The 72089-nt window shown below is 38.6% G+C and overlaps 1 long non-coding RNA gene across 1 annotated transcript; it reads right to left on the minus strand.

The window, feature by feature from the left end:
- Positions 1–14964: 14964 nt before the first annotated feature.
- On the minus strand, positions 14965–33544 carry LOC309385974. The gene is made up of 5 exons (XR_014174321.1): positions 33418–33544; positions 29301–29419; positions 16000–16145; positions 15750–15860; positions 14965–15296 (listed from the first exon to the last, which is right to left on the minus strand). It is a non-coding gene; the product is annotated as an uncharacterized lncRNA (long non-coding RNA).
- Between the last annotated feature and the right edge of the window lie 38545 nt (positions 33545–72089).

Below are 72089 nucleotides of genomic sequence, written 5' to 3' on the forward strand. Positions count from 1 at the left end.
TAAGAATTAAACTATGCTTGAAGTTCATTTATATTGATTTATATTGATATTGATTGTTCCCTGATTGCTTATTTGTACCCTATGACTATCATTAAGTGCTGTATCTTTTTATTCTTGACAAATGTATCATGTCTTTTTATGTACACTGAGAGCATATTAGAATTACTTTTATTGTCATTGTATGTATATACACAGTATATCTATACAACAAAATTCACATAACACCCAGAGACCAGGCCCAATACACATGACAATCTCCAAACACCCACACCCACCAAAAATTCCCCACCCCTAAACCACCCAAACATCCACATACAGACCAAGTAATGCTGTGCACCAAAGACAAATTCCTTGTGTGTCCAATCACACATGGCAATGAAGAATTATTGTATTTAGTTGATTCTGTTAATTAAGTGTAGGAAATTCCAATTTCATTTCACTAATTTCATTTGGAATTCAGGAATGATTCTGTAAAGTAGAATAGAATTGCATCTTTCTCCAAACTGTCAGATCTTGAGTAAAAAAATGGAGAAACGAAAAACAAATGATTGTTGATACCAGTGAAGACTTTTTTTTAAAAAAATCTATAAGCAGATAGAAAGGATAATTTTAGTCAAATCAGCTATGGGATGTAGATTTAAGGCTCCCTATTCACCATATTTTAATTCAAAACACACCGTTTACAAACTTTATTTTACATTCACTTCCTCAATAGTTTTTCCTTCAGATGTGTTGGGACAGAAGCATTCAACATTTCTTTGATCATTTTAAAAAGAACTTGTGATAATCAAAATCAAGTATTTTGTTGGGAATGAGGTTCTATACTAATTAAAATGGTCCGAGTTAGGCATATTTTATACCGACAATATGAGAGTTTACTTGCCAGTCCAGAGAGCATAATAGTAGGCTTTTTTATTTAAAAAATGCAGTTTTGTAATAAACAAGGATAAATCCCTATTAAGATGGGAGCATGGAATTATGCTTATTTTCATTTACTTATAGACATTTCTGAACTTAGAGCATCAGTGGAGTACAGCTGTTGTCATAGCGACAGCTAACTCACTCCCTTCATAGAAAAGATGGTTAATCTTAAAAGTTGATCTTGATGCACAAATTGTGGTATCATTGCATCTAAAATTAATATGAGTATATATTTTTATTCTGCACTCCAAAAAAGATCAGTCTTTTAATTTCTTTATGCATTAATGGATGGCAGATGTTAAAAATTAACATTTTTTATTTCCAGGCCAGACCAGTAATTTGCAAAATTGTGCAGGGTTTGGTTTGGTTTGTTATAGTCCTGGAATGCTTTCTTATCTGAAATCTTCAGGTGCCAATGGTGACCATCATGTAAAACTATAATCCTATAGAATTATAAACTATATAAAACCATAAATCTATATAGAAGCAACCTGGAATTAAGAAGAAACTTCCTAACAGTGAGGACAATTAACTAGTGGAACAGCTTTTCTTCAAAAGTTGTAGGTGCTTCATCACTGGAGGTTTTTAAGAAAAGACTGGACAAAAATGAAATGGTATAGGGCTGTGATGACGAACCTATGGCATGTGTGCCACAGGTGGCATGCAGAGCTATAATTGCCAGCACGGCAGCTCTCGGCAGCTGTCAGCTGTGTTGTACATGTGCTAGCTGTCCAACTGATTTTCGCCCTTCCAGAGGGCTGGGGGAGGCTGTTTTTGCCCTCCTCAGGCTTCAGGAAAGCCTCTGGAGCCTGGGGAGGGAGAAAATCCTCCCGTGCAGGGTTTGCTCATGCATGCACAATGGGGGGGGGGGTTTGCTCGCACATGCACAGGTGGGGGGTTGCTCACGCATGCGCAGGTAGGTGGGCACAAATGTGCGATAGTTCCCGCACACAGAGTTTTGGCATACCTTTAGAAAAAGGTTTTCCCTCTTCTTTGTGGTAACCCCTAAGATATTGGAACACTGCTCTCATGTCTCCCCTAGTCCTTCTTTCTCTTAAACTAAACATACCCAGTTCCTGCAACCATTCTTCATATGTTTAGCCATCATTAGTATAGGATCTCCTGCTGGAGCAAGGGGGTGGGCTAGAAGACCTCCAAGGTCCTTTCCAGTTCTATTATGATTGATTGATTGAGTATTTTGAGTAAACCTCTTGCTCTTTGATTCTTAAAGAATATGAACAAATACTTTTATATTTTTTACCAGGATCTCCTTTATGATGCTTGCTTGTCACTCATTAACACATAACCTGTCATAGTGGCTCTGAAGTGGTGAGGGCAGTATTAAATCAAATAAACAGAAGCTCATCAGGGAATAAGTGGCTGCCATCTCACAGAGCAGCATTATTTGGCCTCCATGGGTCAAATAATCTTTCCCCTTTCTTTCTTTCACATTTTCTTTCCTGAGCTTTTTCTTTTTAACTCTTTTTTCTTGTTAGTTTATCAACTTTGTGGCTTTCTGTTTTTCTGTCTGGTTGCATATATGGGTCTGTGTAATTAATTAATTAATTAAATGAATAGAATAAATTGGTGCTCTGTAGACATCCAATGGGAATGCAATGTATTGCAGCTCCCCCCCCCCCAATTTTCTAGATTTGTAACCTTGAGTTTCTAGAATCCTTCAATCAGCATTTCCCACTGCTGAAAATTTTGGGGGTGTAAAATCCATGAATGTGGTCAACACTCAGCTGGGGCCAAATACAATATGCCTTTGTGATCTGTCCTAATTTATTTTGCTTCAACAGTAATCTTCAATTTCACTTCAAATTCCTCCTCTCTCCCAGCACTGATGTAATCTGCACAGTGTAGTCTAATGTTGTATTCTCTAGATGTGCTGAACTACAACTTCCAATGGCCATACTACACGAGAATCCTGGAAGTTGTAATCTCCAATTTCAGGAAGGCTTCTGTTTGGCTGATTTCTTGATGAAATTGTTGGAACGGAACAAGGAAGACTGCATTTTAAATTATCTCAGTGCAAATAAACATGAGGTCCTATTATTTAGAAGTACAGGTAGTCCTTGACTTACTACCACAATTTTTACTACCCAAATTTTCTGTTGCTAAGTGAGATTTTTGTTAAATGAATTTTACCCCATTTTACTACCTTTCTTGCCACAGTTCATAAGTGAATCAGCCCAGTTGTTATATTAGTAACAATGTTGTTAAGTCTTCCCCATTGACTTTGCTTGTCAGAAGGTCACAAAGGGTGATCACATGACCCCAGGACTCCACAACATCATAAATACATACCAGTTGCTAAGCGTCTCAATTTTGATCACGTACCCACAGGGATGCTGCAGTGGTCATAAGTATGAAAAATGATCACAAGTTACTTTTTTCCATGCTGTTGTAACTTTGAACAGATACTTAAGGAACTGTTGTAAGTCAAGGACTACCTATACTGTGAAATTGTTTATAAGACTTCACAAATGCAGATTAAAAAGATGAGGATATTCAGCCTGCAGAATGCCCTCTTTGCCATGCCATTGTGAAATTGTAGAATTCCTTCAATAAAAGGTACTCCTACATTTATGAGTCGAGTGATGGATTGCAATGCTGCAGAAGCCAAAAGCACTGACATCAGTGAAGCAATAGTATCACAGGCTATAAAACACTTAGATAAGGGATAAACCTTCGCCACAGGCATAAATTACACTGAACAGACAGACAAAAGATATATTCCTGACGGTTCCCATTTATCAAGTATTCTGAGATGAGAAATAACTTGAAAATATAAATTTGTATTTATACTGGGAATGGAAGAGAAAATTGATTATCAATGAGATTAGTTAGAAATCATCTGACTGATGGTAATGCATTTCTGGGAATTAATGGTAAGAAAAGGATGTACTAAACAGCTCTAAAATGTGTCATAACTCTTTTTATGGCTTACTTAATTTTTCTTAAAATGCTTGTGTTTTAACTGAGCAGGATTCTAAATGTATCTTGCATCTAGGTGAAAATTATTGGGGATTTCACTTGAGAAATTGCTATAGTTGCAGTTCTGTTATGATTTCAATTCTCTTCAAAATCGTACATGTGTTCTTCCTAATAGATCTTTCCTGTTTCTGTCTGGAACAGAGCTCTCACTAATAGAAGGGAGATGTTTCATTTTCTCCCTTGCAAAAGCAGAATTTGGGGATCTATTGGGAACTGCAAGAGAAATCAAGGGAGAAAAAAAAATCTTTCGCTACTTTTTATTAACAAATCAGAAGCCCTTCTCTGAAAAGGCATGTTTAAGTAGATTTCATCCATTGATAATGACTATACCCATGTTGGAGAGAAAAAAGCAAGTTGCTGCATCCAAAGGTACTTCAGATATTTAAGTTGTATCAAATGAGAAAAAAAAAAATAGATGAGCAGGAAAATCTGTCCACAGTGTTCTAGCTTGATAGCAGCTTGCGAACCATTTCTGCATTTCTGTGGAAGGCAATATCATAGTCCAGACAAATGAATTTACAAATTGCTATGCTCTGCAGTCAGATAGGTACTTGAAAAAACCCCAACTCTCTAATTTTGAAAAAAAAAAATTTTTTTTTTGTCATTTTGGAATGTCTCTGTATCCAAAAGCAAATTTACATTTTTTTCTCCGTTTTAAGATGTGATGATAATTTGTCATCTATTGAATTATAATTAAAAATCCAGCTCCATGTTATATGCAAAATATTGAATTTAGAAATGTCTAGATAGTTCTAACATTTATCCTTGGTACTGTTTATCATTTTATTTATTTCATGTGGAACAAGATACATGCTAAACTTTAATTAACTGTTTATGGGTGTTAGTTTATATATATGCCATGCTGTTGACTTGTCACAAAACAGTATTTAATGTGAATAATTTATACAGAGAGAAGTCAGCAATTTCCCCAATATCAATATATAATCTACTGAGAATATAGTTTTCTGGGGAGTTTCTAGTGAGGATTCATGACAAACTAGACTTCCCTGAAGGAGTAGGGATGGCATTATCTTATATTTATGGTTTTATGATTAGTTAGTATGGATTGTAGAAAGAAGAGGGTTATGTTGAAACTATAGAGTAAGAGGTAAATTTATAATTGTACTTATGATTGTTGTAAAGAAGGTTGTAAACTACTTCCTTGTATCCCTTTTCTTTCTTTTGTAATTTCCTTTTACCTTTTTCTTTCTTGCAGCAATCTCTGGTTTCTTTCTTCTTTTCTTCTTGCTTTATATTAGTTTATATTAATCCTAATCTTTCTTTTAAAAATCTTTAATAAAAATTATATGTGAGTATGAGTTTATATTTATACAACACCCATCCACTCACCTACACATACAGTATATACATACACAGATATGCACATGCATGTATATGCTTATATGACATATAAATTTATACAGTCAGTTAGTGGGGTGAATTTACTTTGTTGGGTCATAAATCTGTAAGGCTATGAAAGATTTAAAGAGGCTTCCTTTAGTTTTCTGGTGAGTCACTACAGTAATGGCAAACTTCAGTGTGTTGAGCTGCCAAATGGGGAAAAAACTGAACTTATTAGGACTTGCTTTTGCATAAACATGCATAGGATTGTTCAGGCAATAAACAGAACCAAACAATTCTATTAGCAAAATGATGGTGTAGGTAGCTAAGGGACGGCCTAAGGAGGGGCTCTTTTGAATGATCAATTGTCTTGTTTAATCTGGGAGCAGTGTTTGACATTACTGAAAGTGATCTTTTAAAAAAATCTTTGAGAAATTTTGGATCAATACTAATTTTAGGAAGGGAAAAAATACATTTAATTGAATACAGTAGAGATTCACCTTAAAATAGGAAACCGGTAGTTTAATATTTTGTGGGAGGGCTTTCTTTGACCATTTTATTTTTCTGAACCAATCATATTATAACACACAGAGACAGTATTACTCAGCATGCAATAAATAAAGAAGAGCATTTAAGTTACAAGATGTTCATGGGAATGTAGGAAGAGTTTATAATTGAGCAACGCTTAATGGAGATAGATATGCACATGTCCGCATACACAGGGAAGAAAGGAGAGAAATAGCAGAAAAAAGGTTTTAAAATAATCCTGTCGGGGATGACCAGGTAGAGCCTGGACTGGGGTTGAATGCATCATCCGTCTGAAGTCGCTGCCTAAGTCCAGTCCCCCTTGAAGTCCATTGACTCTTATCTGGCAACAACCTAACTTGACCATTAGTATATCAGATTCTTATTTGTAGGTAGCCTGGAATAAATTTGCTGTGCTTTTGAACCCTATCCTGGCTCCTGGTTCCTTGCACTGACAAATCTCTTTATATTTATTTTGTAATTGTAGACAAAGGTGCATCCCCCTTCCACTATTCCATCTGCAACCCTCTACTCAGGAAAAAGCAGTGCTTCAATACCCATCTCCACAAATGTTTCAAAAGATACCATTATTACTGATTTATGAAACTCTGCACCAGTTAACGGTGGTGCCCCCAACGGCAGCGTATTAGAATGCACACTCTTTCTGCTTTACATAAACAACCTCTGCGATCGTATTATAAGCAGCTGCATCCTCTTTGCCGATGACGTAAACCTATTTCAGACCACCCTACAAAATGACCTTGACTATGTATCTGAATGGTTGAACAATTGGCAACTCCAAATCTCTGCTAACAAATGCTCTGTTTTACTCTTACCAAATACAAGCTGGGTGGATACAACCTAATAGATGACCCATACTCTGCCAAGGACCTAGGAGTACTCAACTCAAAAGATCTAACCCCCAGAGCTCATTGTTAAAACATTGCCAAAAGGTATTAAGAATTGTCTTATTTGTCTTATTTTACGAAGTTTTTTCCTCTGGTAACACTATACTGCTAACTAGGGTATAAAAACCTTTGCTAGATAAATCTTTGAATACTGCTTACCTGCCTGGAATCCACACTGTATATCAGGCATTAATACAGTAGAGTAGGTCCAGAGGGATTTCACAAGAAGAGTACTTAACTCCTCTGCTCGCAATAAGATACCTTATGTCACCAGGATTGACATTTTAGGGCTGGACAACCTCAAACTACGCCGCCTATGTTCCAACCTAAGCATAGTGCACAAAATTATCTGCTATAACATTGTACCTGTAAATGACTACTTCAACTTCAACCATAATAATACAGGGGCAAATGATAGATACAAACTCAAAGTAAACCACTCCAAATTCGATTGCAGAAAATATGACTTCAGTAATAGAGTGGTCAATGCCTGGAACGCTCTACCTGATTCCATTGTTAGTTCCTCAAACCCCCATATCTTTAACCTTAAACTGTCCACTGTGGACCTCACATGTTTCCTAAGAGGTCCTTAAGGGGGCATGCATAAGTGCACCAGCATGCCTATCATCCTTGTCCTACTGTCCCCATTGATATGTACTCATTTTATGTGTTGATGGCCATGTTATACTTATTTATATCCATCTATCTGTACCAATCTCATGTGATTATGTCCATGTCTATACTGATACTTGTTACCTTGTACATGTTGACAAATAAAATAAAAAAATAAATAAAAATTTAAAAGTCAGTCATGACCAAGTGGGTGAAACAATGTATTATGATGCAAGTTGTTTGTAATATCCATGTTCTGACCACACTGAGACACAAACCAATTGGAGACATCCCTGAATAACCAGTTTTCAATTCATGTGGAAATATTTGTATGTGGTGAAAGTCTTCCTACTCTACATTGTATTAGTGAAAATAAACTCTTCAGTGATGTCCATGCATGATTTGGAGAATCAAGAATGAAAGTGGGAAGAAAAAGCACAATTTCAATTATTTGAACAGTTTTCTCTTCTCCACTCCCAAATCAAGAGTATCCTTTGCCCAAATAACATGAATTAGGCTAAGAGAAAGAGGTAAGCATAATATTGGAAATGTCCATTGTAGCCATCTTTCTTTCTTCTGCTGTACCCTAAGTTCCTAAATAGGTAATTGCAGAAGATGAAAACTATCCCTTTGTAAACTTTGTCAAATTAATGTATTTCTCCAGAAATTCTACACTTAACATAGTCTAAGACAACAATTTGTAAATTTAAAATCTACTTTTAGAAAAATATCACAACTTTATCAGCTGTACTAATATTGCTGAACATAAAAAATGCATCAGCAATACTAATACTGAAACATAAAAAAGTATGAAATCATGCTTGTTTAATCATTTCCCCTTGATTTTTCTCAAAACTTCAAAAGATGCTTTCAGTAAATTGATTTCCAATCCTCATTTTTTTAGAATATTGCATTATATTTCATAAACATCTAAAATACTGCAGTCTGGTAAACTAGGCAGGGTAATATAGGATAATACAGAGGGTTTAAAATATATGTTCCAAAAGAGGAGCTTGTTTATGGGGGGAAAACACCTGGAAAAAAGGTTACAGTGGGGAGACTATTTAGAGCACAGAGTAGATTCATTTGGGTGAGAATTATGAGTGCCTAATACATTGGTACAACAATGGCAACAGTAAACAGACAGAAAGAAGGATCCTTACATGTATAGTGTGATTATAAAAAGGATGCACCTTTAGAGCAATCAGTGCTATGCTGACATCAAAGTCACTTTAGAAAAGATTATGCAAGAAACAAAACAATGTATTATCAGTTAACCTTGTGTGAGTGATTTATACTTTCCGGATATTTTATTTCAGACATTAGGGCCTGCCAAATATTATTGTTTTAAGACAGTTGAGACCCTGAGATGAAAGAGTTTACTTACAATAGCAGAACAGCTTCCTACTCCTACTTTCCTAACAGCCGGAAAAATCAAAGGACAAAAATGAACACAGTTATTTTCATCTATTGGCATTCTGAGTCATGCTTCATGTGAGACAAAGGATCATCTGCAAGACTGCACAAAAGCAAAAGGACTTCCTGCTTGCATATTTGCAATAGTATTGAGAGTTGTAGAAAACTAAGATCTGTTCTATCACTCTGGAGAAAATAACAGAAATTAACTATAGGAAGATTTGAGTCGTCAGGTTTAGGAATGTTTCCTAATGTTGAACATTCCTATAAGCAACTTGACATTGGGCCCAGTTATCCAAAAAGGTGGTGGACATCTCTTCTTTGGGTGTGTTCAGTGCAAATATCTATCATGTAGTCATTAATCTGCATTCCTCCAGATTATGGGTTGGATTTGATAGTCTATATGGCCTTTCACCACAGTTCTTTTACTTTGTCTATGGAAGTTTTTGTAATGTTCTAAATAAATACAATGTACTATATTTTAAGGTGTACTTTGTAAGCTTGCATAAACATATGAAATGTTTATACAACAAAAAAGAGATTCTTAGTAGGTCAGTATTGGATCTGAATGCTAATACAGCTAATAATACAGGTAATTCTGCTTGTAATTTTTGGGTATAAAGCTAATATGGACAGCCTCAATGAGCTCCAGTTTCAGGTGTCATAAACATCTAATGATGGTTTGGAAGTTTGCTCTAAAACCATTATCTGTGTTTTAACAAGTGAGAGAATAATGTTCACAGTGGTGCTGAAGAAAAGCAACTAACTAACACAACAGTTCCAACATCTTGTGATTCCGCATCAAGCATTATGACTTTGATTGTTACCTTCCCTACTGACTTCCTATAACCAAATTAATGGGGAAGCTGGCAGAGAAGGTCACAAGTTAACAGATTAACAGAGTTGGAAGGAAACTTGCAGGTCGTCTAGTCCAACCCCCTGCCCAAGCAGGAGACCCTACATCTGCCTCTACCTAAGATCGAACTCACAACCTTCTGATTGTGAGGCAAGAGCTCCACCTCTCTCTCCCACCCTTCCTCAATCCCTCTGTGTTTGCACTTCACTTGCATACCTTCACATCCTCCCATATGCTCCCCCACCCACCAGCAGCCACCTCAAGTCCCTCTGTATCCATGCTGTGTCTTCCTTTCAACACTTATGCACCCTTACACATATATCTTCACCTCAACAGATATCTGTTAATTATCTATATCTAGAAAAGTCTTCATATACAGTGTAGTTCTCTCTCAGGTTACTTGATCAATAAAATCATAAAACTAAAATCTTCACATGAAATTTAACTTGGGAAGAAAAGCAGCACTTGCATTTATTAATGGGCTTCAGTATCACTGCAGAAAAAAATATTCAAATAATAATGTGTTTATTACAACTCAGTAGGAACAGAACAGAGCAACTCTGGTTTGACAGCTTTTTAAGAGACAGCTGTCAAACCGGCAACCAATTAGAACTTGTAATTCTCCCACCAGCAAGCTCAGTGCATCTTGACCAATGAGAGCTCAGTTATTGTACCTATTGACACCTGACATGCAACATTACTTTCCCCCCAGACCGCACATGCGTAGTCTGAAAGTAGGCTGGCTGGCGCTAGCTCCTTTCTGAACACCGTAGACTGAGGCTTGGTGTCGGCCCCGCAGTAGGAGAAGTTGGGTTCGCAGTGGGGGCTGAATGGCAGTGCTCACCCAGCCCTTTGGGAGATTCCGATGGAAATGCGGATTGAACAGGTGAGTTGTCTGTCGTGGTGTCAGTGGTTGTGGTCAGCCTAGTGACCGGGGGTGGTGAGGAACTTGGCCAGTAGGCGGTGTGCCGAGGTTCGTTGATGCCGCGGTGGTCTGTGGGTGCAAACTCAACGGAGTCTGGGTGTTTGGCGGCTAGGTGTTTGGCGGCGTCCAGGCCCATTGATGCCTTTCAACGGCGTAGTAGATCTATATGTCGCGCCATACCTGACCATCTCTCAGTAGGAAGAGCAGGGTCCTGTTATTTCCATTATTTCCCCTGGCACCCATTTTGGTGTTTGTGCAAAGTTTTGGGCGAACTCCCAGTCCCCAATAGCGAACCACCGCGTGTTGTACTCTCTAAGAGTTCCTTGACTGGTGACATAATTGGGATGTATGCGGTCCAGAGTAGTGCGGAGTCTCCCGCCCATCAAAAGCTCAGCTGGCATTTTGTTAGTCAAGGGACAAGGGGTTGTATGTTGCAGTAACAAATAGTGTGATATTTTGTTCTGTAAATTACCTACCCCCATTCTTCCCAACGCTTCCTTGGCCGAATGGACTGCTCGTTCTGCTCTGCCATTGCTAGCTGGATGGAATGGGGCCGTCAGCACCTGCCAAATACCCAGGGAGGCTAAAAATGTTTGGAATGTGGCAGCCGTCCATTGTGGTCCATTATCAGTGACCACAATGTCTGGCAACCCATGGTGTTACGTCCCTACATGTCCCGCCCTCACCTGTCAATCCGGCAGGGCGTTAGCTAATTGGTCCATTTACATTTTGGGTTCAGGTGGGAGAATTGGAGTGTTCCTATTGGTTAACGCGCTGACAGCTGCAAGTATAAAAGAGCTGTCAGCGCACAAGTTGTTTGCCTTGTTCTGGTTGCTGTTGAAAATAAAACCTGTTGCTTTAACACAGAGCTGCTTCATTACCTCAGACGGTAAGTATATTTTACCTGGTGACGAGGATGGGATCTTGAGGACAAGAGCCACCTCACATACTAGCGTCAATTATATTCTTCTTATTCAAACACATTGAATTACTTAAGTATGGCGGCTACCATCCCGTTCGCTGCCTTCATGCCGGAGAGGGAATCTTGGGAGTCATTTATTGAACGGTTTGAATGTTTCCTTTTTGCGGATGACTTTAAGGACATTTCCGATGAAAGGCGCCGAGGGTATTTCCTCAATTCTTGTGGGCCTGAGATGTTCACTACTGCCCGAGCTCTAGCCGCTCCAGCCCAAGTTTTTAATGTACCTTGGGACACACTTCTAGCCAAACTAAAGGGCCACTATGCCCCAAAACTGTCCCGTTTCGCAAGGCGCCATCATTTCCATCAGTGTGTTCAAGGGGAAGCAGAAACAGTGAGCCAATACATGGCCATTTTAACGAACGCAGCCATCCATTGCGAATTTCCTGACCTGGATGACACATTGATAGAGCAGTTAATTTGTGGCCTAAAAGACCCCTGACTACAATGGTGTTTACTGCCCCACTCTGATTTAAACCTGTCCATAGCCATGGATGAAGCCAGAGCAGCCGAGCAGTCAGATCGATCGGCTGCTGAGATTAAATGTTATCAATCCCTACACAACCCTCCAGTTTCCTCGCTGTGGTAAACCAGCAAGTGGTGGAATTGGAAGAAGATTTCTGGCTGCCTGAAGAGGTGAGCTGATTGAACATAAGTGGCGCCAGGAGGAGAAGATTCCCCACTGATTTACCTCAGGCAGGTTGCCTAAGCTGCGGGGGCAACCACTTACGCTCCACCTGCAGATTCAAGACAGCGGTGTGCCGATATTGCGGAAAGATGGGGCACCTAGCCTATTTGTGCAAGGCTACCCAGCCTTCTCCTGGCACTGCTGTTAGACCATTCAACCGTACGAACAACAGACCTGTCAATCACAGACCATTTAGAGGCTCAGACAACTGCTATGCCGTGGACCCGCATGCGGAAGAAGACAAGGCCATCAACACAGCATCAGCCACCTCAGGCAGTTGCAAGAAGAAATACATCACCGTATGCATAGAGGGTGCACCTTGCGAGATGGAGATCGACACGGGATCCGCAGAATCCATCATAGTCTGGGACACCCTCAAGCAGCTGGTGCCCAGATTTCCGGAAGGCTGACTGGAGAGATGCAAGTGCATCTTAAAAGATTACCAAAATAATCCGATTCCTCTTAAAGGTAACGGAAAATTCTATGTGGAACACGGCCAATTTAAAGGAAAGCTGCCTCTGGTCCTGGTATCCAAACCTTTAGCCACTTTATTGGGGCTTGACTAGTTTGAAGCCTTGGGGTTAGAAATAACAGGAGTCCACACTATGGAGGATTCCAGCGAATTTGAGGAACTCACCAAAGAATTTAGTGAGGTATTCAATGATTCTTTAGGGACATTTAAAGGGGCCCCTATTGCTTTTAATTTAGATCCAAGTATAACACCAATCCGGCTTAAAGCAAGAAGAGTCCTCCCAACATCGAAGGGTCTGAGCAACATCTGGCTACCAGCGCGGCAGAGCCCAGGCGTTCTGGAAGAACCTATCACAGACTGAGGGAATTTAGAATCCCACCTTCATCGCCAGTTTTGTGTATTCCGAAACAAGGAATCACAGGCTGAGGCGAGAGGCAAGTCAACCAATGTGTTTATTACAACTCAATAGAAACAGAACAGAGCAACTCCGGTTTGACAGCTTTTTAAGACACAGCTGTCAAACCGGCTACCAATTAGATCTCGTAATTCTCCCGCCAGCAAGCTCAGTGCGTCTTGACCAATGAGAGCTCAGTTACTGTACTGATTGACACTTGAGATACAACACTTATGTAGGTAAATAAAATTGTGGGATTGTTGTCAGACATGTCAATGTCCAGAAGGGTCTCCCAAGGCAAACAGGCCATGATAGATAATGCAGACTAACACCAATTACATCTGCCAACCTGCATGGCAGATTATGGTCTATTCCTTCCACATACCAATAGAACCTCAAAGCTTATAACATCTTATTTCTACAATATTTATTTTAATTTGGTATATTTACTTTTTGAAGAATGTGCTGGACTTCACAGCCTTTCATCTGACATTTTAAAAACGTTTATAGGATTGCTCTCTATCGAATATTATTGTCTTACCCACAACAACAAATATTGTTTAGCTTCTGATATTTGAGTTCCAAGCTGCATCGTGCAGAGTTACTAAAATAAGAGATTACTGCCAGAATTTTCTAGCTTTTGTGTTTTTGTCAAACAGGTATCTTAAATAAAGAACATGAGCTAGAATGTCCTTATCCGTTTTTTTGGAGTCCTAAGGGACATATTATAGTTCAAAGATGCATAAGTGAAATGAGAAATATGAAGTAAAATGAGTAAAATGGGAAATATCAGGCTTTTTATCATATTGGGAGTTTCTATTAATAATAATTTTATGAATCCCTAAGAGAACATTTTTCTTTTTTCTTACAGTTTAATGCAATCTTTCTATTGTGTATGATAAATCAGTATCTTATCTCCAGGCCACTGAAAGATAAATTTCAATGCATTTCAAATGTATTGCCTGGATTTACTCACTGGCTAAATTCATTTCTTGTAACTGCTCAATGAGTGATCAGAATTGTATCTCGACATACATTTCAAACATGACTTTCTCAGCATCTTATTGGTGTTCTGTGGAGCTTTGATTAAATGGAAAAAAGGGAATGATTTATTTCATAGAGATGTTATTTATATTTTCAGTAGGATTTGAAAGGACTCCAGGGTTTTTGATAATGTTACTTTATGTTACTTTCATGTGGGATCATATCACATTATATTATAGTTATGAAGTATCAGATCACTTTCTAAATTATCACTTCTCTCTTCTATGCCCACCATAATAATGGTTTTTTTAAAAAAAATCATATCCAGTTTTTCAAAATGTTTGTCTTCAAATCCAAAACTCTCTGAATAAGGTATAGAGAGTCTTTTGCGACCTCAAGTGTGAAAAGTAGGATTACATCCCTCTCCCTCTTCCTCCCTCCCCCCCTCTCTCTTTCTCTCTCTCTCTCTTTCTTTCACTCTCCCTCTCTCCTCTCTGGTTCAAGTCAGTTTTGACTCCTGCAATTTCTGGATGAGGACTAGAACTCACAATATTTCAGTGCATGTGTATCTGTATGTACATGTGTATGTGTGTGTGGGGTGGTATACAGTGTGTATATTACACACAGAGAGATTTTATACACACACAAACACACACACACCAAGAATGGGTAGAAATTGTATTTTTATATTTCTATATAACTGTATACATTTTTTCTATAAAAACCCTGAACTAAGAAGTAATTGGAAGTGTAATCTTTTATTCTTTCTATTTTCCCCAAGTTAATTTAACAAAAACCTACAAACTAAAACTTATTTCCACAAATTGAGAAGAAAAATGATTATTAAGGATTTAACAGGATGCTTCCTTGGTTATTCCCAGGGACTCCATGGCCCTTTACTCTCTCCCATCTTCCCGAAGGCAAAACAAGTTCATCCCTGGATCAGGATTTTCCCAACTGTAAGGTGTGCCAGGGTGAGTCAGGCAGGTGTAAAGAAGCCTTTAGTTTCATTGTTACAATAAATTCACTTCTCTCAACATGTCATTGTATTGTTTTCATGTTCATTGGTGTTCATTTTGGGGTTTGGATTTTTAGGGGAGTGTACACATTAAGATTACACTAAAGGGAAGTGCGACTGGGCAAAACGTTAGGGGGAATTCTAACTGAGCAGAGAAATTCTAAGAATCAAAACTATTTATCTCTTCCTTCCAATGAGGGATAATCTACACGATCTTTTAGTATCTTTGGGTATCTTCTAAATGTTTCCAATGGAACCTGTTAAAAATAAATCACAGAAAAATAAATTACCCTGTTCTGAGAAAGAAGCCTGGTTCAACACAATCACTGTTTCAAAATAAAATGAAATGTACCATTTTATTTATATCCATAGATTTGCCACTTTGGCCTATTTTGTTCTTTTCTGAAACCTTCCAATCTCCTACAGTTTTATTGGAGGAGCAGATTGTAATATTGGCAATACCAGGCATGAAAACAAGCTATTTGAATCATCCTTTGTATCCAGTTACTGGAATGAATCAAGCCATCTTTTAGGGCAGGATTTTATTAAAGGAGTCCAAGGGAAGATAGATGAGTTTGTAGTCATGACAGCTGCTGTGAGGTAAAATGGAAGAGTGGCACAAACAAACAGCTGGGTCTCAGGATATATCAATATTCTTGTAACTTACGAAAATAATTGTATTTGTCTAGACACCTTAACAATCTGTTTACCTTGTCTGTTGCTGTAACTCTATGGACCTCAGCTGTGACAGATTTCCCAATAGGAAAATAGTATTTTGAGGAGATTAACATAATTTGGTATGGCTGCAATTTCATATCTGGCTTTGTAAACAATAATAAAAACAGAAGAGTGGCTTAATGTTGAATATACGGGAATGAAGAGTGTGTTCATTGCAGATGGGTAATTTATGTCCTAATTGAAAAAAGCTTTGCAAAGACTTAAAAGCAACATATCACTTACCGAAAAGCCTGCTATATAAGTGTAACATAAATAGGAGATGGAAGGAAGACCACAAACCACAGAAGAATGCAAAGTAGTTTCCAAAAATTGCACAAATTGTGTTGGACAGGCCAGAGTTCAGAATGAGTTGAAGCTTGTGTCAGATGCTGAAATAAGAACAAAAGGAATCTTTGGCAACACTTTTCTCTAATTGGTTATTTTTATAACACTGAGGAAGGTGGAAACTGCAGCTTAGGTTAAACAAGGAGTGGGTAACAGAGAATTTAGCTAATTTGAATGAAATGGAGTGTCCAAGGCTTGATGGATTACATCTTTGGGTATTAGCAAATCACAAAACTATTCCTAGTCAACTTTGAGAACTCCAGTGGATGGTGAATCTGTTATGTATTATATATAGTGTATAGTTGTCAGTGGAAATTCTCATTCTAGTCCACTGTTGGAGCAGAAATGCTCTCTTCTGATTGGTTGTTTGGCTGATCAGTTTCCTATAAAAGGAGTTATGTCAGTTAGGGAGTTCAGTTGCGTCACAGGCAGTATTGAATAAAGAGCTGTTAGAAATCACTCTGGCCTCATCTCCATTTTTCGCCCAGAACTTTACAGAATTCAAGAACACTTGATAAAATGTCAGCCTCACCTACAAAAAAGAAGATAGATGACCTGGAAAACTATATACTTGGCTGCTAGATTACTACATTAGTCAAGGCCCACAAAAAAAAACCCCTATTTAATAAAATGTCATTGAGTACTTGAATAGGCATGCTACAATTACGGAATTGTTAGGAATCAGAATGGTCTTGCTGCAAAATCATAGTTTATTATCTCCTTTGATAGAGCTACTAGCTCAAGAGATCAGGGAAGTGCCATAGTCATAACATACCAGGAGTTCACAAATTCGTTCACACCATTCTATTTAATAAAATGATAAAATATGGAGTAGATGATATAATGTTTTATGGATTCATGATTGCATCACAATCGAAAGGGTACATGAATGGCTTTGTTCCAGCTCAGAGGGAGTCTATCCTAGCCTTGTGCTGCACATTGTTTTTATCAATGAGCCTGATGAAAGAGCTGAAGGAACAGTTATGAAGTCTCAGATAACACAAAACCTGTGAAGGACGTAAGCGCTAATATTTCAGAGGCAAGACGCAGAAGACTGAAAAAAAATCTAGATAGGCTTGAGCAGTTGCATGAAGTGAATGTGATGGAATTTAAAAGGAAGGAATGTGAAATTCTGCATCTGGATAGGAAAATGAAAGCAAAAATATAAAATAAAAAAAATTGACTTGGTCATAGTGCATGGGGAAAAGGATGAAGAATAGTTAAAGGATCTAGGCAATTTAGCCTAGAGAAATAAAATAACTGAGAGGAGATATGAAAGCAGTCTTCAAATATCTGAAGTGCTGACATATAAAAGAGAAAGTGGACTCATCTTTTAGAACTCCAGAGCGGGATCAGAATCAATAGGTTAAAACTACAGGAAGAAGGGTCAGCTATATATCAATACAAACTCTTGGCTGTGATGATCAGTGGGTTCAAGCTATTATGAGAAGCGTTGGGTTTTTTTATAGTAGATTTTCACACCCACATCAATCTGCTCATACGCATAAAACTGCACATGTTAGGGAAAATTGTTAAAATATTAAAATGCAAACATTAGGGGAAAGTGAACACAAACAAACAAATATTAGGAGATATGCAAAAGAAGGATTTCCCCCCAAAAGATTATTTAAAAAGAATTCATTACTATTGCAGAAGTAGAAGGGAAAAGAGTGCAAAAGAGAGAGTGGCCTTCAATTGGATAGTTTCACTTTTTCTCTAGTGTTTCCTGAACATCAGCTGAAAAACTTTATTCTATATTGGGCGGGCATATGGAGAATTGTCATTTCCTTTATCTCACTTCATACGTTCAAAAAGTGTCTTATTTATTTCAGCCTGAGCTTCTTCAGACTTTGAAATAAACAATTTCAAAGGACTGTTTATTCCCCCCCCCCCCGCCAATCTCCTTTTGTGTATCAGTAGCTTTCGGAATCAGTAGCTTTATTTCAGTTATTAGTGGAAGAACTATATCCCCCAAATCTACTAAAACTTCCCTCGTGGCATACTAACAAGACTACTTTCATTTTTTTTGTCTCCCAGCAGCTGGTGCATCCTCTTAAAGTTCATTTAAAAAGAAAGGGACTGATTTCTGTGGAGGGGTCCTGCCAGCAAAATATTTATTAGGAATCAAAAAGGCCCACTTTAAGGTGGAAAATGTCTTCTGAAATGGATTGAATAGCTATTCCATGTGCCAAGTGAAATAAAGCAAATTGTCATCCATTGATTAGACTATAATAGTGTTATTAGTCTGCAAGATGCCACAAGACACTGCTTGTTTTCCTATTCTAGACTGTGGAATGTGGAAGATTATAAGTTTTAGTCCTGCCTTAGGCTCAAAGCCAGCTAGGTGACCTTGGTCCAATCAAGGAAAGAGGCAATGACAAACAACTTCTGAAAAAGCTTGCCAAGAAAACTGCAGGGAATTTTTCCAAGCAGTTCCCAGAAGTAAAAATAAACCTGACTTGAAGGCTGGCATACATGTGCCTGCACATGCACAAGGGCACACACACAGAATGTTCATAAATTGCATATATCTTTATATATTTTTTTGCAAAAGGTTGGAAATTACTTTTTAATTAAGGTGTGATTCCATGCCTAATCACAGAACACGACATATTGTATAATATATGCTCAGTACTGCAATGCCAATATCTTGTGTGGAGTCCCCATTCCTGTTTTTAGCCTATTTTAATTCTTAACATGAAACTTTCTCTGATAAGCTATATTCCTAAAATCCATACAATGAACCATTAACAGCAATAAGGAAATAAGCAATAATGGCAATTAGAATATAACATTCAGTATATCACTCAGCATTTTTCTCCTAAAATCTAATCTATTCATCAAGAAAAATCATCATCATCATCATCTTACTATCCATTAGTGATATAAGTCTTATAATCTTTCTAAAAATGAATTAATATGCATTTCATTCAAATAATCATTTAGACTCTAATTTGTTAAAATGTCTCAAGTAGTATTTCTAATGAGTACATATATTTAATTAACTGTAGAATTTGTAATCAGTCCATGACAGGTCTAATTAATTGCTTTTCCTTTAAATAAATGCAAAATGGTATTTTGTTCCCAAAATTGAAAAAAAGATGAATTGCTTCCAACATGATCATGTTACATACACCTAGTTCTCTAGCAATTTCATTCCCTAAAAGCTGGCACTTAGACATTTCAGCTGATTAAAGAGACCCTCAAAAGCTGAACAAGTATTTTTTTCTCATGGCTAGTTAAATGTCTGGTGTATGTTAGGGCATTTTTTTTTTTACAAAAAAATTACAAGGTGAAAAATGGGCTCATTTCTTAATGTTAAGCTTCTGCTTTATTATTATGCCCACACTTCCCTGTATCATATCAATTATGCAAGAGGTAATTCTATCTCCAGCTATTGGGCAGGAGAGAGATAAGTGGATAATGAAGTGGCTTGATCTAAAGAAAGACTCTTTGAAGTTCCTATCAGGATCACTACAAGATATTTTTTTTACTGACAAAAAGTATTCCTTATTATTGAAAATCTTGACAAAGTTTCACAAATATTATAGGTAGCCTGCCCTCATTATGAATGAATTTCAAAGTCTTCTTTCCTAACAATAAAATAGAAAAATCTATAACTTGGGGTTAAACTGGGCAGTCCTTGGTGATTTCTGAGCTTGGTTGTTTAATTGCAGACATTGCATTACCTTTTTAAGTATCATCATCAGTCCTAGAAGGGAGAAGAGTTTGTTCTGTTTATATACAGTGACTTGCTCTCTCAGTATTTCCTCCTTAGTAGTTACTTGACTAGGCTATGGTTTACTGCTTGCTTGTTTGCCTGGTATTAAGTAAAAGTAAAGGTTCCCTCACACATATGTGCTAGTTATTCCCAACTCTAGGGGGTGGTACTCATCTCCATTTCAAAAAACATGTCTCCGTAGTCATGTGGCCAGCTGCACAGAAAGCTTCCCACAAAAGGTGGTTCCTATTTTTTCTACTTGCATTTTTACATGCTTTCAAACTGTTAGGTTGGCAGAAGCTGGGACAAGTAATGGAAGTTCACTCCGTAACACGGCGCTAGGGATTCGAACTGCCAAACTCTTAGCCACTGAGCCATCGTGTCCCTGCATTGTATTAATCCTGGTGTTAATCACTGCTTAACTGAGTTTTGCTTGCTGAAGGAGATTTTCCGGTGGGACACTTGTTTTCTTACAACAAATATACCAACAAATCAAAAGAACATCCATGTTTTATAAATAACCCAAGGCAGCAAACATACTTAAAATTCCTCTTATTTTCTCCATGTCAATAGTTGGATGACATTAGGTTGAGAGATAGTGACTGGCTGAAAGTCACACAGCTAGCTTCCAAGAATTACCTAGCCTTTTGGGATTTAGCTGAGTCCGATTCTGCTTAGCTGCTTAGATTCCCAGCTGAAACTATAATTATGTCTGTCCATATGTTTTTGAAATTTAGAAATTTTCATCATGTCTTCTGACCACTAGTTGGCATTCATGGATGTGCTCTACTAGTCTTCTGCCTCTCTGATGTACATAGTGGCTGTTACAATCGTTACAGTCTATGTTGTAGACGATTCTTGTCTTTAATTCTGAGGCTGCTGGGTCTTTTGGTTTACTTAAGAAGTTTTGGAGGGCTTTAGTTGTTTTGTATGCTACGGTGATGCCATGTGGTTGTAACAAATTGTGGGTTATTTCTGAAATGTTTTTGATGTATGGAAGTGTTAGGCTTTTCACAGTTTGTGTTGGTTGTGCTGTAGGTGGTTAAATTTTTGACAAAGTTGTGTGGGAGCATTGAAAATTTTAATTTTTACCTCTTAAACATTATAAAGATATGTCAATCTTGTTATTATCTCAGTCTAATGTTATAATTGCAAACTCTGTCATTAATTTAAGGAATAAGGTAATCCTCAAACATAGCATCCAATGCCTATTTTTTTTTGCAGGAACAGGTTCAGAGAATCAGGATCTGTCACATTAAAAAAAACTATTTTATTGACCATCTGACTCATCATTCAATGATCAATCTATCAAAACTTTACAGACCTTGCTTAAATGTTTGCTAATCTCCGACCAGGTTAGGTGAGAGAGTCAACAGTTAAGAAGACTTCAAATATTTCATTTTATATAATATTCATTCTCACTAGCAATTTTCAATCTTGGTACCCTATGACAGCCTGTCTCTTCAGAAAGAACAGCAGGATGGTTTAAAAATTAATAATATAATGAATAATGTTATTATTCAAAGCAATTAAAAATAACATTAACTTTTAAATGATTAACATTATTACATTTTCAAAGTAGTTAAATAACATTATTATACTTTGAAACTTGATTGTCATAAGGCTAATAATATTATTATGAAAAGCAATTCATCTTTGAAGGAACAGTTGGTATCATAGACCTGTTTTAATGACATCTTTCAAATTAAGTCAGTTTTGCTTTCTTTTGACAAATGTAAAAACAATATATGATATTTGTTTCCAGAAAGATTCTTCTATAAGCCCAGAATGGGACCTAGTGTGAGGATGAAACTGGGAATATGGAAAGCAAATAGCTACAGGCAAGACAAACACGATTGTCCTTCATGCCCTTATGTACCAAAATAGCTGATTTTCTGTATGAAGAAGGTCTCTTGTGGTCTGCAAAAAGACTTTATCTAATAATTTTGAAACATTCCTGTTCTTAACTAATAACTGGGCTGCTTGACACCTGTTAAAGGTACTTAATTCCTTAGCTTGATGCAACAGCAAGAGTTACGACATATAACCAAAGTCCATTAACAAGATTCAATTTCAAAATTAGCTGGTTAAAGTCAGAGAACAGGTAGATAAATGATATATTTGATCTTAGGGTTTTTTTTAGAAAGAGCTGGGGGGGGGGGATCACACGTGCCTGGATGCAGTATGCTATGTTTCAGCAACATAATTATTCAGTTATAAATGTGCCTTTTACTTTAATGGTCATGAAATTAAATTGCCATTGATATTATTTAATCTAAATGTAAATCTTGTACTCATTACCTGAGGCATAAAGTACACAGATTGCTAATTTTAAATACTGATGGACATATGCAATTATGCATGTAAAGGGGTAAAATGTATGCATCATAAGCTACAATCAGATAACATTATAACATTAATTAAACTCTGGAATCATTACATTCTCATGCCAGCTGTTAAAAGATGTGTTCAGATACAACAGAGAAGATGATAAATAATTTCTCTCACATGCATGTTTATACTTTGTACTAATACTGTGAAATCAATTTGGGGAATCGAAATTGTGAAACCTTTTGTTGAAAATGACCAGCGAATTGCTTATGAAGTGTAGTTGTATGTAGTTGTACACTTATAAAGTGTAGACACTAAGGCAGAAAAAACTAAAGGTACATTAGATAGATTAGGTAAAACCCGGTTCAAAAACAGAAACTGTGGAAGAGACATTGGAGTCCTAGTGGACAATCATTTAAATTTGAGCCAGAAGTGTGCGACAGCAGCCAAAAAAGCTAATACCATTCTTGATTGTATAAGCAGAAGTATAGAATCAAAATCATGTGAAGTATTAGTATTGTTTTATAAATCCTTAGTAAGACCACACCTGGAATACTGCATCCAGTTTTGGTTACCACATTACAAAAAAGATGTTGAGACTTTGGAAAATGTGCAAAAAAGAGCAACTAAGATGATTAAAGGTTTGGAAACTAAAATATATCAAGAATGGTTGCAGGATTTGAGTTTGGCTAGTCTAGAGAAAAGAAGGACTAGGGAGAATATGATAGCAGTATTCCGGTATTTGAGAGGTTGCCACAAAGAAGAGTGGTTAACTTATTTCCCAAAGCACTAGAGGGCAGGACAAGAAACAATGGATGGAAGCTAATCAAGGATAGAAGCAACCTGGAATTAAGGAGAACTAATAGTGAAGACAAGCAGTGAAACAGCTTGCCTCCAGAAGTTGTGAGTGCTTCATCACTGGGGTTTTTTGGAAGAGACTGGGCAGTCAATTGTCTGAAATGTATAGGGTCTCCTGCTTGAGCAGGGGGTTGGATTAGAAGACCTCCAAGCTGTATCCTTTCCAGTTGTATTCTGATTGGTTGAGTTTTGGCTGCTCCACAAGGACATGGTTAAGCAGCCTCTAACTAATTTGAATTCATCTAAGAATGTTGAAATGCATTCTAGAATAGGATGAAGAATTGTTGGGATTCTGTCAATTATCTTTGAGGAATCCTTCAGAACTGAGGTCTCACTTGCCTTGAGAATAGTAACTTGTTTCTCTCTTTTGGAAAACAAAAGAAAAGAACTCCAGTAATTTTACCAGTAAGCCTTATATCAATGCCTGGAAAGATGTTAGATCATAACATAAACCAGGTCGTTTGTAAACATGTTGAAGATAACATAGACAGCATGACTTTGTCAGAAGCAGCTCATGTAATACAAATTTCATCTCTGTCTTTGACAAGGTTACTACTTTCATAGACAGGAGAAACCTCATTTTCAGCAAGGTTTTGACAAGATTCCACATGACGTTTTCATTGACAAGCTTTTAAAGTGTGGTTTGGATGATTCTACAAGAAAATGGATCCACATCTGGCTGGTTAGCAGCACTCAAAGATGCAGAATTGATAGTTGGAAAACAGTAGTTAGTGGCGTCCCCCAGGGCGGTGTTTGGGGACCAGAACTATTTTAGTAAATTATTTTAAAAACAGAATTGGTGGGTTTTATGTTAAATTTGCAGGTGACACAAAATTGGGAATCAGACGGACTTCCAGGACAACAGTTACATCTGAACAGGTTGGAACATTGGACTCAAAAGTGATGTCCTTCAATGTGGAGAAAGGTTATTAAAGGAGGAAAAATGTAGGGCATGTATACAAGATGGGGAATTCATGGTCTGCAAACACTATATCAGAGAAGGACTTGGGTATGATCATTGATGACAGCCTGAATATGGCCAGCTTTGTGAGACAGCTGTTATGCAATTCTGCATTAGAAGAAGTAATATATCAAAGAAAAATAAAGTCCTTTCTACTCCACCTTGGTGAGTTGCCAGCTAATGTACTGTGTACAGTTTTAGGCACTACCATTTGAGAGAAAAAATATTTACAGGTTAAAAGGTGTTCAGAGCAGGGGAGCAAATGTGATGCAGGAGCTTGAGAATATGTCCTTGGAGGACCTTGGGATGCTTGGGATGTTCAGCCTAGCAGACAGTGAGTGGGAAATGGGATAATCATAGTTCAGGCACTTAATAGGATAATATAGGTAAATTAGAAGTTAAAAACTATTTTCCTTTGCCAGAGGAACCAAGATCAGAAATAATCAGTACAGTACTTCGATTTCATTTGAATAAAAAGAAAAGGAAATTATTTTTGGCTAAAGTAACCACAGGATTGATGCCAGAGATGGGATGAAATAATAGAGGTTCCCAGGACAATTACAATTAATAAAGATTTATTAATTGATCCCAGGAGCTTATGTTGGAGATAAATTTCTTCAATCAGCTGCAGGGAATGCAAATAGCAGGAAAAGCATAGGTTTGCTTTTATTTGGCAGATTTTATATGCCTTCAATCTTTATTTCCCCTTTTCCATTAGAATTTCATAAATAACTTTTGGGAAAATAATTCAGGAAATAGTTGCATAGTTCAACCTATAGTTTGGAAAGAAGCAATCAGATGTTTGGGGAATGAAGAAGCATGTGAGAAGTGTAACAGAATTCAATAATCTAATCCAATTTTGGAATTCTCTGTCATTAACAAAGTATTATTTAATACAGCCTGGAATATAATGTAAGGTTGCTGTGGTCAGAAATTAGGCAAAATATGGATCACGTCCGATTCCTGTAGGTGACAGACGTGTTGTCCGCTGCTCGTCTCCTTGGTGGGCTCATTTAAGAGCACAGGGGGCCCTGGAGGGGTCTTCTGCTGCAGGGCAGCTTGCTGGAATCCCCCAGACTCGGCGGCAGCCGGTGGGGGGTGTTTCCATCCTCGCCCCAGGTACCGGGGAGCAGAGGGGGGGCATGAAACAGCTGCTGGCTGTCTGCCCTTTCACTGAATGGGCTCCGGGAGGAAAGAGTTAAGCGGAAAAAGAGCAGCTGAAGTGCCGGTGGGGAGAGATTCCCTCTAAACTCCTCGATCATTGTTAACAGATAAGCAGCAGACTATTCTAAGTTTTTTTTTTCAACCCATTTGAAACTGGAAGATTAGAGGGGGGTGTTTCTTTCTCTTTACCCCCCCTCCCTCAGACAAAGCGGCATCTGAACTATCTCTCTCTATAACGGAATGGAGAGAGAACAAAGGCTGACTTGCCACTTGTACTAGCTATGTGAGAAAGTTTGATATCACAGCTGCAAGAGGTGATCTCTGAGCTGTCTTCTTAAAAGGAAAGACACTTTATGGAACTACTTGTTCTTCTCCCTGCGAAAGGAGGAGCCAAGATGGCGTCCCTCAGTCTTCGTCTTTGTATCTATAAATGAAGCCTGCCTTTTGAAACCACCTTTGGAAAAAAAAACCTCTGGTTTTAATACCCTCTCTGAAGGTGCTCTGGATCTCTCCTGTTACGTGGGTTTCCTGATTAATTTGGACTATTTAACTTTTTCTCTTTCTGACATACCTTTGTGTCAGGCCTGTAATTCTGTTCCTTTTAGGATCTTTGGCCTGCCACATAATTAAAACATACATATTATGCTGTTTCATTGGTATAGTAGTTGGGAGGGGGGAATAGAAAGGAGTAGGATTGTGGAATGTATTGTTATGGATTTCTTAGAAGCTCAAGGTCGTCTTTTGTCTCCGCACCTCGACACCTGGCCGGAAGAAGAGGGGTGTACATGCCAGAGTGGAAGATGAAGATTGGACCATGTGATGAATTATGGGGTGTGGGGATAGATGATGAACTTTTAACTTGGGGAATTCACCGGATGTACCTTAGAGTTGAAATTTCACCAGCTTAATGCCAACATGCCTGTCTTATTAAATTGGAGTTTTAAGGACTACTTTGCCTTGGACAATGATTTAATTCTGCATGATATTTGGAACGCTGACACCTTTGTGCCTTAGAACTGTGAAGGAGAACTAACTTTCTACTTTTGGATTTGCCTGCTGCCTTGGTCCGGTGCACCCTCTTCTGATGCCATTTTCTTTGCAAAAGACTTGTTATCCCTGAACGCAGATAAATGGGGCCCAAGAAACCACCAATCGGCAAGTCATTCTCCGCTCCAGCTTCTGCCACCTCCAGTCCAAGTATGCAGCAGATGACAATTACTTCCTTGTTACAACAAGAAGGGACTGGAGAAAGCTCAAAAGAACTGTCTGTTAACCAAATGTTTCAGGAAATTATGAGAGGTCAAAATGAGTTGAAAAAAGAGGTGACCGATCTCAAAGATGAACTCAGAGCTGTACAACATCATATATCAGAAAACAAACAAAGGATTGGGGTGTTGGAGGAGTGGGCAGCTGGACTGGGGAAAGAGGTTAAGGCGGTCCGGAAGGGAAATTTAGAACTAGAAAACTTTATGGCAAAAATAGAACTTGAAAGAATGTCCTTTTTTCTCAGATTCCAGAATCTACCAGAAACAGAAAATGAAGATCTTAAGGATATTATGAGTACAATTTTAGCAGAATATATTAAGAGAAATAAAGAACAGTTGTGGTGGGATATGGATCTGGTTTACAGGATTAATTCAGCATATGCTAGAACACACAATGTTCCAAGGGAGGTACATGTCAAGTTTCTTAGGAGTACCACGAGGGATGAGGTGCTAGGGGCCCAAAGGGAGGGACCATTAAAATATAAAGATAAAGAAATTACCATTCTTAAGCAAATTCTGAAAAAAATAAGGGAAAAAAGGAGGAAGTATTCCTCCTTATCAAAGAAATTATACAATAAAGGAGTTTGGTTTAGATGGTTATTGCCAGAGGGAATGTTGATTTTTTGGGAGGGAAATAGAATTAGAATTAACACAGTAGAGGAGGCAGAAGCCTTCATTAAAAAATATAGTTCTCTCCTAGAGGATGAAAATAGGGGACGTGGTGAAAAATATAGTAATGTGCAAGATATGAAGGAGGGGGGGGGCTGTGGCTCCATCTGGGGACAGGGACGAGGGAGCAATATCGAAAAGGCTCAGGTCACAAAAATAAATGTATTTGAAATACATGTAATTGTTGATATACTAGAAAGTGACAAAGAAAGGGATGATTGAACATATGGCTGACATAATGTAAAATAAGATTTTGTCTATGCTTATCTTTTATATGTTATTTTTAACATTGTAAAAATTGTGAGATTGGGGGGGATTTATACCACCGGAATGGGAGCTGCCAAAATTTTCTATGTATCTTTCTTACCTTTCCCTATAAATGTTTAAAAACCAATAAAATTCTTTAAAAAAAAAGAAATTAGGCAAAATGTGAATTAATTTTCAATTAACACAAAGCAAAGAAGATGCTTAAATAAGCTAGCTGTTCCTGTTTTTTTCCCAAACCAGCAAGGTGTTTATTTCCTTTGTGCATGTTGTGAGATAACAAACAGACTTTTGTTAATATGATTTTATATTTTTATAATGATAATTTTTATATTTATAGTTTTATTGATTATTCTTTTGCCACCTAGAATTGCTTTTTGTTGATGGCATTCAATACCCAATAATCCTCATTAATATGTAATCCAAATTTTGGATAAGTAATTTTGAATAATCATATTTTTCCTCCCTCCTATTTTCCCTCTCTGTGGCAATTGATTCTTTACAAGAATCTGGAAATGTGAAGCAAATTCCCTAGAATATTTTTATATTCATTTAAAGCCTTCCATACATTTATTTTGAGATTTCACTGTTATCGACTTATCTCCCTAAAACATGCCGGAGGTATGTGGCATTAAAATGTCTTTTTAGGTTTATGCTGGAACTTATTTTTCTAGCGTAGATCAAATCAATGTTTTAAATATATATTAGCATGGTGCCTTAAGGGCAGACTAGCATAATTAAATATGCTGCCAAAACTGATTTCTTAAGTGAACTTGAGTGTTCACATTTGCCTTCTCTGTTTCACTGTCAACTTTTCAACTTAAACTATATTATTATAAAACAACTCTGTGCTGTTTATGAACTACTTTAAAATGCCTGGTTAGACTGAAGCACTATATAATTTGAACTTTACTCTGAGAGTGCACTTTTTAAAGATTTTCTTTAAAATGGAATGATATTTCCATTGAAATTAAGTTTAGTGGATTCTTAATACCCGAAACCCCAAATTTTATATTAGTAAAAATAACTATTTTAAATACTGTAGTTTTGTTAGAGTGCATGATAACCTCCTAGGGGGTCATAAGAAGTTTTCCTATATTATCACTACCAATTCCAGGGCTGTAATAGGTCATCATGACTTGTGTGGATCATGATGTGGTAATTGGATTTTTAAGGGTTCTTCATTGAAATAAATATTGAAAGAACCAAGTGGTGTAAAAGTCAGGTAAATTTCCCCTACTTTCATGAAGGTATACCTGCAATACATGTCAGAAAACATTTAATTCTTGCTCTCAGCCCTCACAACCAAACTCCATGTATCTGCTAAAAACAAAAATCTTGTGAAGGATAAAAAATCCCTTTAAGATTAGAAGGTTCCTTAAGATTTGCACGTCTAACAAGAGGCCCAAACTGTTTGGTTTTTGGCCTCAAAACTCCTATCTAGGATTTTAATCTGCTTCCTATCTTTTTAAAATAAATAGCATCTGTAGCAGCACTATGCTTCTAGTCAGCATCTTTGTATTTTTCATTTTCTTCTCTTTCATGTATTGTTTTAGATTGTAAAGGTCTGGTATCCATTTATAAATGTGAACATGATATTTCAAACACAAATCATATACTTATTACGTATGGTCTTTTGAAATCTCATTTTATGACACAATATGATTTCTATCTTCCCCTGGAAATGATCAGAAACACAAAGTCTAGCTGATGAAAGTCTGGCTAGAGTTCTAATTTTATAGGTGAACATTTTACAGAAGAATAAATTCACTTGGAGAAACAGACTATCTGGAATTATTTAAATGCAGGGCCAGTTTGTTAATACCTGAATGTTGATCCTTCTTGGTCCTACTTCATCATTTAATAACATTCAGTATCACTGAACATGATTTCCATCTGAACCACATTCAAGTATTTAGATATAAATATATAATATTTATTTACAATATTTATTTATAGATCATACCAGTCCATCTCTGGAGTGTAACTCAATAATGTTGTGGTGGTTTTGTCTCTCCCCTCTTGTGGATGGTTTCTTTTGATTGCTCTGAGGTTTCATCAATATATCGATAGTACTAAGATCTCCTAGATGAAAAAAAAAGAGTTGTTTCTGAGTAACATTTTCAATGTTCAACAGTCAGCAGCATCTGCAGGAAACCATAATTATGCCAAAATGATGATGCAGGCTGCAACATCTTCATGCAAATGCTGCCCGTTCTCTAGTTGTATCCTGATATTCTAACTGAAACATTTATGGCATAGCATTGGGAAAATGACATAATCAATAAAAAAGGATTGGCCAATCATTGAGGGAAGGAGGAGGATGTCTCCTCGCTGATATGATCATAAAATTTGGGTACTGCATAAACTATTATCAGGAAAAAAAACATCCAATGTTTCATAAAACATAAAGTAATACAATTCATTATTTTTAGGAGATGATGGCAAGAATTATCTGGATGTTACATGTATGCATGCAACTGATAAGTGTATGTGTTTGAATATGTAAAAAAATAGATTTCTACAACCTGAGAAAAATTGGAAGCTGATGAAATTTAGTGCATATACTAGATTTTCAAATATTAAAAAGGGAAAATTATTAGAGAAAGCATATATACGTTAAAGGAGAGTAGCTCTAATAAACAGGGATGGTTGGTTAAGGATTTAACTGTATGAACATTGAATTTAATTTCTTTCTGTTAATTAGCATAGCAATGGTAAGTTTACTGTATTATTTAGTATAGTCTGTAACAATTTAATTATAGTTCAAGTATATATTAAATAAAATGCAGGGAGCTGATAATTTGAATCATCTACTTCAGTTTTAATTACATTGAAACTGTACTTTCATTATACTGAAACCTCCAGAGATGAAGAAACTTGGGTGAAAATGTAATTTCTTCAAAGAAAAACAAGAAAGTCCAGTTGCTTCTTGAAAAAGCAGCTTTGGGTCAACTATGACCTGAATGACTGACAATCTCAGTAGATAAAGACTATATTATTCCATAGTTAAGAGTATATGTAGCATAGGGCTGAACTGTTTTTTTTTTTTATTTCAGCATGCTAAATTTTACAACTCTCCATTGTACTTATCTTTGGGTATTTCTTTCCCTCTCACTATAGCTGTCAAGTAACACTTTCACATTAAATGAAATAGATCTTTGTTTGTGAGAACATTTAAATCATAATACATTTGTTTTCCTATAGAATGTTACAAGTGTCTGTACAGTATAGTTATAATCACTGTTCCCTCTAAGGTGCGCGGCTGCGCGGCCGCGCAGGTGGCAAGAAAACACCGCGCAGCAGTTTCCAACTGCCACGCAGTGTTTTCTACTGTCACAGGCGCCGGAGGCTGGGGAGGTCCTTTGCAGACGGCTAGAACTGGCCACCCGCAAAAGACCTCCCCGGACTTGTTTTGGTGAGTGCGGGGCGACTGATGCTAGTTCAGGAAAGCAAGCCCGGGGAGGTCCTTTGTGGGCAGCCAATCCTAGCTGCTTGCGCCCGGCGCTGCAGCTAAAGTAAAGCCCCTGCCGCTACCGGAATATCTGCTGCTGCCTCCTCCTCCTCCTCTAACAGCACACCACATTTGCTGCCCAACGCTGCGGCAGAGGTGAAAAGCCGCCAAAGCTCCCGCCGGCGCCCCCGCCCGTGGCAGCAGCACCTCCCCCTCAGTTCGGAGCACCTGAGCTGAGCCCCGCGTTACCCCTGCCCCCTCCTCCTCTGCTGTGCTTTTGAGGAGCCATGAGGCCGCGGGAGCCAGTAGGAAGGCGGCGGAGGGGGCAGGAGCAGGGGAAAAAGGCCTCATGGCTTCTCAAAAGCACGGTGGCGGAGGAGAAGGCAGCAGGGGTAACGTGGTGCCCAGCTCAGGTGCTCCGAGTGGAGGGGGGCGCCAGCGGGAGCTTTGGCGGCTTCACTCCAAATATGGTGGTGCTGTTGGAGGAGGAGGAGGTGGCAGCTGTTATAGAGGTGGCACCTCCTCGGCATCTTCAGCGGCAGCCCTGCCCCCTGTGAAAAAAACCGAAGATGGAGCAGATCCACGCAGATGACGTCACCACAACATGACTGGAGGAGGAATTCTGGGAGTTGAAGTCCACAAGTCTTCAAGCTGTCAGGTTTGAAGACCCTGGGGTTTTTTTCCTAAAGGGTTAGGGGTGCAAGGGTCTTGCAACTTGACAGCTTTAAGACTTGCATGCTTCAATGCCAGAGTTCCTGAGCCAACATTACTGGAGGAGGAATTCTGGGAGTTGAAGTCCACAAGTCTTAAAGCTGTCAGGTTTGAAGACCCCTGGGTTTTTTTTCCCAAAAGGGTTAGGGGTGCAAGGGTCTTGTAACTTGACAGCTTTAAGACTTGCACACTTCAAATGCCAGAGTTCCTGAGCCAACATTTTGGTTGCTAAGCAGGAGTGTTGTTAAGTGATACTGACATTATATAACACTTTTAATTAAGTGGGTACCTTGAAGAAACATAACTTTGAGTTTCAAATAATACTGATTTCGTTGTTGTCTTAGGTGACATCTGTGAAAAAAATTCAGGTGCTCAGGCATAAAAATGTGCCGCTCAAACACTATACTTTTCTGCTCACACTGAAAAAAAATTAGAGGGAACATTGGTTATAATATTACAGTACTTCCTTTACAGACATTATTTCATACTTTACAAGACTGTAAGCTTTTCAAGAAAAGAATTGGTCTATTTTATTACTAGAAATCCACCTAATACAGTTTATAGATAATGGTAACAATTAGTCAAAGATTATGCAGAATAATTGGTGCTAAATTGTGACCCATGAAAATGGATACATTGTGCTGAAAAGGGGATATTCTACCTAATTAGAGATATTCGGGGAATGAATTCTGGAAAAAGAAAGAAAAATAATATATAAAACAATAGAAAAAAGATATAATTATGACATGGTATTATCTTGTATTACTAAGCTTCTTACCTGAATGTTAAAAAAATCTTAAAACATTCAAACAATATTCATATTTAAATTACTTTCCCCTCTCTGGTTAATTAATGAATAATGATATACAAAGGAATTATTATGCAAATGAGTGGCTTTATTTTGATTCTGAAAAAGCATTAACATGTGGTCACCAAATAAGTAATGATGAAGCAATACTATTTAAACCATAGACATAGAAAATACTTCTTGATAACAAAGGAAGTATAGTAATGAGAGAGATGAAGTACAAAAATGAAAAAAAAGTTTTTAAAATGATAAATCCCTTAGTTATAGGACACATGGATAGAAGTAGAATTTGTACCATTAAGCTCAAAAAAGGATTAAATGTGATAATTAAATATTACATTACCCCTTTTAACAAGAAATGAACTAGAATACAAATAAATCTTATAGGCATTCAATTTTTTTTCCTAATGCATGCCTGGTAAAATGATGGAGTTGAGAAGGATATAAAGAATTTCAAAGAGACAGAATGGAGGCCCTTTCTCCCAAAATGAATTTGTATTCCTTTGTTTGGATTACAGAGGCTAACGCAATTTACCAAAGGTTTAAGGACAAAAAAACGGATATGGTTCAATGATAATGAACCATGTCAAAGATAATACTTTGGATTCAAAAAATATCAGATTTGGTTCCTCGCATAACTAGTTAAAATATTTAGGTGGCAAATAATATGGAATACCTCAGTCGGAGACCAAGGAAACCACTGGCAAAGTTGAGAGACTAGAAAAGAGAGCCATCTATGAGAAAGACAACAATATTAAAATAGTGAGCATGGCCAAGCAGTTAAAGCCACGGCATTTTAAAATGTGTGTCACATGCATTGCATGTTAAGTTAAACTCAACTCTCATCCATGGCTGGATGGCTGTTGGGACATACAGGGGAACCTAATCCCACAATCCATTGGAGGAGAGTTTGCATAAAGTTTGTTCCCAAGCTGAGGACTACAATATGGTAACTTTCTTAAGAATGTCCTAATCATAAGCTCCAAGATTTTAATATTTAAACATACGTACATACATACATACGTACATACATACATACATACATACATACATACATACATACATACATTCTGACAGATAGAAAACAGCAGGTAAAATCACATCAAATACCCGTTCAATTAGGAAAAGCGCTCCCCAGGGCTGTGTGGTCTCTCTGTTATGCTTTTCTCTTTCTACCAATGACCACATCTCAAAGGATTCCTCAGTTAAAGTATTGAAATTTGCAGATGATGCAATAGTCATTGGTCTCATTTGAGATGGTGATGAGTCTGCATATAGACAGGAGGTTGAACAATTGGCCCTGTGGTGCAGCCAGAAGAATCAGGAGTTGAACACACTGTAGAGATGAAAGTGGATTTTAGGATTGGCCCTCTTATTCTACCACCTCTTACAATATTAGACAACACAGTAGCAACAGTAGAGCCCTTCAAGATTCTGAATTCTATAATCTCCCAGGATTTGAAATGGATACCTAACATTAAATGCATCATTAAAAAGGTACAACAAATAACATTCTTCCTGTGTCAAGTCAGAAAGTTCAGACTGCCCAGGAGCTGTTGATACAGTTCTATAGGGGACGTATTGGGTCTGTTATTGGTACTTCTATAACTGCCTGGTTTGGTGCAGCAGACTTCAACTGATAGTTAGGACTGCAGAAAAAACAATTGCATCCAGCCTGCCTTCCATTAAGAACCTGTATATTGTAGGTCAGAAAGAGGGCTGAAAAAATATCTACAAACCCCTCACATCCTGGATATAAACTGTTCCTCTCCTCAGGACGCTGCTATAGGGTATTGCTTGCCAAAACAACTAGACAAAAGACCTTGTGCCATCATCTGCTGAATATCTAATTACCACAGCACTGTCTTAGGTCTAAATATATTTACCCATTTAGTATGGCTGTATTACTATTATACTTCTAATATTTTCTAGTACCTTTTCTTTTTGGTATTTAATACATATTTTACATTCTTGTTTGTATGTACACTGACAGCTTATGCACTGGAGACAAATTCCTTGTGTGTCCAATCACACTTGGCATTCTATTCTATTCTGTTCTGTTCTGTTCTATTCTATTCTATTCTATTCTATTCTATTCTATTCTATTCTATTCTATTCTATTCTTCCAATATATTTAATGATAAGGATATTGAGGGACCTTGTCAAAAGGCAGTTAAGGTAAAACTACAGTTGCATTTTTGGTTTCTTTGTGGGTCATTTTTACCTTTCTTCTAAACTTGTAGAAAGCCTATTGTTAACATACAATCTGCATGAAATTCTTCTCTCATTAATTATCCCTAAATTTTGAGGTGGCTTTGAGGAACACACCGCAATTCAAAGGTAAGTTATCCCCATATTTTCAGGCAAATATGAAATGAAATCGCACAAATTATTATATCAGATTCCTCGTTGCTGATCTTTTCAGTCCCTTGGACCTAAATATTTTAAATATATGAAATGATTTTCATCTTGATATTTAAAATATTATGGTTTTAACCTTGCTTTAATTATTATTGTTATGGATTCTGAGTGGGTTTTTGTTGTGATTATTGAAATCTAGGGTTTTATGTAAAAGAATTAAATTGACATATATAGCAATTCTGTCTTAGAGCACTCAGCATTTGGTCTTTATGGGGGCTTAAATTTCAGGTGTATGGACATAGATTTGAAGTCCTGAAAGAGTTCAAGGAAGGATAATTCCATATGTTTATCCCTGAAGCCATTGGCAAAACATTTTTTCTGGATGCCAGGATGATCCTCTTGATGTGGAACAGCACACAGAGAATTGGTAGGGAAAGAGAAAACTGTTTCTGAAATGTAGCTGGATGGGTTTTTTATTTTAGCAACTATAAAGTGCGAAAATATTTCCAAAAGTATACTTTTTTTCACACACATTTTATTCTTCTTTGTTGTATATTTTTATGTTTAAAGAAACTAAGGGAAACGAACAGCTGTGAATATTAAAATGTGTAAAAATTGCTTGCAAACCAAAAGCTACTAGGATTTTTTTTTTAAAAAAATCACAACTCCCAGACAAATAGGAACAAAGAGGGTCTTCTTTAACTTACCTTTTTTTGCCATGATCAAAGGACACAGCCTCCCTGAACCACAGTTTCTCCAAAATAATGAATGCTCTATTAGAGATGAAAATGGTTGAAGCAGATGATCAGCACTTTTCCAATGTTCTTGGATTCCCATCATTTTACTTATCACATTATAATTGATCATTTCACACTTCAATATTCTTATTTAGAGCTGAAATGAACAATTTGATTAAATGTGTTGTAAAGAGTTATGAACAGCTGTGCAGAGCAGCTGTTGATGTGTGAAGTTAAAGCTGGTGTTTGGCTTGTAAAATGTTCTGTGAATAGGAGTAGTTGCCCTCTGTCGTTGATGTGCTGAAATTAGTATAAACTGAAAACAAAAATAGATCTTTAAAAAATAAAACTCAGTGATAATTGTTTTTCATTTTTTTTTTTTTTTCATTTAAATGTACTGTATGTTTTCATTAGGATAAAAAGACCTAAGATAGCAGAAAAGTCATCTTCATTATCCCTTAAGGTTTCTTTTCTTCTCTATACAAAAAAAAGTGACAGTACATTCCAACTCACTTTTCTCTGCATCTTGTATTCAGCATATTGATCTGAATCTCAGCTTGATTATTAGATGTAGTAGCTAAAGATGTTGATGCAGGTCTTTAACTTGGTGCCCTCCAGGTATATTGGATCTCAGTTTCTCAAATTCCTAGCTGATACTCTCCAGACATGTTGGACAGTGATGGGATTAAAATAATTTAACAACCAATTCTCTGCCTAATGACCAGCTGGGTAGGTGTCATGTGACCATGTAGGTGTGGCCAATTCAATGTCACTCAGGTCGATGGTACTTCGTCTTAGCTGCTGCAATGTAATAAGGGATAACCAGAGAGGCAGTTTTTGTAAGCAAGGCAATAAAGATTAAGCAAGCCACAACACCAGAATGTTTCCCTCCTGCCTTCCTTACAGGATTAGCCCTGGAAAGTGGGAAAAAAACAAACAAAATAAGATTTCTTCCAACAACCGGTTCTTCAAACTGCTTAGAAAGTTAGCAACCAGTTCTCCTGAATAGGTGCGGACTGGCTGAATCCCACCACTGATGTTGGATATCTACATACAATTCTATACATAGAGACCAACTGCACCACAAGATTGTCCATGTCAACACAGGATAAATCCTTGTGACATTTCCAAAACATTTCAAGAGACTGCTAGTGGCTTTCTATTTCAGTTCTGGAATTTTTAAATCTAGGAATGAAGTAATTCACTATGTGTTTGACATCCCTGGGATTATGCTAATGCTGTTGTTGCACCCAGCTCTCCAGGACAATATCCCTCACCGAGAGATCACTTTCCTCATTGAAAAACTCATCAGCAAATAAAACAAAAAGGAAGGATGAAGTCCTCCAAAATGAATGAGAAGATTAAAGCCCCTTTAAAAAGACACCATGAGGTGAATTTGTTTTTTAGAGCAAGAATAAGTACAATCTGTATGGCAGCAGTGGCAGTTAATGAAGCTAAGAAGAAAGCTAGCCAGAACCTGGTAACCCACAGAGATGTTTCTCCATCCCTTGAAGAGAGTGCAAATATACCCAGCAAAGAAAATACAACTGTAATGAACTTGATTGAAGTAATTTTTGCTTTTACCAGTTAAATGTAGATTTTTTGTTTTCTTCTACATGCTCTATTTACTCAGTCATAATCAAAGTTCTTCTGAGCACCAGATTAAAAATAGACCTCACAAACAGACAGAAACTAGTAGGGAGAAGATCACTCACAATTGCTGCAACAGGGTGTCCCTCAGAGAAAGCTTCCCAGCTACCTTATAGACTAGCGATGGCGAACCTTTTTTGGCTCGCGTGCCATAAGTGGGGGGAGAGCAGGGGGGTTGTGTGCGGGTGTGCCACACCCATAATGCAATGGATGACCCCCCAATGCACATGCGCGCACTACAGGTGTGACCCCCCATTTTTACATGCTTTTTTCACCCTCCCCAGGCTCCAAAGGCTTTATAGGAGCCTGGGGAGGGCAAAAACAGTTCCCCCACCTCCCGGACGCCCTCCGGAGGCATCAGGGAAGCCTCCAGATGGTCCCTGAAGCCTTCAGAGCGCTCAAAATGACCCTCCGAGCAAACCAGAAGTCACTTCCTGTTTGCTTGGAGGATCATTTTGAGCACTTCGAAGCCCTCAAAATGACCCTTCGAGCAAACCGGAAGTGACTTCCAGTTTGCTCGGAGGGTCGCTTTAAGTGTTCCGAAGGCTTCAGGGACCGTCCGGAGGCTTCCTTGACACCTTTGGAGCACTCAAAACGACCCTCCGAGCAAACAGGAAGTGACTTCCGGTTTGCTTGGAGGGTCGTTTTGAGCACTCCGAAGGCGTCAGGGAAGCTCATGAATCCTCCGGAGGGCCTCCGGGGGGGGGGAGGCTCTTTTCGCCCTCCCCAGGCTCCTATAAAGCCTCTGGAGCCTGGGGAGGGCGAAAAATGGCTTCAAAAAAAGGGTGAACTCAGCTGGCCAGCACGCACATGCGCGCTGGCCAGCTGACAGGGCAGTGCCTCGCGTGCCCTGACAAATGGCTCCATGTTCCACCTGTGGCACGCGTGCCATAGGTTCGCCATCACTGTTATAGACAGTCTCTTGAATATTATATTGTTTGAGGGTGGGTAAGGCAGAAACCAATCCAGACATACAAGGAGTTGAAATGTTAATTAAAGTGACATTTACCATTCTTTACAAAGGATTACCATCAAGGTTTGATGAAGTCTGTATGCATATACAACTTCTCCCTCCAATTCTAAATGAAAATGTTAATATCTAGGTATGTGAACTTTACAAAAGCATCCTGCTATTGTAAACCTCGATTAAAAAGTACCTTGACTTTCAAATGCATGTAGCGTTTGCCTCTTCCATTCTCCTGTAGTTGCAGTTTTCACTTTTGCTTTCACTTCTAAGGGGGAAAAGTATTAACGAAAGAGATAGGGTGAGGCCTATGGAGGAAAAAAAGAGCATTCTCACACTCGCCTTCTAATCCAAATTCCTTTGAGAAGCCCAACCAATACAGAAATATCTTCCCCTTGTATCTGACTATCAGAGACCATCTAGAAAGTTAATTGCACATTTGAAAACCCACACTTTTTATACAGCATTATGCATGTAAAAAAGTGAAAGGCTTTAGTTATATTTCTGGATTTTTTTTGACCCCACTCTAACCAAATAGGTTGCAATAATACTAAGTAGCTGGTGTTATTTCATACCTCAGTAGGGGTATGGACCTCTGTCATTCATACTACTTTTTAAAAAGGAAAGGAGAGATCTGAAAACTCTTGGTTCAAATCTAATAAAACTAATATTGCCAAAGACCCTCAGTTATCGACAGTCTAGTCGAATAACAAATAAACAAATTATGAGCAGGGTTAACATTCCATTGAAATTAATGAGTCATTAATTAATCATAGCCAAGTTGTCCTGTTAATTTCAACGGGAATTCACCACCACTTAATTTCAGCCTGGCAAATAGCTCTATTTTTGGTCTATATAAGTTCTGTGAATGTTCATTTATAAAGGGGCTTCCATTCGGTTCTTTATTTTTTTTTAAAAAAAGTGTTTGATAGTATATGTAAAAGCTTAATGTTTCATTTTCTGTCCAAATGCACATTTCCTGGTGATATTTTCTCTGAAAAGATGCATTCTTTGTGAACAAAATATCACTGAAGCATTTGGGAGAAGCATAAAAGTTGTTTGGGAATGGAGTTCTGATCTGCACATTTAGGTCAGTTCATTTGAGAATTGGCAGGTTTTCTTAAGGATCACTGTGACTAACTGCTCCTAGGTTTGGCCACAGTGGGACTGAGGAGGACAAAAGATCAGTGGGCCATGAACAACACTGAGGTGAACTTAAGGTAAATGAAAACTATGAGGTTAGCTAGTCAAGCTCCATATAAGGTAGGATTATATAGGATAAAGGGAAAGGGAAAGGTTCCCCTCGCACATATGCACTAGTCATTCCTGACTCTAGGGGGCGGTGCTCATCTCTGTTTCAAAGCCAAAGCGCCAGAGCTGTCTGAAGATGTCTCTGTGGTCATGTGGCTAGCATGAGTAAATGCTGAAAGTGCATGGAATGCTGTTACCTTCCCATCAAAGGTGGTCCCTATTTTTCTCTTTGCATTTTTACATGCTTTCGAACTGATAGGTTGGCAGAAGCTGGGGCAAGTAACAGGAGCTCATGTCATTATGCGGTGCTAGGGATTTGAACCGTTGAACTGCCAACCTTTCTGGTCGACAAGCTCAGTGTCTTAGCCACTGAGCTACCACAGCCCTTATTTTATAGGATAGTCCTTGATTTAAAAAGATGGACATAGCATTGTATCCTTGCATCATTGTAGGCAACGGTTTCACATTTCAGTTTAAACACTATTTCAATAAATGACTAGAATGAAAGAAGAAATGAAAAGAAAGATGGCAGGAAACCGAAGAGCTATGAATTTTTACAGCAAAGACAGGTCAAAATGGGAGGCGTGTCCTCAGAGAAAAGCTCAGAGTAAGTTCCCTAGCCAGAGCTACAAAAGGGGAAATGCCTCTTTCCCTGCTTTCCAGATGATTCGCAACATTCACTTTCTTGCCAAAGATCAGCCATGCTTTTCATTCTCCTGCTGAGCACTCAGACAGCATGGATATAGAGACATGAAAAGAACTCTGCAGAGACATCCCCGACCACCAAATTCTCTGCATGGGTTTTTTCCCCCTCATCTTTGCTCAAGCGGTGCAAGCTTTAAAACTCAAAGCCATCCTCTTTCTTCCAGATGAGGAGGTAGATTCAGTGACTCCCATAGTGGTGGGATGCCGGTTCCAAAACTGGCTTGATATCTGCGGCTGTTTCTGGAGATAAGAAGAACAAGGGAGGGGAAAGGGCTTTGTCTGTGAAACAATACATCCTGCTTTTATTTAGCTATTTTTAACTGCCAATCACACACATTTCTAACAATTATCAATTAGCAATGTGTATGGTGCGTCTACGGGCTAAAATGTCTCTATTTAGCATAATTTATTTATTTTATTTTGTACTCAGATGTTTTTATATGGCTATGCTACCTGTCTAACAAATATGCCATGGTCATCTAGTTTAACCCATTATTGGTTGCTTATTTTACACATTAAATTCTAAATAGTCTATGTGAATGGCCTCAGGCTAAATTCAAACGTTATGGTAAACCTGAAGTCTATCTGGATAGGTGGACACATTGGAAAGCATTTGTCAAGGCACTTTCATTATATAGCTTCTGTGGTGAGAAGATTGGTGAATTTGACTGCTCACAAAATCTTCAATTTCCAGAAGGCAAATTGGTGAAAATGCTTTATGTTACCTATTCTACTGAGGGGTCTTTGGTGTTCTCTGAAGATGCTATCTAGTGTGATGACCCAGGGTGTGGCACAAAAGCAACACAGCCAGAGAACAGGTCTAACTCCCCTTTATTGCTCCAACTTTGCCTCATAAATCCCCATGTTTACTACAAATCCTGGAGCAAAGCTCTCTCACACACCTTCAGCAGCCTCTGGCTGCAAGTAGTATAGTAAGCCAGGTTATCCAAACAGTAACTAGGGTCAGCAGTCCAGTAAGCCAGGTTAGCCAAACATTAACCAGGGCCAGCAGTCCAGTAAGCCAGTAACCAAACAATAACCAGACCAAGAAGTTCAGTGAAACAGGCAAACTAGGCAAGTCCCACAAGACAGAACACAGTAATCTCCAGGCATTGGCAAGTGCACAGGAAGCTCCACAGATTCAATAGTTGTTCTCAACAAATACCCTTCTCACCTTCTCTCTTCTCTCTGTGCTTTAGCATCAGGAGGGAGTGGTCCTTGCTTTGTCTCTCCTGTCCCTCCTCCGTGTCTGCAAACCTTTCTAATCCTGAAAAGCCTTGCCCGGACTGACTCTGCCCTTCCCCAGTTTCCTCCAAGGCCAACGAAGCTGACCTCTCAATCTCTTTTGGCCCTTGTTCCAGCTCATCTTCCTCTGCAGATTCAGACTCTGACAGGGGCACCTAGTTTAGGTAATGAGACATCTGCAAGAAAACAACCAGGCTCAAAGAGCACCAAGGACTCCTCATTTCAATCCTGAGCTACAAATATTCTCCTTAATTGGTACCTAGTCTACTGGCTAGATTACTTTCTGTCAACTTTCCCTTTGTTCTAGAAAGTGAGTAGGTATGAGCTTTTAGAGTAAGGAAAGGTTAACAAACAAAAACAGCTGGCATTTGAAGAACACCCTGTATATGTTGGGGTATTATTACTGCATCTTGAAAGCTTGTCAGAATTTCTGTCTACTATCACTTCTTCCTTACAACATCAAGATGGGGTGATTTTGAGTTTCCTTTTTACATTTTCTCTTTTCTCAAGAGTGGGTAATATTCTCTGAATCTCAATCATTCAATCAATCAATCAATCAATCAATCAATCAATCAGAATAGAACTGGAAGGAACCTTGGGGGTATTCTAGTCCAGCCTCCTGCTCAAGCTGGAGATACCCATGATGGTGAACCTATGGCACGTGTGCCACAGGTGACACATGGATCCATTTCTTAGGGCATGTGAGACATTCCCATATCAGCTCCAGCATACACCAGCTGATTTCGGCCTTCGTTTTCGGCTGTTTTTCGCCCTCCAAAGGCTTCCCTGAAGCCTCCGGAAGGCAAAAAACAACCCAACGTGCAAACTGGAAGTTCAGGAACGGACTTCCGGTTTGCATGTTGGGCTGTTTTTCTCCCTCAGGAGGCTTCAGGAGGCTTCAGGGAAGAAAAATGGCCCTAAGGGCAACCCAGAGGTCAGAAAACAGGCTGTTTCCAGCCTCTGGAGGGCCTGCAGGGAGAGCAGGGGCGGCCATTTTCACCCTCCCCAGGCTCCTAGAAAGCCTCTAGAGCCTGGGGAGGGTGAAAAACAGGTCCACCGTGCCATTACATGCCAAAAGCAGGGGGTGGCAGGGTAGGAGGGTTGTGGTGCATGCACAGGGGAGGTCGTGTGTGTATGCATTGGGGAAGTCACGCGTAAGCATGCCCCCCCCACTCCCCGTGGTTTTGGCAGGCGATGGCAAAAAGGCTAGCTATTGTTGCCCTATACCATTTCAGACAAGTGACTTCCAGTCTCTTCTTAACCCCCACCACCAATGTTTTTATTCCCCCTTCCCAGAGTCATTTCTACATTCCATCACAAAACACTGGACTAAACCTACTGTTTTATGTCTACCCCCAGAATGCCTCGGGGGGGGGGGGGATACAGACTGGAATTAATAGATTTTGCCTGAAGCTGCTGCTTTGATTCACAGCATTCTAGCTTCTAAAACTAAAAATCTAGAAAATGAAGTAAGGCTGAGACCTGGCAGGCATCAAGGAAATATCAGTTGGCATACTAGCACCAAAAAATATTCTGCGGCAATCTGGGTGTACATCCAAACTGTGATGTGAGTTTGGGGGTTTTTGGGTGGGGGAGGGGTAGCATGAACCCAAGCTAATTTAGTGCAAGGTGTGAAATCTGCTTCAAATATGTGTGCGGTGCCACAGTGATTAGAATGCAGTATTGCAGGCTAACTTACTGCTCACTCTGTGTCTCAGCCTTTTATCTCCTGAGTCAGTAAAATGAAGACCCAGATTGTTGGGGCAATATGCTGATTCTGTAAATCACTTAGAGAGGGCTATAAAGCACTGTGAAGTGGTATGTAAGTCTAAGTGTGGTTGCTATTGTTATTAGACTTAAACATCTATAGAACAGTCTAAGCAAGTTTCTCCATAACTATATTTCCCAACACATTCCAGAATAAATAGAATTTAGATAAACTGTGATAATTTAGTAGCTGTTATTAAAGAAAAAGTTATGGTTCTTATGTGAGTGGAATGCCACTTTATATATATGCTGGTGTTGTTGTAGTCGGGTATTTTCCCATGTAAGATTGAGATTGTCTTGGCAACTTTTCGGCAAGGTCTCACTCACCATATTCAGGCTGGGTTTTGGGTTTAAAGCGTGGTTGGAGCTGTCGTCTTTTTATAAATCTTGGTGTGTTTGTATGGAGTGCTGGCCTTGTTTCAGTAAGTGGAATGATTGGTTGTGTAGTTGTATCATGATTGGTAGATTGGTGCTGGCTGTGTGCCCGTTGTTGTTTCGTGTTGTAATGGCCTGGGTGGTGGGTGGGGCTCATTTGTTGACTAGGGCTGGTTTCCAGATGTCTGGTAGGCGGGAGGTATTGTCATGTTTGTTCATGTTGTGGGGGTGTTTCTCTATTTCGATAGCTTCCATAATTATTCTGTTGTTGAAGTGTTCAGTCTTGGAGATTAACCTGGTTCCTTCAAAATTAATTTCATGTCCTGTAACTTTAAGATGCTGGAAAAGGAAAAAGTTTTTCTTTTTTTTCTTACTGCATTCTTGTGTTCTGCGATGCATGCATTTATTCTCCTGTTTGTTTGTCCTATGTATGTTGCAGTGCAGATTTTGCATGGTATTTTGTAGACTCCTTGGTTTTCTAGCTGGATTTTGTCTTTGGGGTTTCTTAAGATGTTGGCTATTTTTTGGTCAGTGTTGAAGGTTGTCTTGATATTGTGTTTGTGGAGAATTTTGCAGATTTTATCTGTGGTGCCTTTGATGTAAGGGAGGAGGGTGATGCTGTTGTCCTGTTCTGTGTCTCAGTTTTAGGGGGGGGGTCTCCCTTTGGATTAGGTTGGTAATTGTCTTTCTTTGGAATCCGTTGGAGATTAATACGTTTGTGAGTTTGTGTAATTCAGTTTTCAGGTGGTCTTTGTGGGGTAGGTGTTTGGTTTTGGAGATGAGGGTCTTGGCTACAGAGTTGATCTGTGCAGAGTGGTGATGGGATTGTGCATTTAAGTAGCGGTTGGTATGTTTTTTTTTTTCTGGTAGATGGTGTGTCCTAGGGAACTATTGGTTTTTTTGTAGATTAGGATGTCCAGAAAGGGAAGTTGGTTGTTTGCTTCTATTTCCACAGTGAATTGTATTTTGGGGTGTAAGCTGTTGAGATGTGTGAGGATGTTGTCCAGTTTTTCTTTCCCGTGTGGCCAAATCACAAAAGTGTCATCAACATATCTAAGCCAGAGTGTGTTCAGATTTATCTAAGGCATTAGTTAGATGCCATATCCCTCTTCACCCAAGTGCCTATAAAAGAAGCCTTGACAGCTATCCAAAATAAACACAACCCCCCTAAACACATCCTGGACCTGACCAACCACTGCCTAACCAACACATACTTCATCCATAATGGACAAAGATACAAACAGATAGAAGGAGCACCCATGGGATCACCCCTCTCACCTGTCATCGCAAACTTATACATGGAACATTTTGAAACGAACACCTTAGATAAATCTGAACACAAACCCAAACTCTGGCTTAGATATGTTGATGACACTTTCATGAAGAAAAGGAGGCAGTTGCTGCATCAATTTGTGAACCATCAATTCCTCCTGCCCTAACTTTCCATGGGGAATAGGTGAAGATTACTCATTCGTGGATTCAGTTGCACTGCTAAAGTTGGAGCAACATGGTCACTAAACCAAAAGATGCCCTCATTTCTTCTTCTGCACCATAACACAAAAATAAAATGATACAGAATCTTGTTTTGCTTTTAGAGTTTAGATTAGAATAGAAACAAAACTGTCTAGCTGTTTTGCTGTAGAATTTGAGGCACTTACTTAGTCCTGAGATTCATCGGGATGTGGTTTTCTAACAAGGCTAGTCCTCGGAACAAGGGACATTACTAGCTTCTCTTGAATGCTGACAAGGAACTGAGTTAGAAAGCATTTCAGGGATTTAAACAAGGTACAAGGCTTAGGGAAAACAGATTCAGTGAAAAAGAATGGTTAGCTGGCATGAACTGAAATGAGAGAATCAAGCACATTCATTAAAAGATTAAAAAAAAATCAAAAACCACAACTGTATGAAAATGGATAGTAAAATTTGTATATTTTTATCCACATGAGTCAATTATGAGGGGAAAATGAATGATTTAGCAATAACAAATTGTAAATGATAATAATAATTAGTAGTAATAGTGGCAGCATAGACATTCACATTAGAGACAGAATATATTAGAGAGGTAGTTTGGTCTAGTGGTTAAAGTGCTGGATTAGAAATGGAGGGGATGACCTTGGGCCACTCATTCTCATTCAGTCCTGGAAGAAAGTCAATATCAAAAGAAAGTAAATATCTTTTGAAGAAGTTGCCTAGAAAATTGCAGGAATGATCACAAATCAGAGTTAATTTGATGGAGTTTAATAGCATTAATAGATTAGTGAAGAGACATTATAGACTTCCTACCTTCCTCTTTTATTAGATATGTAGGCAGCATTTGTAGAATTCTTCTGTCCATTTCCACAGGATATTAACCTTTAGAGACAACTAAGAAAAAAATGACTGGAGCAAGGTTACCCAATGGCAGGGGTATTCAAAAGATGGTTGTAGCAAGCATAATGTGGCTTCTGGGACATAATCCATCATTTATTTTCAAATAGTCTACATTATTGTCAGTGATGCAAGTAGTACAAAAGTAGCAAAACCTCAATTCTTCAGAATTCCAGAGAACATAGGATGCCATGGACAAAATTTTGTCTGCAAACAATCAGCAAAAAGCTGTTGTTTTCCAAGCAGTTGAGACAATGGATGTAATTTACATCACTTGCATCAATTTATGTCATTTGTGCTTTAACTGACTTTTTTTTTTACATCTTTGCATCTATTTACATCACTGGCATATCTCCATAATTATGCAAATGCTAAAAAATTGACCAAATGACATAAATTACACTGGGACAGTGTTTTCCAAACCTGGAAAATTATTCAAACTTGTGTAAAAGGTTTTTTCCCCTCCTTTGGGTAATGTCATTCAAACCCATTAGCCAATCACAACAGGGACGTTTAAATTGACATAAAGTGTTTTACCTACGTTGGATAAAAATGATTTCTGATAAGCGGTTTTGGTAATGAAGGAGAAGGTTTGGGAAGCACTGCATTAAGTGATTCAAATTTGGATTTAATGGGCATTTGGAATTAATGGGCACTCCTTTCCTGTTGAATGGTCCATTAAACAGATTTTACTGTGACTGAACTTTTGTATTTTTGTTCTGTATGTCCCTCTGGAGTACCTTCTGTTTCAGTTTTGTACATTTCTGAAGTGGTATCTAGAAGAAGTGCCTGAAAATGCAGATTTCAAACATATGTGGAGTAAGCTAATCTTTATTTTAACCCAGACATTAGGATACTTAGGTTCACTCTAGGAAGGAACCCTTTTTTTTTACAGGTAACACATACAAAAGCAATGAAGTGCAGGATACCTAGTAAAATTCCTAACCTGAAATAAATCAGTTGTTCTGGAAAGATTTGAAAACATGTAAATCAAAGCAAATAGAAAGTCTAGAGATGATTCATGTCTTCATATATAATTGGAATCAGGTGCTCTGATGTTAAATCCTAAAAAAGTACAGATAGAAATAATTGCTGCTATTACCACTCATATTATATTGTACATAGCACACAAATTAGTGCTTTGATTTTAAGGTTTAGATTTGATTTACGGTAGTCATTGGAGTTCTGACTTCTTCAGTTTTCCTACAATAAACCAATGTATTTGTGCTTTAACACTGGAAAACTCCTCTTGATTTTGTTTTTGTTCAGTCAGTCAACCCCCCTCCCCAAGACACACACATTTACTATGCATGTGTGCAGTGGTGGGATTCAGCCAGAGAACCGATTGTTAACTTTCTAAGCCATTCGGAGAACCAGTTGTTGGAAGAAATCTCATTTTGTTTTTTCCCACGTTACAGGGCTAGTCCTGTAAGGAAGGTAGGAAAGAAACATTCTGGTGTTGTTTCTAGCCTAATCTTTATTGATCTGCTTATAGAAACTGCCTCTCCTGTTAACCCTTTTTACATTGTAGCAGCTAAGATGAAGCACCCATTAATAATAATAATAATAACACACATTAACGTGTGTGATGTTGAGTTGGCCACGCCCACCCAGTCATATGACCACCGAACCCCGCCTACCCAGCTGCTCATTAGGGCAGAGAACCGGTTGTTAAATTATTTGAATCCCACCACTGCAAGTGTGCCTGTCTAAGATATTATTGATTGACTTATATGTCATCAAATTATTTTTGATTCCTAGTAACCACATAGATTCTATCCCTAACCTGTTATGCCATGGCCAATGGTGTATTCATTGTCACCGTAACTGAGTCCATCCATCTGGAGATGAAACAAACAGGCCAGTTTAGATAGACATGCACAAGTCATGCATCCTACTTTTCATACGTTCAGGTCAAGATCCAAGCCAAGATCCTTCCCAGGCATTTTACAATTTCATTTCCCTCAAGCTCCTCTGGTTGCTATAAAGAAATTTAGGAAAACAAACTGGCACAAGCTTCATATCTGCAAGCCTGGCTAATAAGTCAATGGCCAGCAAAAAGGTACCGATCTTTGAAATATTGCCCATGCATCCAGAAATTATGCTGGATATGTAATTAACAAAATTATTCATGAAATGATGTTGATGCTCATTTCTGGCACCAGAGTTCAATTTTAAGGGTAATTGGAGAGTGGAACGCCTCTGACACGACTGGCCTGTCATCTGCACTTTGTTCCCAGTACAGAAAAAGCCAAGCAATTTAGCCATGTAATGCCACTGAATGCACCCAATTGCTTTGAATAAAGGGTCCATTCCATCTTTTCTTGAAGGCATGCTACCGGCAGATCCTGCAGCATTGATGTCACATTGAGCCTGGAGGTCTTTCATCTCTATACATACCGTGACATGGCCGTTCTCTATCCTCACGGGTCTATGCAATTTTGGCAGGCACAGGGAGAATCAGTGTCACTAGCTGATGAATCAGTAAAAGAAAGCCAGAGTTCTTCCAGCAGTTCTAAAAGAGTGGGCTAATTAATGTCCCCAGTAAAAAGAAGTCATAATTAACTCACAAAAAGAAATACAAAGGGATTTGCATCCTGGCCAACGTATCATGAATAGTGCAGAAACGTTCCTTTATGTTATTGCCTTTGAACATTTGTTTTCCAGAGGGTGCTTCTACTGAGAAAGGGAAAGAATAAAGGGACAAATGCAACTAAATAAGAGTAAATAGGTCATAGATTTATTTAAAGGCACATGGCAACCATACATCAACTAAGCCAATGACAAGGAGACAAAATCAGTCTAGATGTGCTGAGTGACAATTCCCATCACCCATAGCCAGCCTGAGGGGATGATGCCACTGTAATGCATGTCACTGGGAGGACATAAGGCTGAAGAAAGACTGCTGAGCAGGAAGACATTCTGCAACAAGAAGCACACAAGCATGATTTAAATTTCGCATATGAGTTAGTTGTAGCTGGCAGCAATTCTACTATTTCAGTCATTCCTGATAAATATCTTGCTGTCACCTAGCTCATATGAGGTGGAACATATTGGCATCGTTCCATCCATCCTCTGGCAGAGTATGCCCATATTGAGTGGGTCTTCTGACAGTAGATATAATGTTCTTAGCTTTCTTTTTCACACTATTGCAAGCACATCTTGTCATCTTCTTTTGGGCATTAATTTCTTTTTATCTAAATTATATGTATGGGCCAGAGGTGGATTGCTGACGGTTTGGCCTGGTTTGACCAAACAGTGGAATTCAGACCTGGGTCGCAGAACTAGCGGTGACCCAGGCCTGCCACACCCCCGAACCAATTCCCTCGCTGCTGCTTGGACACCGCCATTTTGAATTTTAGTGACCGTGCATGCGCAGTTCACTGTAAATTGCTCTGCACATGCATGAAGAACAATTTACATTGAACAGCGTGCAGGGGGGTTACGAGCAGGTTGCGAACCGACCGTAATGCTGGCAGCAACCCACCCATTGTATGGGCTATGCTTAGCTGAGAAAAAAATAGCGACAACCGTGTAACACCATGTGACGGAGATAGAAGTAGAACACCTTAGTAATAAATTGATTTCTGATTTGATATTTCCATTAGGAAAATACTTAATAAGTAAAATATAGTTTCAAATGTTAGGTGCCTATGCAATTTGCTGCGTGCCTATTCAGAATTCTGGGTTCTTATGAACTGATGTTCATGTAGTACAGGGGTGTGAAACTCAATTTCACTGTGGGACACATCAGAGTTGTGTTTGACTTTGGAGGGGTCAGGATAGGTGTGGCCAGCTTGACATCACTCATGCTGGGGGTGCCTGTGCTGGCCCAAGCACTCTGCCAGCAAAAATGGGCTCCTGAGCTCCATTTTTGCCTGCAACAGCTTCCTGCCAAGAAAAACGGAGCACAGAAGGGCTGCCTCGCAAACTCTGTTTTTGCTGGCAGAGGCCCGTGGGCCAGTTCTTTGCTATTTTCAGGGAAGCCCTGAAGGGCAGATCTAAGCATCCTGTGGGCCAGATCTGGCCCATGGGCCTTGAGTTTGACACCCCGGATGTACTGTAGTATAACCAAGTGCAATGGGAAGCAAGTAAATCCCTGTTTGGAGGTGGATCAATGCACTTTCCTTTATAGCTGTCAATCAGAACCAAAGATAAAGAGTATGGTGCATTCTTGTTTGAAAGTTTTCATGAGCCACAAGATGGAAATGGTAAATATTCACATACAGCTGTGAACAAAAAAAAAATCCTACCTGAGATCGCTCCTTGAACAGTTGGATCAATGTGGTCTCAGAGAAAAACAGAATGTTCGGATGTTCTTTGGAATGATTTTCTCATTCCATTTTATCTCAGACCTCTACCAACTACTTGAAAAGTATGAGAACTTTCTATACAGCAAGTGGCAATGTGAGAAGATGGCATGTATTTCAGTAAAACATCTCATTATCTTGTTTCTGTCCCTTTCTCCCTCATTATTCTTCTTTTCAGAAATATTATTTTCCTTTTAATTATTCCAAGTTGCCTTGTGGTATGCTGCTTGCAGATTTTTTAAAGAATAGAGAAATCAGTGAATCATTAGCAAAAGCCAATGGTTCTGAAATAGCTCTGCTTTATTCATTCAAAATAACGTCGAGAGGAAGCTCAGCAATAGAGTTCTCGAAAATAATACAATATAATTTTGTAAAAAAAAGTGATCCCTGGTATCTATTGTGCATGCTTTATTGTTGTTGAGGCTTTAGTCATCTTATTTTCTTGCCTTGTCCGATCTGTTTAGTGTGTCTGGAATGAAAATGCAGAAGACACAGTACCCAAAGATGAATATGGATTGGTTATGAATTTGAATATGAATTAAAAATATTACATAGTACAGCATATGTAACATACAGTATTACATCTATTCTAAAGGCATAGCCTATTATTGTGACATTTTCATGGTTATGATTAGTATCATGTCAGTCCTTATACAATCAGATTTGAATGTGCCATCAAGTTGGTGTTGACTCTTAGTGACAATATAAATAGGTTCGCTCCATGGTAGTCTGTCCCTAACCTGGTCTTTCATATTTCCAATGATGTATCAATCGGTACTGTGACTCAATCCATTCACCTTCCTGCTGGTTCTCTACTTCTCTTTCCTTCCACTTTCCTAGCCTTAGAATCTTCTTTAAATAGTTGGGGTTTTCACCTAATGCAGGGGTGTCAAACTCAAGGCCTGCGGGCTGAATCTGGCCCATGGGGTGCTTAGATCTGGCCCTAGAAACCGCGAAGGTCTGGCCCATAGTGCCTCTGCAAGGGAAAATGGAACTCGGGAGGGCCACATGTGACCCTCCCAGGGTCCATTTTTTGCCACAACAGCCTCCTGCAGCCCTTTGCCTGTAAAAATGGAGCCCACATGTGGCCTCCACAAGCTCCGTTTTTGCTGGTAGAGGGCTTCAGGAAGCCATTGCAGCCAAAAACTGAGCCTCTATGAATGACATCGAGCTGGCCATGCCTGCCCCAGCCGCACCTACCACACCCACACCCGCCCTACGCACACCCACCACAGCCACACCCACCACAGCAACCCACCACACACCCTGGCCCCTCAAGATCAAACACAATCCTGGTGTGGCCCTCAATAAAATCAAGTTTGACACCCCTGACCTAATGTATCCAGTGATCCATTTCTTTATTTTCTTGGCTAACCATGGTATTTTCAGGACTCTTTCCAACACCAAAATTCAAAAGGATCAATACTCTTCCTAGTTTGCTTCTTTAAGGCCCAACATTTCTTTTCATGGAGTATTACAGAGAAAACTATTGCCTGCATATTTCTGATCTATGTAGGCATCAACATATCACAGCATCTGAATGTCATGTTTAAGAACTTCAGGGGTTCTCTCAACGGTGCTAGTCAATAGCATATTTCTTATATCGTTTAAGACTTGGGAATTTAAGGGAATGTATCTACTCATGAATTCTGTTTTAGGGTGACACTCTCTTAAGGAGATGCATCTGCCAGCAATTTTCTATGCAATGGCCCACTACAAATGACAAATTCATTAGTAGACAAATATATGTACTTTAATAACTGTTAGGCACTCTACACATTGCAAATATGATATTCAAACTTAGAAAAAATCAGATTTTAAATTGTTCAAAATTTTTAAAAAGTCAAAGATCTTTTCCTTGCATAGTCAGCAGGAATAACCTCAGCATTTCTCTATGTTTTAAAAGACAGTAAGTCGTTTTGGGCTGGATAAACTTTCAATTTTGGGTGAGCTTCATTTAATATCTTCAGAAAATCATTCTTGGATAACAATGATAGCTTGGCAGGTTTTCTTAATGTCATAAATGTCCCACCACTCACTGAAGATTACATTTCAAAAGGCAGTCAATGTTGAAAACATATTAGGAGTCAGCTTTGAGAAAATAACGATCATTTTGTCAACAGGAAAAGTTAAAACCATATTTTTTTTACTATTTCTATTCCCTGTGGATTTAAGTGAAAATATTTCCATCATCATGTGGGTTCTGCACTGCTTCCAAATGAATGTTCATGTCACGTTCAGGTTTGTTGCTTGGCGTCAGAATTTCCTTTGATAGGGATGACAAGCTGTCAGAAAATGTGAGTCTTCTGTTCTGTCAGATCCTACCCCTCCCCTCAAAGCTTTAACTTTGCTAAAGCTAAGGGCAGCATGGCATTTATCTCAGTGTTGATTCATATGTTTAGGGAGGCCCTGATACCTCTGTGGAAAACACTTGGTGAAGAAGTCATCCCTTTCCCCATCAATATCTCTTTACAGCTGGAGCATCTAAAGCTCAGGGTGGAAGTCTTGGATCTTTTGTTCAATTGCTTTTTTGCCAAGACACTCACTAACACTGCACATTGTTTTGTGTATAGCACGCACATATACATGATCTATCTATCTATCTATCTATCTATCTATCTATCTATCTATCTATCATCTATCATCTATCATCTATCATCTATCATCTATCTATCAATCTATCAATCTATCAATCATCTATCTATTTATTATCTATCTATCTATCTATCTATCTATCTATCTATCTATCTATCTATCTATCATCTATCATCTAATTATCATATGTATCTGTGTATGTGTGTGTATGCATGCATGTATGTATGTATACACACACATACACACATATATGTATGTATTTATAGAAATAAAAGCTAAAACATGAAAAAGTATAAAGTAAGACTACAGAAAAGAAAGTGTGAAGTGAGAAATTAAGCAAAGTGATTAACAAATACAAATAGAAAAAAGAAAAAAATATATAAAGAAGCAATTTCCTATCTCAACTGTACAGAAGTTATAAACATATCCTCCCTCCTCACTCTAATATTACACCGTAATTCATTTATTCCTATATTCGACCCTTTTTAAATCACCACAGCCACAAATCACCAATTCATATTTCCATTTTCAGCAAAATGTCTTTCAGAGGTTACAAGTTCCATCATCTTCACATTCCATTCCATTAACCATCCGTCTCCCTTGGATAGGTGTAGCTCTATATATTTTATCATGGCAGTGCATGGCTCTGAGACTTCTTGCCACAGTACGGTTCAGGGGCTACTTGGCATGCTGAGACTCAGGGGCTGCAAGAAGCCCCTGAGACACAGCACAGAACAAAACCTTTTGCAGTGCAAGGGCTAGCCCTGGCTCAGCTCAGTAGCACAATACAAAGCAGCCACTTGAGCCCCAGCAGTACCAGGAAGCCCCACCCCAGTCACCCACATTGCCCTGTACTCCAAGATCTCTGCAGCCCTGCAGTGCACCACCCCAGCTGACCTTCATTACATTCTTGCTCCCGCTGCTGACAAGGAACACCAACCTGGTGGCTTTGTAAGGCAGCTGCTGGCCATCTTCCTTTGGGCATTGTGAAGAAGCCACCATGCAGGACCTGGGAAATAAAGTCCTGTATGACCAGCTGCTGCCTTGGCAAATGCCAGGGTGGTCGTGCTTGGTTAGCAGTGGGAACAAGAAGATGGCAAAAGTCGACTAGGGAGGAAAGAGCTGCAGGGGAGAGATAGGCAGGTGGGGAAGTTGCAGTGCCCATGCAATTGTAAGTGTGGGTGGGTTGTCAAGCACCTGAATTTTGATCCTGTGACCATTGGGGTCCTATAGCAGATGTAATTTCAGGTACCAATTGTTAGTCCCTCCAGTCAGTACCAATATAACCTGAAAGGTTGCTGAATGAATAGTCATAAATTGAGGGCTACCTGAAATTAGGATTATTCATGGACAATTGCAAATGTTTTGTCTATGTACAAATACTGAGTAATGCTCACCCAAATAGTGTTGTGAAACTCACTTAGAAGCTGGAAATATTTCAGATTTAATCTTTGAAAACAACTCTAATGAGTTAAACCTACTACTCTCTTTCATATAATTAATCTGTGGAACAACAGGCATCATTTTCTGACTGCAGTCTTAGCAATTGTAGTGGAATGACCTGGAGGGAAAGAAATATTTCTGTTTCCATAGCTGCTGGGTTTTTCTTTTTCTTCTCATTTTTTCTTTTACTTGTTTAGCCATAAAGCAGTGGAACTTTTAAGTGGGGGGGGGGGGAAGACTGCTGGGTGACTTTGCTTCTTCTTCTTCAAGCTGTGATTATGAAACTGACAAAGGCAGATGTTTTGACACTGGACAGATTTTTTCACAATGAAAGCAACTCTCAGGGCTCGATATAATAAACAGAACTATTGCTGTTCCAAGCACCTGTAAATTGTTTGCTCACTACTTTCCATAAATTACCTAACCAGTCAATTTTCTTCTAAGGACATTCCAATGAATTTGGTAGCCCCATGGATACTGCCTGACCAATGATGGGATTCAAAAAAATTTAACACTGGTTCTGTGGGCATGGCTTGGTGGGCATGGTAGGGGAAGGATACTGTAAAATCTCCATTCCTTCCCCACTCCAGAGGAAGGTTACTGCAGAATTCCCATTTCCTCCCGATCAGCTGGGACTTGGGAGACAGAGAATAGATGGGGGTGGGACCAGTCTGAGATGATATTTGCTGGTTCTCTGGACTACTCAAAATTTCCACTATCGGTTCTCCAGAACTGGTCAGAACCAGCTGACTACAACTTCTAGGCCTGGCCATATAGCTGTGGTTCTACCCTGGCATACTCTCTGCAGCACTTTTTTGGGGGGAAAACATGGATTGTATAATTATCAAGAAAGTTATCCTTCCCAAAATTTCTAAATTATTTACGCAGATCCCAAAAGTTGAATTATGTCCCCACACTTAAGCCAAATGATTTCAGTGTCCGTCTACAGCTGATTTCAGATCACTCACATTAGGAATAACTGTAGCATATAAATAGTATAAAATTATGTGCTTCATTAATATTCAAAAGTTAACCCTGGGTAATTTTCACTTTAGTTAGAGGTGTTTCCAATTAATTTCAAAGCCTCTTTTTGATTATCTGAAATTATACATTATACAAGCCATCATACATTATACATATAATCTACTTCCAATTAGTCTTTTAAAGAGCCTTTTCTAAAAGTTATTTTTTTCCCACTGATTTACAAATTGCATCTGCTCCTGGATGCATTCATTTACAAATGTCTGTTCCTTTTCTTAGGAAACATAACTTGCCTAAGAAAAAAAAAAACAAAGTAGTTTTATATACAATTTGGTGCAGCAACCCACAAAGGGTGGTCTAAGCATTCTGTTAATGCATTGCTTTGTGCTGCTGGGAGTAAAGCGGAGTAAACAAACTGACACCTGCAATAAATACATAAAAGCAAGCAAACAAACACAGATCAGCACATCTAGGGTTTCATATTCTCTCTTTAAAAGTCATCCTAAAGTCTAACTTCTTGACTCGAAATCTATAACATTTACAGATGTATAAATTAGAACGTAACAAGCAGATCTGTAATATAAAATATAGATTGTGGCACAGATAAATAAATTCCATTACAAACAAAAACTGCCCAGGAATTCTTTAGATGGTTTTCCATGGATTTCTTTCCTGCCCTGCAATTGGGTGCTTTATTCTCAGTGCATTCTTGTAATGAAAGATCTTCAACTATGTTCAGCAAAGTCAAAAGGCTGATTGAAAGTATGAATGATTCAATCAAAATCTGCCAGCACCATTCAAAGTGTAATTGTTCATCTGCCTTACAGGATTTTTAGCTCTGCTGAAAAGAAATTGCATCAGAGTGGAAGAGAAGATGCTGCAAAAACAGCTTTGCGTTTGCATTTGTGTTGTCTCATACTTGCTCTGACCCTTTTTAATTCTCCCAATGAATAGTATCCAGATTCAGTTGTGCCAATTTCCACAATAAGTCAATTAATTAATGGATAGTTGGTCATATTTTGTTTGGATAATATGTAGATTTCTTATTTCTGGTGGTTGCTCAGTGCTTCCTGTTGCAACAGTTTTTCTTTCCATCTTAGTAGTTTTCTGTTTGATTCTAATCTTAAAAAATATTTCTGTTGTTAAATATGGTACAGTTACAATGCAATTGTCCTTTCTCGTTTGTTCCTATAGCAACATTTGTCAATCATTTTATCAAACAATATCCAGTGCTTCCTGCATGATACATTACTGATTGCTAACAAATATGCAAATTTATTTGCTCTCTGCTACTGTTAAAAATTTTTCTTCCTTCATAGTATATTTCTAGAACATAGAAAAAAAGCTAACATATAGTCCTTGAGTATAAGAAGATTCTCTGTACCCTGCAGATAGCTCTAATATTTTTCTTCTATATTTTTCATTACACACCCTTAGCTGTTTATACTAATCTTTAGATGTTTAGCTAAAGAATCCTATATTATAAAAAATAGCTTGGTTATAGAGACCACTAAACAATCTCTCCTGTTAATGATCACCAAGTTCATTGAGAAAGTGGAGGGTTTTTTTTTTCTTTGCTGTTTCAAAGCTCATTTTTGGCTAAAACAAATATCAGATAGCATACAATATTCTGGAGGTAATATATAAACAATTATTTTTTCTACTTTATAGCTTGAAATGGGCAACTGGCATATAAATATATTAAGCTTTAATATAATATTTAAATAGAAACAGATGTCCATATAATCAGTAGCCAACAGTAAACCTCAAATGCCTGGTGAGACAAGACTGTGTTAAACAGGTTATGGAATGGCCACATTGAATGAATGGATGGATGGATGGATGGATGGATGGATGGATGGATGGATGAATGGAATGGAAAATGCAGTTTGTTAGATTAAATGAGTAATCCTGATTCTTTTCAGTCTGGATTTAGATTCAGATTTGGTATGAATGTGGTATTTGCTGCTCTAATCATTGTTCTATGAAAAAGGACCTTTGATAAAGTTGACTATATATCTTCCTGGAATGCTTTCGGAAAAGTAGGGGTTGAGATACCATTTTGTGATAATTTGGCTTCTTGCTTTATCAGTGCTACAGGAAGTGGTATTGGCAAACATATTTACAAAGATGTTTAAATTTTATATAGCTTGACTCCCAACTATCCGTAAGAACAGCCTGAGAGGCACAAGAAACCAGGGCAATACCATGAACTGATCAAGTTGCTTCTTTATTGCTGCATACCTATTTACAAGAATCTCACCCTATTGTCGGCATTGTCACTGCGTTAAATTGTTTGCTAGCCTGAACTGACGAACTGAAAACTAAAATAATTACTGAAAGAGTTACTGCGCAGGTCATAAGGTCTTATCTGACAATGATGTACTGCACATGCTTATCTTTTTTTATTACTTCACATTCCAGACTCTTCTCTTCCCTTTTTGATCTTTGTCTGTCTACCAGGCATTCTCTTGGCAACAGCCAGATAATGTTTCAGGGTATCATTTCCTACTGTGTAAGGATTCCTTCCCCCACCTCCCTCCATTCTAGCTGGAAATTCCAAAACATCACCATTCTGATGCATGCATGCTAAGTTATTAAATGGGGCTTTAATGCCAGGTTTTCTGTGGGTTCCTACTGGTTTAGTCCAGTCCGGCCGAATAGCTATTAGAAATCTGGTGTGCCTTTCTGAACCGGTAGTAATGGTAGCTTAGCTACGCCCCTGAACCGGTTCTCCCAATGGCACTGTAGGCGCTGCCATCCTGCAGGCTGTTCTTACGGATAGTTGGGAGTCAAGCTATATAAAATTTAAACATCTTTGTAAATATGTTTGCCAATACCACTTCCTGTAGCACTGATAAAGCAAGAAGACAAATGATCACAAAATGGTATCTCAACCCCTACTTTTCCGAAAGCATTCCAGGAAGATACATGCCAGTTGCCCATTTCAAGCTATAAAGTAGAAAAAATAATTGTTTATATATGACCTCCAGAATATTGTATGCCATCTGATATTTGTTTAAGCCAAAAATGAGCTTTGAAACAGCAAAAAAACAAAAACAAAACACCTCCACTTTCTCAATGAACTTGGTGATCATTAACAGGCGAGGTTATTATTATTATTATTGCTTGATGAAGTTTACAAAGTAGAAAATTATAATGGAATAAACATAACCCACTAATCACTATAATTTATAAAGCATCTTAAAATCTAGCCAAGAATTTTTTTATGTTTTTGTTCTAGCACAATTTTTTTATTTGTCATATTTTACATTTATTTTACTTGTCATATTTCATTTAATGGGACTGCAGTAAAGTAAGCATATTTTAATTAACTAAACAAATCAACAAAAAAGTTGGACTACTCTAAGGGACACATCCTTCAAAGGTAATGTATTTCAAAAAGAAAGGCTTGCAAATAATTAAATGGAAGGCAGAGGAATGATTTCAGAACATCAGTTTCCTGGATGTTATGCAATCTAACCTTCGTTTCTGAGAATTTCATAAGTTTGGCTCAATATGATTAAATCAGGCCATGGGTGAATCTCATAGGCGGAAGGAGAGAGAATTGGCCCACTCACATTAACTGGAAACAAAGGGTGTCAGACCCGGAAGCCATCTTTTACATATTTCAGGCTTGCCACATTTTCTACTGTGGGAAAATGGGAGAGGGAATTATATGGAGTATGGGTGAGATATAGTCTAAATAACATTCCTTTCTCAGAGAGTCAAGGACACCTTGCCCTGCAGCTGCAATGGTGTGACTGGGTGGCATCTCCAGTTTTGGATGGTGCTTGATTGGATCATGTGATGGACATGTGGGTGCTGGGCAGGGACTTGAACTTGCTTTTGGTTGGGGAAAACCTGGAAACTTTCAGATTTGGGTTTTCCCAGATGTGCCAATATGGCATCTCTAATAAAATGGAACTTTGAGGAAACTCAAGCCTTGGGGTCTTCATTTGTTGGGGGTGTTACTTGGAACCCTGACAGAGGGGTAGTTGTGTACATGTGAATGGAGTGTACACATATGAGGCGATACACCCGAATGCTTTCCAATCCCTGGTCAGGCAAACAATATAACTTTGATTGTTGAAAAGTAGCTTTCCCCTTAGCCCAAAACATCACATGAATTCATTAATAACAGATTAGACTAATCAGAAAAGCACTTTCAGCTAAGCCAAACAATAACTTGAAAGCTGTGTTCTTTGAAGGATTATGTACAGATGCTGAGCAAAATGCTGGCTTTTTGCCATGATGCTTCTCTTGGTGTAGCAGATGGAAGTCTGTGGAAAACTCTATCCTGGCCAGGTTTAATAGCACTGAGAACTGCATGTACACCATCTAAGTCATTCCCGTGGAGGGTTCTAAGCAGCTGTTGAGAAAAACCAGGCCAATGACAAAAATGCGACTGGGATATGAAATGTTTTCATGGAGCAATAGGCATGGTCATTGGATTTGGACCACCTGGACAGGCCAATATCTGATATGTGAGTACCTCTTGCCTCTATTAAAGAGGTCAAACTTTAATATGGATTTCACAGTTTAATAGAACAGACGACCCAATCCTTTCTGTCATTACACACCAGTCATTTTCCAGCAATGGCTCTTGGCTATAGCTTAAACAAAAATCTCATACGCATCTGAATGGCGTCTTTGTTTTCATTTGAAGTGTTGTACTTTAAAAATTATTTTGTCACCAGTTTGTAGGTAACTAGAAGTACATTTTCTGCCCCTTGCTTGGCAAACCTGTGTTAAGCCATGATGTAGAGCAATAATTTATAGTCTTAGAGCATTACCTTGGTGGTAACACCATAGTGATATTGGCCTGAGTTATTCAGAATTGTTGACAGAGGGACCAGGCCAATGACAAATACTAGTAGTGATAGTGAGAAAGACACAGAATTCTGGCGGCGCACAACCGAGCCTTAAGGACAAATGTATACAAAGGATGATGTGTACCACTTGAACACCATCGGCATTGACAAAACCACCATTGGTCAATTGCAAAAGGCAGTTTTACTTGGAACAGCTGACCTCCTGCAACGACACCTTTAACATCATGAAACATCATGGAAAATGTCCCTGGGAAGGATTCAATAGGTGGATAAAAATGCCAAATACCAATAACTAAACCTCTGGCTGACTATCTGACAAATCATAATAATAAATAAGCAAAACTATATCTGTATATGAATCATCTTTATCAATTTACTCCACATAAATTCACCCCCCCCCCCGCCCAATAGTCATGTAAAGAAAAACTGGGAGCTGTGCCGTAGATATTTTATAGAAGAACTAGTTCACTTCTCCCCAGCCAGCAATTCAGGCATTGTTAAGAGAACCAGTATGACAAATGAACTTATCCAATGGATGTCTTTCTCAGCTCCCAGCATTACGTTTTGCTTTGGAGTTCTCAAGCTGCAAACTCTCCCAGCTTCCTTCTGCTTACTGTCTCGTCCTGGCGTGCTGTTCTTAGACATTTGTAAAGGAGCCAAATGTTGCTTCTGCTGCCTGCTCTGAAAACAAAAATAAATGTCAAGCTGAATCAAAAACATTATAAATATTTGCTATAAAGAATCCTTTGGAGGCAGTCAACCCCTGTCATACTGCAACCTTCCTTGAATTCTTAAGAATTTTGAGCGGAAATAACTATTGGAAACACCAATTTCTTGAAGACATGCCATACATTTCTTTTATTCAGAGGGATAAGAAGTCATGATATTTATGGTTGTCATAGTACTTTGAGCACAATCCCTTTCTTCGATCTTCTGGAACAAAAGAAAAGTGCAGCAATATCTATTGCTTTTCATTCAAATACAAATAGCATAAATCTTCCTAAATCATTAGGAGGAAATCATGCAAAATTTAGTATTTGCTTTATATTTCCATGGGAGGCTAAAGTTAACCATTCCTCTCCCATCTGTACTTTACAACTGCCATCCTCTTTTTTGAAAGGCAAATTTACTGTTTTACAGCTGTAACCAGAGGTGGGTTCTTACCGGTTCGGATCGGTTTGACCGAGTAGGTAGTAACTTGACTGCCCACGCACCTGGACCGGTTCTATTGTTGGCAGCACCATCTTGATTTTTGGTGCTGCGCATGGGCAGAACAATCTCCATTGCATAAATGTAATTTCCGCCCCTTTTCTAACATTCTGCGCATGCACAAATCTTTTATGGTATAAATGCGCACGTGTGCAGAACTGGAAGTCATGCCGGTAGCAACCCGCCCCTGGCTGCAACCCTATACATATGTACTTAGTAATAAAGCCAAGACATATGTCTAGGTAGAAATGCACCAGACAGCACCAACCTTATTAGCCAACACTATTATTTATTTATTTATTTATTTATTTATTTATTTATTTATTTATTTATTTATTTATTTCAATTTATAAGTCGCTCCCTCTCCACGAAGGGACTCGGGGTGGCGTACAATTAAATATATAAACATATGGCATGGAGGAGGTATATACGTAAAACATTTTTACAATTCATAAATAAATAGCCATAAAGTTAAAAAAAGTACAATAAAATTAAAACAATTAAAATACCCAAAATTTACCATTTTAAATTGCCAGGGGGATTAGAGAATATAGTTCTAAAGGAGTCACTAAAGGAGTCTTAGAAAATTTTCAACGAAAGTAAAAGTGGAAATGGAAAATACAAATGAATGTTAAATCTAATGTAAAATATTAAGATAAAGGTAATATTAGGAAGAAAAGCTAAGATTTGGTTTTGTTTTCTAAGTTTCAAGAATCATGTGCTGGATAAACAGGAGGTTAATAATATGGAAGAGGCAATAACACACTTTGATAAGATCAAAATAATGACATTTCAAGGACTATAAGGTTCTGAATAGTTAATAGTTCAGTTGTAGTATATGGATGGGCAGATTGAAAGCTGAAAGTAAAAAAAAACCTCCTTAAAATTATGGATTTGGACAGGATTGGGAAAGACTGAAAGAAAAATCACTATTTCCTATATCAGTAAAGGCATCTATTCCTTGACATGAGAGTCTCTAAGCAGATATTCATACATTTTTGGCAGGTGATAAATGTGAATAATGGGGTAGAAAAAAATGATACTAGATAAGATAATGGATAAGGTTTCAAAATATTAATGGAAAATCTTTGGAAACGCTACGAGATGGGTCAAGTTGTCCATGTGGTCACCAGCTAATGAAGGCAACTCAATGCCACCTAAGCAAGGGAAGATTGCCTCATTGTTGGAATAAGAATGTCAGGGTTCCAAATAGCATCCAAAATTAAATCAGAGTCCAAGGCAAAGCATTTCTCAAAGTTCCAAATTATTAAGAGAGCCATGTTGGCTCACTTGGGAAAACCCGAATCTGAAAGCTTCCTGGTTTTCCCTTCCCAGTTGAAAATTCAAGATCTTGCCCCCACATTCACAAGTCCATCACATGGTCCATCTTCCACTGCCATCCTGGCAGTTCTACCTATCCAGTTCCAGTCAGGTGCAAAGGTGCAAAGACAAAGGATGACCTTGGCTTTCAAAAAGAATTTTGTTATGGCTACATAGCATCTAACTCTGTACGATCCCCCCTCCCATTTTCCCACAATAGAAAATGCATAGTAGAATAATAGAAAGTGTGGCAGGCAAAGATCCAAAAGAAAAGATGGCTGCAGGTCTGACAAAGAAACTATCAGACACCAATTAGAAAACGACTCATCATTTGGTTTGCCTTTACCCACCAAGTTCATAGCTGGCTAACATAGTCTGCCGTGCACTGCTGGAAACATGGAGAAAAGCTTATTTTTCAGTATACGGTATTTCAGATGAATGATAGAATATTATTGAATGTGTCATGTAGAAACCCTTCACGCTCCTTTCTGCTCTCATCAAAATCTAGTGCCTTTGCATATTCGTCAACTGACAACAGCAACTAAAAGGCCAGTGAAGTGTTTGCGGCTGCCTGCTTGCCACAGTGTCATTTGATTGCCAATGTAATCAATCTGACAAGACTGTCACTCAGGAGCAGAAGTAATTATGGGATAAAAGCAGCAAGCAAAACCAGGTTGGGCACAAAGTAATCAATGTCTCTTTAGGCTCTGAATTAATGTTAAGTAGAAATCTGTGAAAACTCGCAGGTAGATTCCTCGAGTGATTTTTGGAGGAAGCACTGAAGGGAATTCTCTCAATTCCATAATTTTCTTTGAAAGAAACCATCAGTGTTCAGATGCTGCTCAGAAAGAGGGCTGAGAATCATATCAGAGTCTGGGTACTCTGTATTTTGAGCCATACGGGAAAACAGAACCAGATAAACATAGCTGATAATTTGTACTTTCAGGAGTTCGGCAGGACTTTAGATTGTTTAAGTAAAAGTTTATTGGCAGCAAAACTTTATAAAAATAAAAACAAATGTAAGGCAGGAATGATAATAGTCCTTCTCCTGTATTGTGAGAGTGAAAGTGATACCAATTGTCTAGATAAATAACAGCTGAACAGGACACCATTCAGACTTGCAGACATATTATTGATAAATAGACCTACTAGTTTTATCTTTCAAAATTAATAATAAATTGAAATTCCTAATACCTGCATATTGGATACTGTTCGTCATTAAGTTAAAAGCCATGATTCATGTTTAAGGCCTACTAAATTGAATAAAATCAAATCAAATAAGTTATAATCCTTTCTTTTCCTTTCCTCCATGTATTTTGCTCATTTGGATCTTTCTAAGAAATTTCCCTTTACAATGAAATGGAAGTGGATCAAATACCTCAGCTTATTTTGCTTTGTAAGACAGCTGTTGATTCTCCAGAAATCTCTAGTGGAAATGTTGGGAATTAGAAATTCCTAGGGTGCAGTGCTTGTAAAAAATTGATTATTCAAAGTCATCTCAGAATCCTCTCAGACTGATATGCTTTCTACATTTCAAATATATATATGTTTTCGTAGATTTTCACGGGTGTAGGTATGCTGGTTTTGTTGTATTCGGGTCTTTTCCCGTGTAAGGTTGAGATTGTCTTTGCAACGTTTCCGCAGGATCGCACCTGCCATCTTCAAGCTGTGTTAAGCCCACAGCTTGAAGATGGCAGGTGCGATCCTGCCGAAACGTTGCAAAGACAATCTCAACCTTACACGGGAAAAGACCCGAATACAACAAAACCAGCATATATATATATATATATATATATATATATATATATGTATGTATGTATGTATGTATGTATGTATGTATGTATGTATGTATGTATATGTATATATATATATATATATATATATATATATATATATATATATATATATATATATATATATATATATATATATATTAGTGTTACAACCCCTGGTATGCCTAAATATGGGAGGAAGGTCACTACTCCCTCGTTCTGTCCTTCGGCTTCATCACAGAAGACCATGCAGGCAGAAAACCATTTTTAATTGATTTTTTAATTGATTTTTATTGATTTTTTATTGATTTTTTTATTGATTTTTATTTATTTTTTATTGATGAGAGCTAATTAGCTCGAAATAGATCTATACTAGTCTCCCTTTATTTATTTATCAGTACAATTACAACATATATATATATATATATATATATATATATATATATATATATATATATATATATATATATATATATATATATATATATATATATATATATATATATATATATATATATATATATATATATATAATTTTTATTTATTTCTTACTAAAATTTCCAAAATGGCTCTTTCAGATCTATGAAAGTTATTTTTTAGTTTATAGCTAACATTTAAAAATGCCCACATTTAAGAAAAACATCCTCAGGATCTTTTTTGTTGTGGAGGGAAGGGAAAATGAATATATAATAGTTGATTCTATTTTTAACAAATTTTGTGCAAATTATGAGATGTTAATCTCTTTGAAGTTTGAGCCATGCTATGGGAAAGATATGAAAGAAATTTCAGAGTGCCAAATCTCTGTGGATGTAGAAAAAGAGTTTTTGATCATATATACAATATATATCAATGAAATGTACTATAAGTACCCAGTGGGATTTTTGGGATTTCTGGATAAAATTTAATTGTAAGAATCACATCTAGAAAGTTGGAGAGAATCATGATATACATTGTATTCTTCAGATCAATGCCATCTGATAAGGGTTGGATCAGGGGTGAAATTCAGCATGTTCTGACAGGTTCTGGAGAACCGGTAACAGAAATTTTGAGTAGTTCAGAGAACTGGCAAATACTACCTCTGGCTGGCCCCAGAGTAGGGAGGGAATGGGGATTTTGCAATATTCTTCCCCCAGGAGTGGGAAGGGAATGGGGATTTTGCAGTATCTTTCCCCTGCCATACCCACCAAGCCACGGGCACAGAACAGGTAGTAAAAAAATTTGAACTTCACTACTGGGTTGGATATACAATGGAGATTTTGATGAAGCGACTAGTCTGGAGCTATTGTTACATGGTTTTCATGTTCTTTGCTTATTTTGGTGGGAATCATTATTGTATCTTATTTCTAGCAGCAACAAACTTTTTTGGTTTTGCAAAGCAAATGAGTTTCAATCCTTAGGCAAATCATTTCATATTGATGAGAGCTTGGCTTTTCCTTTTTAAACAGGTATTTGTAAATGATAGGTAATGGATAGTGCTAAAAAAGTCATGGGAAATGATTTAATTAAGAATAATATTATTACAGTTCTTGTGGGAAGAAGAGGAAACAATACTAATTCACACTAAGTGCACACACATCAAAGATACTTGCAGCATGGGGTGGAAATGTTCAAACAATTTTAGAGTTGTTATATTTCTAATCCACCCAATGACAGGATTCTTGGTTGTCAATAGAGCAAGGATGTCAAACTCAAGGCCCGGGGGCCAGATCCGGCCCACGGAGTGCTTAGACCTGACCTGCGGGGCTACCCTGGATGTCAAGGATGGGCATTGGATCTTCAGGCCTGCCACTGGAAACAGTGAAGGACCAGCCCGTGGTACCTTTGCCAGCAAAAACACAGCTTGGGAGGGCCAAATGCTCCATTTTTGCTGGCAAGGGTTCAGGGACGCAATTGCAGCTGAAAATGGAGCTCTGAAGTCCATTTTCACTGGCGGAGTTCTCGGGCTATTACAGGCACCTCCGACATGAGTGACATTGAGCTGGCCATGCCCACCCTGGCTACCACCTAATCCCCAAATTAAACACAACCCTAATGCAGCCATCAATGAAATCGAGTTTGACACCCCTGCAATAGAGAATAAAACTAAAAGAGTTGTCCATTATTAAGCCAGATCCGTTTGTATATTGGACACAAATAATCATCATCTTCCTGCAGGTAAGGTTTCCCTAATGTAATAATAAGAATAAGAATAATATAGTCTAGTGAGAGTATTCATATGATTTCATTGCTTTGGCCTCCTCTAGGAGAAAAATACGTAATAAAATTTGTAATGATCATTTGATGTTGCTAAATAAACTGCAAACCAAATATCATGTTTTTAAAAAGCATATATTTTGCAAATATAAAACTAATGTCCCAGAAAATTTAGGATAAAGACCTTCGTTTATAGCTATGCAATCTTGGTATTAAGCAAAAGTACTGGAAACTCAGGCAGAATCCATAGCCCAGAATATTCCAGATGAGGATTGTATGTCTAATTTTGGTAGAATCCTTCTATTTAGGAACACTATATGATGGAATGATCCCACTTTATTGGTCTCTTATAAGAATCCTTGTAAAGATGAACCAAACAATGGGGATGCAGGGGAAATTTAGCCCATCAGAGATAAATACATCCACAGTTTTCACATTTTATCTCTATGTGATAAAAATGTACAAAAATGTGCCCAACAGAAGACATTAAGCACAAACTTGTATTGGTTTAGAAACACCATAAAAATACACTTCCAATTGAAATATTTCTTGCCAAAGTGTGCCAATTAGAAAAATACACATTGAAATGCAAATATTAAGCAGTATTGCCCCACAAAACACCCAAACAGTTATATCAATTTTTGCAGTTGAATTCATAATCAATGGGGATATGTACAAAAATCAACATTGAAAGAATCAACATTGAAAGAATGACAAGAACAAAATGAGCTAATGATCTTCGTGGTTGAAGAACTACATTTATATTTTCCCAATTCAAATGTTAATTGTGCCAGTCTTTCTGACATTTCAAATAATAATTCATTAAGTAAAGCTTATTTCCAGAATTATAAACTAAGCTAAATAGCAGAAATTAACAAACACCAAGTGTTAAGCTTGGGGAAAACATAACAGACATTATTAATTGTTCTCTACCTAGAAAGCCACATAGTTTAGGCAAATAAACAAACCCAAACACTATTTAAAATACTGAAATGTGTCTGTAGTTAAAAATGAAAAAAAAATTGGATCAAGGCAGACAAGGAGATGAAATGGAAGAAAATCAAACAAAGAAAATAAAATGGTATATTGAATGATTAAGGAATCACTCCTATGCTTTTCTCTAAGGACAACAAATACAAATTAATGCTTGAAATGTATTCATTTGTATGTGCCATGAAAAGAAGTATTCGGGAGATTTCTTCTCTAAGCTATCATCCATTTATAGTTTTAGTGACTTTTGCCCTTGCACTATTAGCTATTCTGTTTGCTCAATAAATTCTATGTAATATTCATGGGTCATAAATATTTCCATAACTGTTAACTCTGAAATTTACCCATACTTCATTTCCTTCTCTCTTATGACTCTTCAACTTGATATGAAGTCTTGAGTTTTAATGAACTATGACAGTTCTCTTTGCAAAGCTAATGTTAATTATAAGCTCCATTTTGCATAAACCCACATCAGAGTGGCCTGCTCGCTCTTTTTTTTTTGTTATTTTGATTCCTGTTTTATTACAAGAATTAAATGCACTAACTGTATCAAGCATACTTTAGCAAAACAGTAGTAAAACCAACCCAAACTATACAACTTCAAAACATCCTTGCTTTAAAAAAAATAGTGAGTGAAGAAACAGAAGCAAAAGTCAGCATCATTTTAAAGTATCCTCAGATGCTCCTCAGAAAAACTCTGCTTCCAAAAAATTAAAAGATAAGGGGCTAATCTATTTTACAGAGGGAGGATGTTCCATAAAGTGTGTGCCATAATGGGAAACATCTCCAAGTCTCAGCAAAGTGAGGTATCACAAGTGGCTTTTCCAGGGATAGGTTCTGGCTGTTGCCACTGCCGGTTTGTTCAGGGACACACTGCATGCATGTGCTTGATGCATGGTACATGCACATGCATGGAACACACACATGCACAGTATGTGCACGTGCATGGTTCCTGAAAAAATGCTTCTGCGCATGCAGAGAACCAAAAAAACAATGTGGCAGCGAGAAAAGCAGGCAAACCATAGGAAATCGCTTCATTTGTTAACACCTTATTAGGGCTGGGGAAAAAAAGCTTTGAAAAAAGCTACATTTGGAGTATAAGATGCACCCAAATTTTCAGCCTCTTTTAGGGGGGAAAGTGTATCTTATACTCCAAAAAATTTGGTAAATAAAAATATGACCATGAAAAGTATAAGTGTATTTGTGCAAGAAACTCATGCTTTACTTTTAAATAAACACATAGGATGGCTCTACTACTGTGTGTTAGGGTTCTAAATACCATGCAAAAATAAATCATTGTCCAAGGCAAAACATCCTTAAAGGTCCAATTTATTCTACAGGCATGTTAGCACCTCTATGGAAAAATTCCAATTCTGATGTACATCCTGGAAATCCACCCAGTTGAAAGTTCATGATCTATCCCCACACCCACAAATCCATCACATGTTCCAATCATCATCTTCCATGCTGGCATCTACACCCTTCTGGTTCCAGTCAGGTGTCGAGGTGCGGAGACAAAAGATGACCTTGGCTTCTACAAAAGAATGTCAACAATCCATTCTACAATCCTACTCTTTTCTATTCCCCCCTCCCAACTACTACACTATTGAAACAGCATAGAAAATTATAAGAAAGTGTGGCAGCCAAAGATCCTTAAAAGAATAAAACTACAGGCCTGACAGGCAGCCTCTCCTCAAAAGAAAAACGTTTCCTGCAAAGAGAATAACATAAAAGTTAACATAACAAAATTAACCACCTCTTCTCCACCCAGGGGAACCCTTTGACTTCTTGGGAAACTTCCCATTGAATTGCTTTACTAACTTCTCCACTTTTAGGTTCCCACTGTTCACCCAATTATCTTCAGACCAAGGGTAACCCTTCCAATGCACTAAGTACTGTAAGCGACCCCTATTCAGCCTGAAATCTACAATTTTTTCCACCTCAGATTGTGTTTCCCCTTCTATTACTACAGGAGGAGATTGAGCTTGGGTGGATGCTCTTCTGTTAGACCCAATTACTGGTTTCAACAAGCACCAATGAAATTCTGGGTCAATTTCCCCTAGACTTCTGGGTAGACTGAGTTGAACTGTAACTGGGTTAACTATCTTCACTATTGGGAATGGACCTAGAAATTTTGGACCCAATTCCTTGCTAGGCATTTCTAATCTTATGTATTTGGCAGATACAAAAACATTGTTCCCCACACGGTAGGGGTTTTGGAGCGAGCGATGTTGATCATCTTGCTTCTGGTAGGCTTCTGCCACAACTGCTAGAGCCTTCTTCGTATTCTCCCATCCTTTCTTTAGCATGTCCATCCAATCACTCAAAGACATGAAGGAAGGAGGTTCTCTAGGCAACTCAGGCATGGCAACAACTTCCATGCCACTGGTAATCTGGAAACCCGCTAATCCTGTGCTGCTGTGGACCGCATCGTTGTACGCCACTTCGGCGAAGGGTAGCAAGTCCGACCAGTTGTCGTGCTGATAGTCCACAAAACACCTGATGTATTGTTCTACCACCACATTGGCTCCCTCATGCTGGGATGAACCTCTGAGCTCAGTTCTTGTGTGGACCCAATGGATCTCAGGACCTCTCTCCAGAACTTGGCTGTGAACTGGACTCTGCGGTCTGAAATGATCCTCTTGGGTACTCCGTGCAGGTGATAAATGTGTTTCACAAACATTTTCGCTAATTTGTTTGCGGATGGCAATCCTGAGCAAGCAATGAAGTGTGCCTACTTAGAAACCAAATCAATAACTGTCCAAATTACTTTATGCCCACTGCTGTCTGGGAGTTCCACAATGAAGTCCATTGCGACCTCTTCCCATGGCCATTTAGGGCTCTCTGCTGCAGGTGCTGTGGGTTCTGGGCTCTTGGACTCAATCATCCACGGCTGGCCTTTTTCCTCCTCAAAGGCCTCCCGCTTGGTAGGACTCTTCGTCACCTGAAGTTGGGGATCCTCTTCCAGAGATCGGTTGGGCATTTCCCCCTCTGAGGCCTCCCCCTTAGTTGGACTCTTTGTCACCTTCAGTTGGGGATCCTCCTCCGGAGATTGTTTGCCCTTTTCCTCTTCCGAGGCCTCCCCCTTGGTATGACACTTCGTCACTTTAAGTTGGGGATCCTCTTCCAGAGGCTGTTGGCCCAGATGACTTTTCTGTGGTGGCATCTGGGGCCCTCTCTTTACCACCGTGGCAATTGGTACACACGTTTGTTCTTCGACAATTCCCTCCTCCGAGGCCTCCCCCTTGGTAGGACTCTTTGTCACCTTAAGTTGGGGATCCTCTTCCAGAGGTCGTTTGCCCAGATGACTTTTCTGTGCTGGCATCTGGGGCCTTCTCTTTACCACCATGGCGATTGGTACACACATTTGTTCTTCGGCAATTCCCTCCTCCGAGGCCTCCCCCTTGGTAGGACTCTTCGTCACCATAAGTTGGGGATCCTCTTCCAGAGGTCGTTTAGGCTTTCCCCCCTCCGAGGCCTCCCCCTTAGTTGGACTCTTTGTCACCTTAAGTTGGGGATCCTCTCCAGAGGTTGTTGGCCCAGATGACTCTTCTGTGGTGGCATCTGGGACCCTCTCTTTACCGCCGTGGTGGTTGGTGCGCACGTTTGTGGCATTGGGGCTGGAGCCAAGCACTCTGACGCTCTGTGGCCAAGTTGACAACAATGGTGGCATTTAATTGGCCCCCACGAGGAATGGAACCTAGTTACATCTCTAAACTTAGGAACCGTTTCATCACACTGCCTTGCTCTCCAACTTGCAGCTGGCCCCTTGGTAAACCCTTCTTCCATGGTGGAGATTGCTTCTCTGTAGGAAGGTGGATTAAGAACCTTTTGGGGCATTGCAGATGCACCTTGTCCCGCTTCCCATCCTGCAGGCTTCTCTTTGGTAATCCCTTCTTCCATGTTGGTGATTGCTACTCTGTAGGAAGGTAGGGTAAGAACCACTTGGGGCCTTGCAGGCGCACATTTTCCCGCCATCCACACTGCAGGCCTCTGTTTGGTAATCCCTTCTTCCATGGAGATCTCTTCTCTGTAGGAAGGTCTGGTAAGAACCTTTTTGGGCCTTGCAGGGGAGACTGGAACCGGTGGGGAGGTCAATCCCTCGGTTGGCCACTGCCCAGCTTTCTGCCATGGTGCCATCTGCTGAGGGAGGGCAGGTGCCCACTGGCATCCCTCCCATCCATGACCTGGGGTTAAGACCCTTCCTGGGGTTGCCTGCTTCACAGGTTGCAGCTCAACCAATGATGGCTGGCTAGGGGGGTTTATGTGCCAAGGACCCTCCTGCTGGCTTGGATGAGTTATGGGCCAAGTAGGTGCCCTCTGCTGGCTTGGAGCATTTCCCCATGCTGATGGCAAAGGAGGTGGCCAGTAGCATCTCTTCCATCCATATCCTGGGAAGAAAGCCCAATCTGGTTTTGCTTCATTTACTGGTTGCAGCCCCATTTGTGGTGGCTTGCAAGTGAAAGATGCTGGCGAAATCTCTTCTTCTTTCCTCCTTTGAAATTCCCATTTTGAAAGGGAATCTTTCTCACAGTTAGTTGCAGGGTAATAAGCCATTTTATTTATTGCCATCTGGAAGGAGCCCAAGCCTCCGTTCTAGGCTTTTTTTCCCTCCAAGCCTTGCTTCCAAGCTGGAGGGAAGGAGGGGGAGCATGCACTCACGTTTTGCTGTTCGAAAGGTCCAGGCGTGGGGATGGCTTGAATCTCCATTC

This window comes from Natrix helvetica (assembly GCF_964273705.1).
Source record: "Natrix helvetica genome assembly, chromosome: 2".
In the NCBI taxonomy this organism is placed as follows: Eukaryota; Metazoa; Chordata; class Lepidosauria; order Squamata; family Natricidae; genus Natrix; species Natrix helvetica.